The sequence below is a fragment of the Moschus berezovskii genome, chromosome 6 (assembly GCF_049115385.1).
Source record: "Moschus berezovskii isolate FMDL1 chromosome 6, NW_MosBer_1.0, whole genome shotgun sequence".
Classification (NCBI taxonomy): Eukaryota; Metazoa; Chordata; class Mammalia; order Artiodactyla; family Moschidae; genus Moschus; species Moschus berezovskii.
The window spans coordinates 101,969,651-102,022,529 of record NC_142465.1 but is presented as its reverse complement, the minus strand read 5'-3'; the positions used below and the strand labels follow the sequence as shown (position 1 = coordinate 102,022,529).

The window sequence follows — 52,879 nt, the reverse complement described above, 5'->3', positions numbered from 1 at the left end:
TGGGTCAGGATCAGAAAGAAAGAAAAATGCTGAATTAGGAGAGTGCATCATATACCCTTTATCCCAAAAGAGCTGTCATTGTTGTTCAGTTGCTCGGTAGTGTCCAACTCTTTGTGACCCCATGAACTGCAACATACCAGCCTTCCCTGTCCTTCACTATCTCCTGCAGTTTGCTCAAACTTATGTCCATTGAGTTGGTTATGCCATTCAACCATCTGATCCTCTGTCGTCCCCTTCTCCTCCTGCCTTCAATCTTTCCCAGTATCAGGATCTTTTCCAATGAGTCAGCTCTTTGCATCAGGAGGCCAAAATATTGGAGCTTCAGCTGTCATGGTAAACATGTGAGGACCAGCTATATGAGATGGATTGATCTGGCTGGGAGGAACAATCACTGATTCTTTTGTTCACTGACCTTTCCAGGTCTGGCTTCATGGGATTGCCACCAGTGTAGTTGTTCAGGGCACAATACACAGAGGGCTCCTGTGCTTAGAGTCTGATGTCCCGCCATCACCATCTTGAAATTCTTAATAATTTTGTCTTGAATTTGTGTTTTATTTATTTTTAATGAAAAAGTTATTGGCTTAAACAAATTTTTTTAAAAGAAATTTTATTTATTGCATTCGAGATTTTAAGTCCCCGATGTGGGCTTGAACTGGTGTCTCCTGCAGTGGAAAGGTGGAGTCTTAACCCTTGAATCACCAGGAAGTCCCTGAATTTGTTTTATGAATGAAGTCAGATGGGACTTGGAGCCTCGGCTCATGCATGATCCTGCCTCCCATCTCTTTTGTGTCTTATCACCTGCCTGTCTCCCTGGGACAGGTTCTTGGCCACCCTCTCTCTGCCACCCTTTGGGGCCCCAGGCCCCTGGTTTCCCCATTTCTGCCCCTGTCCCTAGACTCCACACTCCACCGGGGTTCACCTGTCTGACATGGGTTGGGGTAATAGGCCCTTGGAAAGGGGGGATTGATTTATGTCCAGGCAGGATACTACATTTTCATTTTGCACTGGGTCATGCAAATTATGCTTTTGAACTGTGGCGTTGGAGAAGACTCTTGAGAGTCCCTTGGACTGCAAGGAGATCAAACCAGTCAATCCTAAAGGAAATCACTCCAGAATATTCATTGGAAGGACTGATGCTGAAGCTGAAAGTCCAGTACCTTAGCCACTTGATGCAAAGAACTGACTCATTGGAAAAGACCCTGATGGTGGGAAAGATTGAAGGCAGGAGGAGAAGGGGATGACAGAGGATGAGATGCTTGAATGGCATCATCGACTCGATGGCATTGAGTTTGAACAGGCTCTGGGGGTTGGTGATGGACAGGGAAGCCTGGTGTACTAGAGTCCATGGGGTTGTAAAGAGTCAGACACAACTGAGCAACTAAACTGACTGATGCAAATTATGTAACTAGTCTTGGTCATCTCCTTCAATTTTCTGGCATATGATAGCTAATTTGATCAGTTTCCTATCAGGATGTTAATATTGTAGAGTTTAATTGTATTTTATAATGTGAAGTTATTAATAGTTGTGAAGAATTGCAGTGTTTTATTTGGGTCAGGGAACTGAAACCGCTCAACCAAGCCTTATTTAATTAATAAGGGTATTTGGGGGAGGGAAGTTATCTGACATTTTTCTCCAATTTTTGCGTATTATAACATTTTAATTGAACTAATATGTTGTTGTTGAGTCACTAGGTTGTGGCCAACTCTTTGCAACCCCATGGATTGTAGCCTGCCAGGCTCCTCTGTCCATGGAATTTCCCAGGCAACAACACTGTAGTGGGTTGACATTTTCTTTTCCAGGGGATCTTCCCAACCCAGGGATCGAATCTGGGTCTCCTGTACTGGCAGGCGGATTCTTTACCACCGAGCCACCAGGGAAGCCCTAACTAATATACATTGCTATTATAGTGGGTTGTTTTATCATTAAGATAAGAAAGCATGAATATAAACATAGAGGTATGTTCAAGTTCAACTTCTGGATCTGGAAGTGTAAACATGACAATACTGAGAAAAATATTGATTAATAAAAAATTTATTTTATTTGAGCTGTATTCTGAAAAGGAAGAAGTAGATGAAAGATCTTATAATGAAGATTATTTAAATGTGATTTTAAAAATATGCAAAACTTAACAGAAGTGAGACTTAACATATAATTTATAATGAAATTTTTATAAATGAAAACTTAAAATCTTCAAAATTAAAAACATATCCAAGGAAACAACATGGTATCCTGTCACTAAATCCCACTCATATTTCCAAAGGTAAAATACATGAATTTATCAATGATTTCTAAGTTGTTATCTACTATTAATGAAAGAAGCTTCTAATCATCTATTTAGCAATGTACTGTGTGTGTGTTCAGTGGCTAATTTGGGGCCGACTCTGCAGATTCCATGGACTGTAGCCCACCAGGCTCTTCTATCTATGGGGTTTTCCAGGCAAGAATACTGGAATGGATTGTCATTTCCTTCTCCAGGGGATCTGCCTGACCCAGAAATCAAACCTGTGTCTACCGCATTGGCAGGTGGATTCTTTACCACTGAACCCTCGGTTCAGTTCAGTCGCTCAGTCGTGTCCAACTTTTTGTGACTCCATGAACCGCAGCACTCCAGGCCTCCCTGTCCATCACCAACTCCCGGAGTCCACCCAAACCCATGTCCATTGAGTCGGTGATGCCATCCTAACATCTCATCCTCTGTCGTCCCCTTCTCCTACTGCCCCCAATCTTTCCCAGCATCAGGGTCTTTTCAAAGGAGTCACTTCTTCAAATCAGGTGGCCAAAGTATTGGAGTTTCAGCTTCAGCATCAGTCCTTCCAATGAACACCTGGGACTGATCTCCTTTAGGATGAACTGGTTCATCTCCTTTAGGATGAACTGGTTGGATCTCCTGCAGTCCAAGGGACACTCAAGAGTCTTCTCCAACACCACAGTTCAAAAGCATCAATTCTTCGGTGCTCAGCTTTCTTAGTCCAACTCTCATATCCATACATGACCACTAGATGGACCTTTGTTGGCAAAGTAATGTCTCTGCTTTTTAATATGCTATCTAGATTGGTCATAACTTTCCTTCCAAGGAGTAAGTGTCTTTTAATTTCATGGCTGCAATCACCATCTGCAGTGATTTTGGAGCCCAGAAAAATAAAGTCAGCCGCTGTTTCCACTGTTTCCCCATCTATTTGCCATGAAGTGATGGGACGGGATGCCATAATCTTAGTTTTCTGAATGCTGAGCTTTAAGCCAACTTTTTCACTCTCCTCTTTCACTTTCATCAAGAGGCTTTTTAGTTCTTCTTCACTTTCTCCCATGCATATCCAAGGTTACTGATATTTCTCCTGGCAATCTTAATTCCAGCTTGTGCTTCTTCCAGCCCAGCATTTCTCATGATGTACTCTGCATATAAGTTAAATAAGCAGGGTGACAATAAATAGCCTTGACATACTCCTTTTCCTATTTGGAACCAGTCTATTGTTCCATGTCCAGTTCTAACTGTTGCTTCCTGACCTGCATACAGGTTTCTTAAGAGGCAGGTCAGGTGGTCTGGTATTCCCATCTCTTTCAGAATTTTCCACAGTTTATTGTGATCCACACAGTCAAAGGCTTTGGCATAGTCAATAAAGCAGAAATAGATGTTTTTCTGGAACTCTCTTGCTTTTTCGATGATCCAGCAGATGTTGGCAATTTGATTTCTGGTTCCTCTGCCTTTTCTAAAACCAACTTGAACATCTGGAAGTTCATGGTTCACTATTGCTGAAGCCTGGCTTGGGGAATTTTGAGCATGACTTTACTAGCATATGAGATGAATGCAATTGTGCAATTTGAGCATTCTTTGGCATTGCCTTTCTTTGGGATTGGAAAGAAGTCTGACCTTTTCCAGTCCTGTGGCCACTGCTGAGTTTTCCAAATTTGCTGGAATATTGAGTGCAGCACTTTCACAGCATCATCTTTTAGGATTTGAAATAGTTCAACTGGAATTCCATCACCTCCACTAGCTTTGTTTGTAGCGATGCTTCCTAAGGCCCACTTGAACCCTCAGGGGAGCCCAATAATATATTCAGTTCAGTTCAGTCGCTCAGTCGTGTCCGACTCTTTGCGACCCCATGAATCACAGCACTCCAGGCCTCCCTGTCCATCACCAACTCCCGGAGTTCACTCAAACTCATGTCCATTGAGTCGGTGATGCCATCCAGCCATCTCATTCTCTGTCGTTCCCTTCTCCTCCTGCCTGCAATCCCTGCCAGTATCAGAGTCTTTTCCAGTGAGTCAAAGACAAAAAAGCAACAGGACACACAGCTGCTAAAAATTCATTCTTTCAGGATATATGTTGTTGTTGTATTAGTTGTTCAGTTGCGCCCAACTCTTTGTGACCCCATGTGATCACACCAGGCTCCTCTGTCCATGGGATTTTCCAGGCAAAGATACTGGGGTGGTTTGCCATTTCCTTCTCCAGGGGATCTTCCCGACCCAGGGTTCGAACCTGTGTCTCCTGCACTGTAGGCAGATTCTTTACCAACTGAGCTACCAGGGAAGACCCATGGAATAGTACGTATGATTTTTGAGGATAAAAATGATAAATCAGCTAACAATGATAAATTATACCTCTTAGTATCCCATAACAGTTCATCAAGTCTGTATTACTACAGAACATAGGGAAGCAATGTTTTAAAGCAATTACGGTTATGATGTAGAGTCTGTGGTTCAGCTTGATAAAAGCACTGTTGAAAATTGCCAGCACTTCTGGTGAGATTCAAAATGAGTGAAAAAAACAATTTTTATAGAGGATTTCTTGTGCTGTTTAATTTCACTCACAATGGATTAGGTATGATCTCTGAGTTGGAAAAATATATCGCTAATTCAACTTTTTAAACTAGAAAAACTGTAAAGGAGTTATAAACTTAGACAACAAATGTGAGCAAAAATATGGCAGAGTTATAAAAATGGTTAAAAATGGGTAACAACCCTGGTTTATTCATCATGAAGCTTTGCAACCTAAAGATATTTTACTTGAACCTAATGAATATCTTGAAATCAAATGCAATGCCAGTGAGCAAAACTTTTAGACCTATTTTGTTCACATGTTGGATCAGACTAGATCCACTCACTGCACACGGTGGAATTCCTGGTTGCCAGAAGGTACTAAGCTGAACATAATACATAAACTCAGAAATAAGATGTTGATTTCTTGAGTTGAAAAACTATCTCATTTGGCCAACATTTACATGATATTTGGATAATAAAAGCGCACTTTTAACTGCCTTTTTGAACATTCTTGAGTACAATTTTGGAAGAAAACCATGGTATATTTTAACATGTCAAACACATTTGAAGATTCCAAGAAATGTGGCAGTTTTAAAAGAGGGCTGTAATTCATCAAGAGATGGGGTCGAATTCCCCTCCACTTGAAGCTCTGGCTGGCCTTAGTGATTCTCTTGTAACCAATAAAATGGGGTGGAGGTGATGATATGTGATTTCTGCCAAGGCTAGGTCAAAATGTGCCTTCCAGCTTCAGTTTTGGTCCCTTGGAATACTCTGGATTCTTTCTCCTCAGACACAGCTTTCTTGTTCTGAGAAGCCCAAGCCACACAAGAGACTACACGTAGGTTCTCTGGTCAACATCACCAGCTGCCCCAGCCTCCCAGCAATCATGGCCAAAGGACCAGACATGGGAATGAAAGTCTGCCGGGAAATGGATTCTCTTGTTTCAGCAGTTCAATCAAATCTTCGCTGAACAGAATTTATGTATTTGTCAAATGCAGGACATACTTGCTTTGCTATGAGTTATCTACAAGTTCAAGTTTATTTCTAAAGAGTTCTAAAATAGCCTAGCTGAAGCCAAAGGCACGTATCCCTGAAGGATCAGGTAATCTCAGAGGCACCAACATTCCATCGAAAAGGATGTTCATTGCAAAGTCTTTAAATTTTCTTTAAAATCAGAGTAATTCTAGCTGATGCATATTTTCAACGTGATTGCAATACATAGAATGGAATGTTATAAAGTCAGCTTGAATGAAATAAAGTTAGAGATATGCATTTTTACATCTTGCTTTTCTCTCATGATCACAATCACTACTTTGTAGGGGAAAATATGAAGCTTGAAAGAAAAACGTGAATAAAAGATACTTGCTTTTCAAAACTACAAATCAATAATTGAACAAGGAAGAGAATAAATGACTTCATTTAATTCTTATACTGACATTATGTTTATCATGTAGATTAAGATTAAAGAGAAATTTCCAGTGCTAAATATTAAAGATTACTATATTACCAATCACAACAACCTATTTGGATGAATTTTTAGGGTTTTCAATTTTGGTTGGATTTAAAAAGGGAAAGAACCAGGTCCAATAGTGTACCAGATATACATGTTATTGTGTCCTGAGGTAGTCCACTGGAATGAATTTAACACAGGTAAGCACATCTGTTCACTCAATAACAACCATGTCTAAACTTTTGTTTGTGTTATTTATTTAGAATTTTTATATTCTAAAATATAGCAATAAAATACTGTGCAATGTTGTCTCTGCCATGCTTTTTTAAAGTAGACTTAAATTTAAAAATTTATTTATTTCAGTTAGGCTGTGTGGCTTGTGGGATTGAACCTGTGCCCTAGGCAGGCAGTGAAGGCATGGAGTCCTAACCACTGGGCAGTCAGGGAATTCCCAATAGACTTTTTTTTCAGAAGCAGTTTTAATTTTACAGAAAAATTGAGTATAACATACAGATTTCCCATTCTCCCCCTTTCTTTCTCCCTCCCCTTGTTTCCCGTAGTATTAACATCTTGAATTAATGTGGTACATTTGTACTACTGATGAACTAATATTGACATATTATTATTTTCTAAGGACTTCCCTGGTGGCTCAGATGGTAAAGAATCTGCCTGCAATGCAGGAGACCTGAGTTCGATTCCTGCGTTGGGACTATCCCATGGAAAAGGAAATGGCAACCCACTCCAGTATTCTTGCCTGGAGAATTCCATGGACAAAGGAGTGGACTCTACCTTCTGAGCCACCAGGGAAGTCTCCTCTGTCTATGGAATTATTTTCTGAAGTCTACTGTTTATGATGTTCACACTTGTTCTTTCTGTTGTAAATTCTATGGATTTTGACAAATGTATAATAACATATAGCCATCATTACAGGGTCATAGAGTATTTATTGCTCCACTACTCTAAAAATCACCTATACTCCTATTCACCCCTCCTTCTTTCCACTGCTGTGCTTTTACTTTTCCTTTGGTAGTAATGGAAAGTATCGCTTCATAAAACATGTGTTACACATGTGTGAGTGCTTGTACTGGGTTGAAAGGTAAAATGTAATTCTGGTTGTGGATTGGGGTAAGAAAAAAGCTTGAAAAACACTAGCCTAGTGGGGTTCAGGAGGGGGAACTTATGTAAACCCGGGGCGAATTCATGTCAATGTATGGCAAAACCAACCAATATAATATTGTAAAATAATTTGCCTCCAATAAAAAATAAATTAATTACAAAAAAAAAAAAAAAAGAAAAACACTAGCCTTGTTAAATGAGTTCCTGCTTGCACTCTGACTTGAGGCTGGCTGTGAACTAGCTCTCTGGTCTTGGGCAAATGTCTTGATCTCAGGATGATTTCTGGCTTTTTGACTGGAGTGAGTTTGTGAATAGTGGTGCTGTTCAGAGAGTCCAGGAAGATGGAGGAAGGAAACGATTTGGGGGGATTAAAGAATCTGAACCAAAAGTTCCATTCTGGTTGTGTCGTCTGAGAAATCTGAATTACTTATGTGAAAACATCAAGCAAGTCGTTGGATCCATACATCTGGAGCTTATAGATTTATTTCTGCCTTTTTGTACTTTAAAAAATGTTTAACTTCCTGTTGGCATTGTAGATGTATATGGCAAACAGGTGGACTGGCTACCCCTCTCCATCCCTCATTTTCCAGCTTGCTTTCAGCTGCTGCAAGAATTGGGAAACACGTTCATTCATTTACTCATCCCACATTCATACACTAAGCTTTTGCTGGGAGCTGAGGGTACAGAAATGAACAGTATTGCTCTGCTCAGTATTCTGTAATAACCTAAATGGGAAAAATAATTTGAAAAAGAAGAGATACATGTGTTTATGTATAACCAAATCACTTTGCTGCACACCTGAAACTAACACAAATAGTAAATCAATTATGTTGCTGTTGTTTAGTCGCTAGGTTGTGCCTGACTCTTTTGCAACCCCATGGACTGTAGCCCGCCACGCTTTTCTGTCCACGGGATTTCCCAGTCAACAATACTGGAGTGAGTTGCCATTTTCTTCTTCGGGGACTCTTCCCTACCCGCTTCGAAGGATCAGGATCCAATGGGTAGAACCTGTGTCTCCTACACTGACAGGCAGATTCTTTACCATTGAGCCACCAGGGAAGCCCTACAAAAGGATAAATATAACTCACACTGATGCCTGTTATATAGGAAATCCTAACAGTTATCATCAAAAGGAAAAAATATTTTTCTATTTGTTTAATGTTCTTTCTTTCTTCCTGTCTTTTTTTTGTCACACCATGTGACTTTTGGGATGTTCCCCAACCAGGGACAGAACCCAGGCCCTGGCAGTGAAAGCCCAGAGTCCTAACCACCAGGGAACTCCCATTTAAAGTTGTTTCTATACAAGATGATGGGTGTTCACTAAACTTATTGTGGTAATGATTTAATGACATATGGAAGTCAAATCATTATACTGTACACCTTAAAGTTATACAGTGCTGTATGTCAATTATATCACATAAAACTGGAAGAAAAAGTCCCTATGTTGTAGACATTATTTAAGGAGGGATGATGGTCCTCTGTTAGTATTGGGGTCACAAGAACTTCTTTTATCTAACTTTTAATCAAGAGAGCGGGTAGACAAGGCTGCTGATTTGACAGGTGGCAAATAGGTTGCTGCTGGTTCTCTGTGCTGTTTCTAGAGCTATAAGCTCATGGAATTTGTTCATCTACACTCCAGGCAGCGGCTTATGCCCTAGAGACACAGGGATCATAGCACTGCCGCAGTGGCTGAGCTTCAGAATAAATGGTACAGGGAGGAGGGAGCATCCACCTCGTACACTCACTTGTAGAGTCACATTCTGCCTCATTACCTTTCTTGCCAGACAAGGGAAACAGACACTGAACTGAGAGTTCAGTGTATTTGGTCTTGGAGTTAAACTGCCTAAGTTCAAATTCTGGCTCTGTTGAGTATCATCTGTGTAGCCTAGAGCATGTTAATGAACCTCTCTGGGCTGCCCTAGTTTATCTGCCTGTGACTCCCTCATAGGATTGTGGGGTCTAATAAAAAAGGAATTCATGTAACAAGTTTGCATAGTGCCTGAAACACAGAGAATGCTTAATAAATGTTAGCGATCAGTAACTCTTATTTTTAAAAATTCAGCTGATCTACATTAATAAGACCGAGCATCTATTGTACACATACCCTTGTAGACTTAAAAAGTATTCACAACCTAAACGTTGAATTATGTTTTATTCGGCAGGAATTTTTAGGACTTCAAACCCAGGAGGTAGTATCTCAAGTAACCCTGAGAGAACTGCTCTGAGAAGGCAGAAGAGCCAGATTACACAAAAGTTTTGCAACAAAGGGCTGGTAGTCAAGAGAGTATTGTTAATTAAAAGGAAAATAAGGAATTTAGCATTGTTCTTTGTATGGGAAGATGCAAGAGTCTGGGCTCGCTAAAATCAAATTATTTGATATGCACCTCAGCTATCTGGGGCCAGCATCCTGTGTTTTCACATCCTGAGGGTCCTCAGGGCTCACTGTAGGGGGCGGCTGCAGTCTGCTGGCTACTAGATGGCAGGTATTCTTTTCCTTCCTGAGTTCCCCTAGGGCTCACTGGCTGATGACCATGACAGCCTTTGTTTACTGATATGGCAGGCAGTATTCCCTTTCTTGCCCTTACTCTATGGGGTGACTGGGGACTATAAATCACTGAGGAAGAGGGATGTAAATGGAGACCGTGTCAGTGATCAGTGTTACAGCTCAGTTTTATTTAGAAAATAAAGAAAAATACATCCTCGAGGCATGAGGGCATGCCGACCCAAGAGAAGACAGAGAGAGACCCCCGATCCTTTGGCTCCTCTTTTTATGTTTTTTCTCCTCCCCCTGGGCCTTCCCTATGTAAATTGGGCTAGCCAGGAGAGCTGTTTGTTCTACCTGAGGTCCTCACTCTGGTCCTCGGACCTTCCTTTGTTCTATTTTTGAGGGCTTTTCCCTTCCTTGTCTTTTAGCCACTGCCATTCTGAACTCCTTTGTCCTATTCTAACATATTCAAAGACTCTTGAACTGGGACTTGAGAGATGGGTAGAGGATGGATAGGGAGGTGGGGGGGGGTGGATTCTAGGTGTGGGAGGCAAGGTAAGCAAAGTCATGGAGCATAAAAGTGGGGGACATCGCAGGGGAACCAGCATATATTCTGGTTCTGCTAGAGAAGGGAACCCAGGAGAGAGGAAGAGGCAAGATGTGAGAAAAGGCTGTGTTTGAGCCAGCACATAAAATGACCTTTTGATCAAAGTCTGGGCTTCCCAGGTGGCTCCAGTTGGAAAGAACCTGCCTGCCAATGCAGGAGATATAAAAAACAGGTTCGATCCCTGGGTCAGGAAGATCCCCTGGAGGAAGGCATGACAACCCACTTCAGTATTCTTCCCTGGAGAATTCCATTGACAGTGGAGCCTGGCAGGCTACAATCTATGGGATCGGAGAGTCAGACATGACCAAAGCGACTGATAATTAACTCATTGCCAAGAAAAGGTGATTCAGATTTTACTCCATGTTTGATTATGAGATGACTCTACGCAGCCCACACCTTCAGTCTACCCTGGCCATTTTCCACCTTACATGGATTGGTTTCTGATTCTGCATGTGTAGATATTGCTTCAGTCTACCTTCTTATTCTAGAGAATTATGGTTGTTATAGAAACCAAATACTTTAAAGGAAAACCGAGAGGCTGTCAAGGATATAAATTTGAAGGCAAACCTATGGCATTCAACCAAATAAATACCCATCTGTGCGGCATGCTATGAAGCTTTAATTACAGTGCTCAAGATCAAAGTTACATTACTCAAGAGTGGAGAAGCCAAATGTAAATGAAGGAGGTCTTAAAAAGGTGATGACCCTGAGCTCAGCCAAGTGTTGCACGGTACAGACAATCACCCGATGGCCCCTAAGTATTTGTGTAAGCAGGAGAGTGTGGAACTATGTTGTGGTATCTATAGGACAAAGTTTATTGGGTGTGATCACAAAACATACAAGGATAATTTTTTTTCTTGAGCGATGTTTTATTTTTTTAATCAATATTTTTTATTGAAGTATAGTTGATTTACAGAAATGTTAATTTCTGCTGTACAGCAAAGTTATTCATTTATACATATGTATGTGTGTGTGTATGTGTTAGTCGCTCAGTTGTGTCTGACTCTTTGCAACCCCGTGGACCACAGCCCACCAGGCTCCTCCATCCATGGAATTCTCCAGGCAGGAACACTGGAGTGGGTTGCCAGTTCCTTCTCCAACATATATATGTATATATATGTAAATGTATACTTTAAAAAAATATTCATCTCCATTATGGTTTATCATAGGATATTGAATATAGTTCTCTGTGTTATACATTAGGACTTTGTTGTTTATTCACTGTATAGCTTGTATCTGTTAACCTCAAACTTCCCACTCCATGCCTCCCTCAACCTTCTCCTTGGCAACTACCAGTCTGTTCTGTTAGCAATTGTTTGTTTCATAGATAGGCTCATTTGTGTCATATTTTATATGACATATGTAAGTGATACCATATGGTATTTGTCTTTCTCTTTTTGATTTACTTCACTTAGTACGATAATCTCTAGTTACACCCATGTTGGTGCAAATGGCATTATTTCATTTTTTATGGCTGAGTAATATTCCACACACATCACATCTTTTTTTAAATACAAGTTTTGGAGTTTTTAGAAAATAATTTTATTTATTTTTGGCTGTGCTGGTTCTTCATTGTTGTACAAGCTTTTTTCCTAGTTGTGGTGAGTGGGGGCTGCTCTTTAGTTGTGGTCCTTGGTCTTCTCATTGCAGTGGCTTCTCTTGCTGTGGAGCACAAGCTCTCGCATGTGAGGGCTTCAGTCGCTGCGGCACATGGGCTCAGTAGTTGTGTCTTCTGGGCTTCAGAGCACTGGCTCAATAGTTGTGGCTCACGGACTTAGCTGCTCCACAGCATGTGGGGATGCTTCATGGACTGGGGATCAAACCCGTGTCTCTTGCACTGGCAGGATTCTTTACCACTGAGCCACCAAGGAAGCCTTACCACATCTTGTTTATCCATTCATCTATTGATGGACATTTAGGCTGTTTCTGTGTTTTAGCTTTTGTAAACAGTGCTGCAATGAACATCAGTTCAGTTCAGTTCAGTCGCTCAGTGGTGTCCGACTCTCCGCGACCCCATGAATCACAGCACGCCAGGCCTCCCTGTCCATCACCAACTCCCTGAGTTCACTCAAACTCATGTCCACAGAGTCGGTGATGCCATCCATCCATCTCATTCTCTGTCGTCCCCTTCTCCTCCCGCCCCCAACCCTTCCCAGCATCAGAGTCTTTTCCAGTGAGTCAACTCGTCGCATGAGGTGGCCAAAGTATTGCAGTTTCAGCTCCAGCATCAGTCCTTCCAATGAACACCCAGGATCGATCTCCCTTAGAATGGACTGGTTGGATCTCCTGGCGGTACAAGGGACTCTCAAGAGTCTTCTCCAACACCACAGTTCAAAAGCATCAATTCTTCGGCGATCAGCTTTCTTCACAGTCCAACTCTCACATCCATACATGACCATGGGAAAGACCATTGCCTTGACTAGGTGGACCTTTGTTGGCAAAGTAATGTCTCTGCTTTTTAATATATTATCAAGGTTGGTCATAACTTTCCTTCCAAGGAGTAAGCGTCTTTTAATTTCATGGGAACATAGGGGCTTTTAAATTTTAGTTGTGTCTGGATATATGCCAAGGAGAGGGACTGCTGGATCATATGATAATTCTATTTTTAGCTTTCCGAGCAACCTCCTTACTGTTCTCCATGGTGGGTGCACAAACTTACATTCCCACCAACAGTGTAGGAGGGTTCCCTTTTCTCCACACCCTCTCCAGCCTTTGTTATTTATAGACTTTTTAATGATGGCCATTCTGACCTGTGTGAGGTGGTGCCTCATTGTAGTTTTGACTTGCATTTCTCTAATAATTAGTGACGTTGGACATCTTCTCATGTGCCTATTGGCCATCTGTATTTCTTCTTTGCAGAAATGTCTATAGGTCTTCCATCCATTTTTTGATTGGGTTGTTTGTTCTTTGTTGTTGAGTTGCATATAAGAATATTAATGGCGTGGGAAGAGGGTTTGTGGTGGAATGCAGAGCATCCTTGTATGTGCAGCTCCAGAGAGCCTGCAGCCTTAAGGCTGTGAACCCGAGCATTACATCTAGAGCACGGTTTGAATATTTGCTAATATCTCTACTGTCTACTGTTTTCCAGCTTAATCATACAACAATCTAAATCTAAAATATTGGTCATATGTTCTACTCCAGGCCTAGTAAGAGGAGGAGAGGGATGAGCAAGGTCTTCTCATCAACCTCTATTTTGGGAAATATGTAGACAAGAAAGTGGGCTGAAGTTGGGAAAAAAGATTGCTTTACGAGTCCATAGGTTGACAATCAGCCACCATGGTCTCTGTCCTGTTTTTCACTATTTAATCCAAAATGAAGATACACAACCTATTAATATTTCCTTGGTCCCTGTCCCTATCTTTTCTTAATGCACTATTTGACGCCATCCCATTACCTGTGTCCTCACCATGGGACAGGAGACTGAAAGTCCTCCCTTCATCATCTGATGATCCTCCACTGTTTGGGATTTTTGAGGATAGAAGAGAAAGTGACTAAACAACAACAAGATTTATTTCAGCTGTTTTAAGTCAAAGATCTTTATTTTTGGTTTCTTTTTAAAGAAAGCTCTTCTAAGAATTACATATGAAAGATCATGCGTAAATCACACTTCTTCGTGGATTAACAAAAATACAGTTTTCATGATTTTCAAAAATCTGTTTTTAGGGGACCAAGAGAGCTGAAAAAATACTGCTGGGTTTTTCTGGCCGACCACTGAATTGTCTATAAGTCAATTAGAAGGACGCATGTGTACTGTGGTACATTATTTCCCACCAAGAGAAACAGAGCCTCAGCATCTGGACCGTGCTTATCTCAGGAAATTGGCAGTGACTGGCTCTGGAGGGAAGTTGGTTCTGCTGGAGCAGCACGGGGGCACTGGTTCCTCCCAGGGGAAGTGGGCACAGATGCAGACACCCGTGGAGCTCAGGTTCACCAATGGCTCATTCACTGCTCTTCACCAGCCAGACCTCGTTGCGACGTCCGTAGGGCTTCATGGGAGGGTCATATCCAGTGCAGAAGTAGAAGTCTGTCTGGTATGTGGCTGTGCCCTCCAGGGCGGAGCGCAGCTGAGCGGCTTGAGCAGCGTAATCAGCTGCCTTAGCATAACCACCAAACTGCCTGGGGACACAGAGCAAGTTGCAGGTTAAGAAAGGGCAGAGTCTCGGAGAGAGGGGGGATTTTTTTCCAAAAAAGTCACTCATTGCTCTTATTTACAACAAGCAGGCTATAATGGTCAGATTTCACATCTGCCCCTTCCTACTGGGGTGGACTGAAGCTCACTGAGCCTCAGAGCATCCTATGTAAAATTTGGGTGCATGAGTGCTAAGTCACTTTAGTCATGTCCAACTCTCTGCAACCCCATGGACTGTAGCCTGTCAGGATCCTCTGTCCATTGGATTTCCCAGCAAGAATACTGGAGTGGTTGCTATTTCTTCCTCCAGGGGATCTTCCAGACCCAGGGATTGAACCTGAGTCTCTTATGTCTCCTGCATTGGCAGGCATGTTCTTTACCACTAGTGCCACCCGAGAACCCAAAATTGGGGTATGTTTCCTTTTCCTTCCAATTAATTATGAACATTAACTACAATCACGGGTATAAAAAAACTAATGTGGAACCTGAAACACAGTACCATCGGCCCTCTGTATTGGTGGGTTTTGGGTCTGCAGACTCAATCAAATATTTCCCCTGAAAATATTTAGGGGGAAAAAAAAAAAACCTTCCAGAAAGTTTCAAAAAGCAGAACTTTCAATTTGCCACCTGCCACCAACTATTTGATGGCTCAGTGGTAAAGAATCCCCCTGCAGTGCAGGAGACTCAGGAGACAAGGGTTTGATCCCTGGGCCGGGAAGATCCCCTGGAGGAGGAAGTGGCAATCCACTCCAGTACTCTTGCCTGGAGAATCCCATGGACAGAGGAGCCTGGTGGGCTACAGTCTGTCCACAGGTTCACAAAGAGTCAGACACGATTGAGTGACTGACCACAATGACGCACATCAACTACTTACACAGCATCTACAGTGATAGGTATTAGAAGTAATCTAGAGATGATTTAAAGTATACAGAAGGGTTATATGCCATTTTATATAAGGGACTCGAGCATCCTTGGATTTTGGTAATGGCAGGGTTCCTGGAACCAGTACTGTACTAAAGGCGAGCTTCCCTTCCCTTCCTGAAACTTCCCCAAGAGATGGGAGGCCAACTTTTCTCAAGGCCAAGTCTTCATGGTTTTCTCTAGCTCCCTCTGCTGCCCCAGCTGCCTCTGTGTCTCCAGCTGGGATGGGGGTGGGGGGAGAGGTGGAGGGGATAGGGGAGGAACAGAGTTGTTAGGGTGGAGATGGAGCACTGTTTCTCACACATCCCAGCTAGGACAAGTAGCAGCTTTGTTAAAACACGGAGCAGCCAAAGACAGGGACCTGAGGAAACCCGGGCAGGGCCCCAAGGCAAGCTTGAAGCACGCGCCAAGAAGTCACTTGTAATACATTCCTGCATGCATGCATGCTAAGTTGCTCAGTCATGTCTGACTCTTTGCGACCTCATGGACTGTAGCCCACCAGGCTCCTCTGTCGATGGGATTCTCCAGGCAAGAATACTGGAGTGGGTTGCCATACTCTCCTCTAGGGGATCTTTCTGACATCCGTGTCTTTTATGTCTCTTGCATTGGCAGGTGGGTTCTTTACCACGAGCGTCACCTGGGAAGCCCAATAAATCCTTGTGTGTGTGTGTGTGAGTTGCTCAGTCATGTCTGGTTCTTTGCGACTCCATGGACTGTAGCCCACCAGGCTCCTCTGTCTACAGAATTTCCCAGGCAAGCATACTGAAGCAGGTTGCCATTTCCTACTCCAGGGCATCTTCCCAACCCAGGGATCGAACCTGGGTCTCCTGCATTGCAGGCAGATTCTTTGCCATCTCAGCTACGAGGGAAGATTCAGCGAACCCCTTCTCCTGCTCAAATGAGGAAAGCCTTCTTTTTCTAGTAAGTAAAGAGAAATTTCCTAAATTTTCAGGCATTTCTCTTGACAGCGGAAGCTGGAGACAGAGAAACAATAAAGCTCATCTTTTCAGGACTATGACTCTCTCCTTACATCATTGCCTCTGCTCCGAAAATTCATCCTGTGACCTCCCCTAAATATACCACTCTAAATCTGGACTGCACTAAAATCTTTATTAGAGTCAAGGACATCCCCGTTTCTAATGAGCTTTATGACTCAAAGGTCTGAATCCACACCAAGCCAAGATTCGGCCAAATGCATTATTTTTAGTGGGGTTCTCTGACTCACGCTTTGCTCTTTTATGGGCGGTTAGTCAGGTTTGCTAAGCATTCAGCACGTACATCACAGGGCTATTGATCTGCAAATACCCAGGATTTCATTTTGAAGGAGCTGGTTATTCCAGTGTCTAGATAACAGCTACAGAACACAAGGCCGAGACCAATTTGGGAGACGTGATGGTTAGTTCTTCAAGTCTATGCAAGAAAGAGTAAGGCTGACGGAGAAAGGTGAGTTCTAGCTTCACCAAGGCTCCAGTGAGATAAAACTGGATGAGGAGACAGAGGGTAAATATTAAGGAGGTACTGGTTTGGCAATAAAAGCCTGTAAGATGCCGGGCTTATTTTCAAAGAATGTCTAGAGAGTGAGAAGAACCTGTCTGCAACCAATCAAATGCTGAATGGGGAGGGGGCAGGAATTTAGTGCCTCTGCAGTCCCCTCTCACATACTGATACTGAGCTGTTTTCTATGAAAATGGATGATGTTGGCTCTTTAAGCTACTGGTTTCTAGAAACATCCAAAGCAGTGGTTGGTCCTCAACCTTCTTCATTCATCAGCTGGAGGCAAAATGGATAGTTGTGGGCTCACATCTTAGCTCTGCAACTGTCTGTCTAGCTCCTGGTCTCGGGCAAGTTTTTTAATGTCTCTAGCCTTCTGGTCCTTCATCTGCTCAGTAGGGATGAGGGTGTCAATCTCAGAAGACTGTTGTGAAGATGACAGAGGAGAAGACCCTGCAAACGACTCATCACAGAGGAAACTCTCAGCAAACAGCAGGTATGGTTGTCATTGTACTTTATAGTCTGCTCAGAACAGCTGTGCAATACCCTGGCTCCCAAAGTGAAGGACAGGATGGCAATTGAAAGTGAGATCCAGAACCCAGGGCCTAATAATGAAGACCTGGCTCAAACGACAATCTCATTTTCTCAGTGAGGCTGCCTCTCAAAATGCTTTTTATCGTCTAATGGCACTCCCCTTCCCCGTCCTCCCTGTTTCTTCCTTCCTTCTTTCCTATCCTTTTCTTTATTCAGCACTTCTCACCTTCTAACATATTGAATACTATATACTTTATTCTAACATGCTATATAAATTATTCATTGTTTACGGCCTGAGTTCCATGGTAGGGAGACTCACGCCCCACGAGGGCAGTGATCCTGGTCACTCTTTGTCCACCAGCATATTCTGACCTAACACACATATTAGACCCCTTGGCTAAATGAAAAATTTTGCGATAAACAATCAAAGTTGCTGTCTTTAGGCTGATAGGCCTAAAGATGAGGGCACTGAATCTGTTGGCCTCCATATTCACTAACTCGTAGAATAAAATCTGAAACACCTACTAAGGACATAGTGGTGGGAATTCAAAGGAAGTGGACTGACTAGGGCCACGCTGAAGGTCATGCTAAGGACTCTGAGCCTGACCTTAGATACAAAGATGGACTCAGGAAGGGGTTTTAAAGTTAAAGGACTAGGTACTTCCCCAATGGTCCAGTGGTTAAGAATTATGCTTCCACTGCAGGGACATGGGTTCGACCCCTGGTCAGTGAACTAAGCTCCTTCATGCCACAACATGTGGTACCCCCCCCCCCAAAAGGTTAAGGGACTGCCATTATCAGACTGTAGTTTGAAGAGACCCCTCTGGAGGTGGTAGAGGGATGGGGAAGGGAGACATGGAGGCTAGGAACAGCCAAATGTGAGACAATGAAAGCCTGGACAAAGGCAAGTCTGGGAGGTGAGTTGGATGGTAGGGAGGTCAGGGCGAGGGATGGGGTGGGGAGAAGGGAGGATTCTTGAGGGCTTCCAGTTAAGTCTCTGAATGGAAATGGATGCCACCAACCAGAAGAGGGATTCTGAAGAGTCCCTTTGGAGAGGAGGGGTGGGTGGGTTCATCGTCTGGTTTGGGACATGTTGAGAAGGTGTCTCTTATGAATGAACCACATTCATGCAACAGTCACTGTGCCCCTAAGTGTGTGGAGGGCATTGCGAAATCTCAGCCTCTGGAAAGAACTGGAGTCAGAGAAACAACTGGGGAAAAAGATGGGTCCAGTGACAGACACCTGGGCGTCACCCGTGAGTGAGTGCTGGCTGTGGTCATGGCCAAGAGGCAGACAAGGCCAGGTGGTGAGCAAACAGGAGCGCTGTTCTCAGGAATCCTAGTCCCCAGGTGGTGGGAGGAGGATGAGGACTCAGAAAAGGCCACTGAGAAGGAGCCGTCTGAGTCCAGGGAGACCCAGCAGAGTGATGTGGAGAACGTCATCACTCAGGGATTCTTTCATTCATTATTGGAATAAAACCCTTGACTCTTGATATTTATTCCCAGGCTGACTGAGATGCTCATAACGAGGATGAAAATTTCCCTATTGCTTCATCAAGGAAACAAACAAAGCTGGGTGAGCTGCAGAAAGATCCATGTGTGTTCCCTGCCTTCAGTCTAACCACCCCTCCCAAACCTCCATCACAGAACCACACAAGTAAGCCAGGACACCAAACCCTTCCAGGCCCAGAGCCCTAAGATGTGAAGGAGGCCCAGCTTTGGTTGCCTCACTCCTCAGAGCTCAGCTTTCACACTGCACTTGGAAGATAACCATGTGGTGCCCCATTCTCCAAGTCCACGGGCATGTTTGCACCTGTTGAGGAATGCTCATAAGCTCTTTGAGCTCCTCAAAAGAAATAAATGAGAATGGTATACATTAGACTGTATACAAGTCTGTTAACAAGAGTCTAACTCTCCATCTTCAAAGCTGTTTACCTCCAGGGCTGTCTTTTTTATCTTACTCAATGTCAGAGTTCAATATTCCCGAGAATTTGGTTGCCATGGGAACTGAGAAAGAAAACACCCACCCTGGATTCCAGAAATACAAAAGGAACTGACTCAAAGGTCTGGAAGAGTTGGGGTAGAGGGGGATAATGAAGGCGGGCTAGCAGATGGAAGCTTTGGTCCAAAGTTCAAAAAAATGATCAAATGTTATCTTTCAGGGAGTGCAGTGAGGAAGAGGAGAAATGGAATGACTCTGAGCCTGACCATTCGGCGTGGTCTAGAACTTTCACAATCTACAGGTCAGCACAGATTTGCCGAGAGGCTCCTGTGCTAGGCAAGAGAAGCCTAAGACAAAGAGCTGATAATTCCATGTCAATGGGAAAGAAGCGTAACACCATATGGCATTCCACTTAATCTGACGGAACCTGGCTTAACAAGTTGAGCATCACTGAGCAAGAAACACACGCTTGACGACAGAGAGCCGTAAAGATGATGAGGAAGTCTTTCTGCCCTGGCAACGACCAACTGTAGTGGTCAGGACAGAAACATAAAAATTATGCAGGGCAGGAGAAAAGATTAGAATGGAGGTACATACAGAACACTCGCGGGGCAAGGAACAAGGAATGATTGGTTCTGACTTAGAACGTGAAGGGGAGGAGGCTAAGGAGGATGTGACATCAAGCTGTTACTGCTGAAGCATCTCTTGTGTTGCTGGCAATGAACAGGACCAAAATTCCTGCCTCACAGAGCTGCCAATGAGCAGAGACTGGGGAGGGGCTGAAACCCAGAGCTGCCAATGAGCAGAGACTGGGGAGGGGCTGAGACCCAGAGCTGCCAATGAGCAGAGACTGAGGAGGGGCTGAGACCCAGAGCTGCCAATGAGAAGAGACTGGGGAGGGGCTGAGACACAGAGTTGCCAATGAGCAGAGACTGGGGAGGGGCTGAGCGGCGCTGGTGAGTGAGTGAAGGTCTGGTCGTGGATGTTGTATGTGTGTGTTTAAGTGGGCTTTGGGAGGTGGGGATGGGATGCTCTGAGGCCAGGGGGAACCCTGGAGTGGGGCTGTGTTGTAGAGGACAGCATATGCCTCGACAAGGCTCTTTATTCGGCAGGATTCACTGCCTGGTGGAAACATGGGGGACCCAACCCAAAGCCTACCCCTCTCCCGTCTGGTTTTACTACTACCCTGGGCTTGATCCCAACCTCGGGGTGTGCCTCAGGCAGAGGCAGGCGAGGCCCACAACCAGAGTCGAACAGAAGGGGGCGGTAATGCCACTGTGGTCCTTAGCTTTAGGGCTGGAGGAGACAAAGGGACAAGTCAGAAGGGGCAGAAGAAGTGGAAGAACTAGAAATGCTCAAGAGGCCTTGCAACAGTTCAGGCAAGAGATGATGAAGACCGTGGTCATAAGGATGGAGGGGAATGCACAGCAGCGGTGACGACTCGGCCAGGAACTGATATGGAAGACAGAGGAGTCAAGATGGATCTGGACGGGATGGGGAGGATTGAGGGGACCTCTAGGAAGGCAGAACACAGAACACAGTGGGAGGGAATCTGAGTTCCATTAGGGCATGTGGATTGGCGGACTTCCCAGGTGGCACTAGTGGTAAAGAACCCGGCTGCCAATGCAGGAGAAGTAAGAGACACAGGTTCGAGCCCGTGGAGGAGAGCATGGCAACCCACTCCAGTATTCTTGTCTGGAGAATCAATGGACAGAAGAGCCTGGTGGGCTATAGTCCTTTGGGTTGAAAAGAGTCAGAAGCGACTGAAGCAACTGAGCACAGCACACATAGCACAGAGGAGGTTTACTTGGCGATACCTCCCAGGGAACTCGGGACAAAAGGCAGCAGCGCTGGCCCTGCTGCTTTGGGTTCATCCACCTGGAAATGGATGACTGAAGCCCCTTGTAAGCACCAGTTTGTAAAAGACCAGAGGAACAGCTGTTAACTCTTAATTCCTCATAGACTTCTATTCATTTAAAAAGCATTTGCTTTTTAATACATACTACTAATCAATGGACATCACAAGGTCACAAAGCAGGAAGGCTGAGTTAAGGATGCACTGTGTATTTGAAGGGTTTCTTGGGTGGCACTAGTGGTATAGAACCCGCCTGCCCAATGCAGGAGCTGAAGGAGACGCAGGTTCGATCCTTCCCGTGAGGAGGGCATGGCAATCCACTTCAGTATTTTTGCCTGGAGAAACCCATGGACAGAGGAGCCTGGCAGGCTAGTTCACAGGGTCGCAAAGAATCTGATATGACTGAAGTGAGTTGGCACCCATGTGTATTTGAAACGGTACTTGTGCCTTCAGCTATATCATTAACTGCCTTCCACAGAAAGGTACTTTTAAATGCACACTTGACTATGCAGTGACACCAAGTGGCGAGTGGAGGAATGATCAGATACTAAAAGCATCAAAGATGAAGTCAAAGTGTTAGTTGCTCTGCCGTGTCCAACTCTTTGCGACCCCATGGACTGTAGCCTGCCAGGTTCCTCTGTCCATAGAATTTTCCAGGCAAAAATACTGCAGTGGGGTGCCATTCCCTTCTTCAGGATATCTTCCTGACCCAGGGACTGAAATCCAAGAAAGCCTATCAGAGATATTAAACAGCTATGCTAGACACTCTCCTCTGTTTAGGAGAAGAGAGATGCTCCTTTAAATTGCAGTAAGGGAAACTTCCACAGACCTGGCTTGAAAATTACCTTTTAAAGAGTCCCTTTTCCACCATAGGGTAGCAGGGTTCCTTGGTGAAATGGCTAATTTCAGCTCTAGAGCAAGAAACATTTAGATGTGCTTAAAATATCTTGTCCTACCAATAACCAAGGAAGCTACTGGAGATTACCAGAGTCATGTCAAAAGGACCAACCAACCAACTGACCAAGGCCAGTGAAAAGGCTCTCACTGGCCAAAGATGGGACAATCTGAGCATCAATGAGAATAATAACTGCAAAGAATTGAAACACATTAATTATGTTTGAATTCATATATTTATATTGATACTCAGAAAACAGAGATCAATACTATCTCCCCTTTGGAGGATGTTAAGAAAAGAAGTCATTATTCTGGAAACTGATAAAGAGAAGGCATCAAGCTAAAGAGAAGGTATCTGGCCTTCTCTTTACGACTGTGTCTTAGGGAAACCAAACAGTAGATGAGGGAAGGTTTTCTTTACCGAAGTATTCTGGTTAATACGGGGCTTCCCTGGAGGCTCAGTTGATAAGGAATCCGCTCGCAGTACAGGAGACGTGGGTTTGATCCTTGGGTTGGGAAGATCCCCTAGAGTAGGAAATGGCAACCCATTCCAGTATTCTTGCCTGGGAAATCCCATGGACAGAGGAGCCTGGAGGGCTACAGTCCACGGGGTCACAAAGAGTCAGACACGACTGAATGACTAACACTTTCACTTTTGTTTCACTCTCAGGGCTTACCCTATAAATTAGTATTTATACTATGGTGAGAGTGAGCGCCTCCCTAAATTTTGCACAACAGGCACCCTGCTTCCCCACCTTACTCCCTGCCCTGTGAAAAGACAGTCTTGACATTCTCTAAGCAGAGTTTGCTTTCTCTGCAGCCTCTGCAGTGAGGGCTGGAAAGTCTGAATGAGGACTGCAGTGGGAGTTAGCGGCTCCAGTTCCAGCGGCCCAGCTGCAGTGCACACATTGTCCTCTGGGGGGCTCTGCGTCACCCAGTCTAGGACTGCCCAGAGCAGCCAAGCTTACATTCTCAGCATTAGTGTATGGAGGAGCCTGGTGGGCTGCAGTCCATGGGGTCGCTAAGAGTCAGACACGACTGAGCGACTTCACTTTCACTTTTCACTTTCATGCATTGGAGAAGGAAATGGCAACCCACTCCAGTACTCTTGCCTGGAAAATCCCATGGACGGAGGAGCCTGGTGGGCTGCAGTCCATGGGGTCGCTAAGAGTCAGACACGACTGAGACTTCACTTTCACTTTCATGCATTGGAGAAGGAAATGGCAACCCACTCCAGCGTTCTTGCCTGGAGGATCCCAGGGATGGGGGAGCCTTATGGGTTGCCGTCTATGGGGTCGCACAGAGTTGAACACGACTGAAGTGACTCAGCAGCAGCAGCAGCAGCAGTGTTGAAAGCCGCACCCTTGTGGATAGAGTTGGAGCAGGGCAGATAAAAGTAACTAAGTTTGGAGACTCCAGGAGTGGTCAAAAACTGTCCAGTGGGAGATTATTTGTGTATTTTTCATGAGGCTGTTCTAGAGCAGAACCCTGGTGAAGCTCCTGGTCTTGCTCGTCTGTCCGTGGTTTCACTCCTGTCACACAGGAGGATTTTAACAAATGGGAAGTCACTGATTATGAGGGCTAAAGAATAAAATTATGAAAACACGTACACCTGTTGTTCTGTACAATCAAGGGACCTGGACCCCACATGAGGCCCTGGAAACAGGACTAGAATGATAGGATGCATGTGTGCCCTGCTAAAAGCCCACAGACCATGAATAACACTCCCTGCCCTTCTGGCATTCAAGAGGAATGTGGGGAATTCAAGGGGATCTAGAGATATCTCTAGCCCTTTATGCTCCCCAGGTATTCATGACCCAAACTACAGATTGACCTAGATATTCTGATTTTCCCAGAATTCTGCTGTGGCTAATGTAGGTCTCCAGCTTCAGCTGGGGTTGGGAGGATATTCTCTATATCTAAATCAATTTGGCAACAGGCAAAGGCATTTACTTGGGCTTCCCAGGTGGCACAGTGGTAAACAATCTGCCTGCTGATGTAGGAGACACAAGAGATGTGGGTTTGATCTCTGGGTCAGGAAGATCCCCTGGAGAAGAAAATGGCAACCCACTCCAGTATTCTTTCCTGGGATGATCAGGAAAGATGATTAGGGAAGATGATTCTTTCCATGATCAGAGGAGAAGAAAATGGCAACCCACTCCAGTATTCTTTCCTGGGATGATCAGGAAAGATGATTCTTTCCATGATCAGAGGAACCTCGTGGGCTATAGTCCATGGGGTTATAAAGAGTCAGACACAACTGAGCAACTGAGCACACACACAGCACATAAAGGCGTTTACTTAGATACAATGCAAATGTCTGTGTGCTGTAGGCTGAAGAAATACTGAGAGAAACTGTTAGTACTCAGTATTTCTTACTTAGTTCATCAATAATATGACTTTAGAAAGAGAAGTTAAGAAACAATCCCATTTACAATTGCATCAAAAAGAACAAAATACCTAGGAATAAATTACACCAAGAAAGTGAAAGATTTTTACACCCAAAACTATAAAACATTAATCTGAAAATTTGGAGAAGACAAAAATATATTCCAGGCTCATGGATTAGAACTAATATCGTTCAAGTGTCCATACTACTCAAAGCAATCTACAGATTAAATGCAATCCCTATCAAAATTCCAATGGAAAAAAATCATAAAACTTGTATGGAACCACAAAAGACCCTGAATCTGGAGAAAGTAGAACAAAGCTGAAGGCATAACATTTCCTGCTTTCAAGCTATATTACAAAGCTATCATAATCAAAACAGTATGATATTGACATAAAAACAGATGCATAGATCAATGGACAAGAATAGAATGCCCCAAAATAAACCCATGCATATACGGCCAACTAATTTCTAACAAAAGAGCTGAGAATGTACAATGGGGAAAGGACAGTCTCTTCAATAAACGGTGCTGGGAAAACTGGACAAATACAAAATACTGAAATTGGACCACTATCTTTTGTTTTTAAACTTTTGCCCACACTGTGTGGCACATGGAATCTTCGTTCCCCCACCAGGGATCAAACCCATGTTCCCTGCAATGGAAGCATTGAGACTAAACCAATGGACCACCAGGCAAGTCCCTGGACCACTATATTACACCATACACAAAAATCAACTCAAAGTGGATAAAAGACTTGAACATAAGACCTGAAACTGTAAAATTCCTAGAAAAAACCATAGAGGGTAGCCTCCTTGACACCAGTCTTGATGACGATTTTTTTTTTTTTTTTTGTATTTGACACCAAAAACACAGGCAACAAAAGCAAAACTAAACAAGTGAGACTGCATCAAACTAAAAAGCTTCTGCACAGCAAAGGAAAAAGGCAAACTGTTAGATGGGAGAAACTATTTGCAAATCATATTTATGTAATGGGCTAACATCCAATATATGTTAAAAACTCTTAAACTTGAGACTAAAAAACTTCAAACAATCTAATTAAAAAAATGGGCAGAGGATCTGAATAGACATTTTTCCAAAGAAGATATATAAATGGGAAAAAGGGATAGAATAAGTCACTAGTCAGCTGCTGCTGCTGCTGCTAAGTCGCTTCAGTTGTGTCCGACTCTGTGCAACCCCACAGCTGGGGAATGCAAATCAAAGCCACAACGAAATGTTACTTCACACTTGTTAGAATGGCTACTATGAAGAAGACAGGAAGTAACAAGTGTGGAGAAAAGGGAATCCTTGTGTAAAGCTGGTGGGAATGTAAATTGGTGCAGCCATTATGGAAAACAGTATGGAAGTTCCTCAAAAAAATTAAAAATAGAACCACAGGATCTAGCAGTTCCACTTCCGGGTATATATCTGAAGGAAATGAAACCACTAACTTGAAGAGGTAGCGGCACCCCTATGTTCACAGGAGCGCCAATTTACCAGTAGCCAAGATGGAGAGATAACCCGAGTCCACAGACAGATGAATGGATAAGGAAGATGTGGAATGTACAATGAAATATTATTCAGCCATAGAAAGAAGGAAATCTTGCCATTTGTGATGACATGGATTAACTTTGAAAGCATCATGCTAAATGAAATAGGACAGACAGAGATAGGGGAATACTGTATTATCTCACTTGTATGTGGAATTAAAAAAAATCTGAACTCATAGATACACAGAACAGACTGGTGGTTGCCATAGGGTGGGGAGGTGAGGGGGTGGGAGATATGGGTAAAGGTGGTCAGAAGGTAGGAACATCCTGCTATAAGATAAATTAGCTCTGGGGATGTAAGGTGCAGCAAAGTGACTAGAGTTAATAACACTGTACGTTGCACTACGTATTTGAAAGTTACTAAGAGAGTGGATCTTAAAATTTCTCATCTCAGGAAAAAGATTTGGAATTTTGTCAAATGAAAGATGCTAACTTCCATTGGTAATCATTTCATAAATATGTAATCGAAGCATTATGTTGTACACTTTAAAGCAACATTATATATCAATTACAGCTCAAAACTGGAAAAAATAATTTAAATGCAAATGTTCATGGCAGATGATTCAAGAAGTGATTATGGAAATCAAGTGCTACCCTTGGATGCCCAAAGAATTGTCTCCTTACGTGGAATAGACGGTGATGCCTTCCCTGTTTTCGATCTTAATGCTGTCATCGCTGGGAGCTGGCGGGTCACTTTGAAACTTGTTTGGAATCCGGAACCAGACTTTTAATTTCTTCTGTAGGTCCCCATCGTCACTGGGGAACACAGCAAAGGAAATTGGAACCGTCATCCCCATTCCAAGTCCTGAAAACACAAAATCCCACAGAGAGACATGGGTGTTAGAGACAGAACCTGCGCAGGCCCGTGGACCATCTGCCGGTCTCATTTTTCTTTCAAGACAATATTTGCTGTTCTTGAAATTTGTAATAGGCATTTCAGGCATTAGCATGTATCACCACACAAATATAAAGTACCTCTTAATTGTACATACTAGAGGTAGGAAGGTAGTGATTCAAACTTGTCTGGAAAAAACTATTTAGCAATATATATCAAGACTATAAATATATCAGTACCCAATTACTTCCCAGGTGGTACAGTGGTAAAGAATCCCCCTGCCAATGCAGGAGATGCCCTGGAGAAGTCACCTGGAGAAGATACCCCGGCAGCCCAATCTGATATTCTTGCCTCGGAAATCCCATGGACAGAGGATCCTGGTGGGCTACAGTCCATAGGGTCGCAAAAGAGTCGGACACAACTTATTGACAAAACAACAGAGTACTTCCTGTCTAATTGCTGATTTTATTTATTTTAAAATTTTATTTAATTTTTCATTTTTGGCTGGTTGGGTCTTCATTGCTGTGCACAGGCTTTCTCTAGTTTCACAGTGGGGGTTACTCTCTAGTGGCGACGCTTGGGCTTTTCATTGCAGTGGCTTCTCTTGTTGCAGAGCATGGGCTCTGGGCACACGAGCTGCAGTAGCTGTGGTGCATGGGCTTAGCTGCCCCACAGCACCCCACTTGCCTGCACTGGCAAGCGGATTCTTAACCACTGTACTACCAGAGAAGTCATAATTGTTGATTTTAATGAAATAATCTAAAATATGAAAAAGGCTATTTAGGGAATAGGATTTTCCTTGCAGCAGAATTTATAACTGTGAAAAATTGAGATATGTTCAAAAGAGGAATATGTCTAATAAATTATAGGCACATGATGCAATGTGAGTTAGCTACGAATAGTCATGCTTAGGATTAGTTAGCTACACTGGAAAATAATTACGAAATAAGGAACAGAAACAGGATATATTGCACAAACACTACAATTACATATTGTGTGTGAGTCGCTGAGTCATGCTGACTCTTTGCAACCCCATGAACTGTAGCCCATCAGGCTCCTCTGTCTATGGAATTCTCCAGACAAGCATACTGGAGTGGGTTGCTATTTCCTACTCCAGGGGATCTTCCCGACCCAGGGATTGAACCTGGGTCTCCTGCATTGTGGGCAGATTCTTTACCATTTGAGCCACCAGGGAAGATGCTATTATGATTACATTTCAAAAACCTATTAAAAAGCCTTAAAAATACATTCAAAGATGACAATGATTACATTAGAAAAGATGGACTGGGGTGCTGTTTTGTTATTTTCAAAAATGTTTGATGACTTTATAATTTTTATACATATTTTCTTCTGAAGAAAATTTATGACAGTGCTAAGAAGGAAAAGACTTCTTCGTGACCTCCTACTGGTTATGTCCAAAGCCTGATTTCTTTGGTTCTAGCAAACATTAGTTCAGTTCAGTTCAGTTCAGTTGCTCAGTCGTGTCCAACTCTCCGCGACCCCATGAATCACAGCACACCAGGCCTCCCTTTCCATCACCAACTCCCGGAGTTCACTCAAACTCATGTCCACAGAGTCGGTGATGCCATCCAGCCATCTCATTCTCCGTCGTCCCCTTCTCCTCCCGCCCCCAACCTTTCCCAGCATCAGAGTCTTTTCCAGTGAGTCAACTCGTCGCATAAGGTGGCCAAAGTATTGCAGTTTCAGCTTCAGCATCAGTCCTTCCAATGAACACCCAGGATTGATCTCCTTTAGAACGGACTGGTTGGATCTCCTTGCAGTATAAGGGACTCTCAAGAGTCTTCTCCAACACCACAGTTCAAAAGCATCAGGTCTTCGGCGATCAGCTTTCTTCACAGTCCAACTCTCACATCCATACATGACCACGGGAAAAACCATTGCCTTGACTAGACGGACCTTGGTTGGCAAAGTAATGTCTCTGCTTTTTAATATACTATCAAGGTTGGTCATAACTTTCCTTCCAAGGAGCAAGCGTCTTTTAATTTCATGGCTGCAATCAGCATCTGCAGTGATTTTGGAGCCCCAAAAAAATAAAGTCTGACACTGTTTCCACGGTTTTTCCATCTATTTCCCATGAAGTGATGGGACTAGATGCCATGATCTTTGTTTTCTGAATGTTGAGCTTCAAGCCAACCTTTTCACTCTCCTCTTTCACTTTCATCAAGAGGTTTTTGAGTTCCTCTTCACTTTCTGCTAAGCTTGATACGAGCTTCTTTCATATTTATCAACTTGAGATATATCCTAAATATTAAATGCTTTTTTTTTCCATCTTGTATTCTGAACCATTTTGGGTTTGTACTGATTCTAAAGTGCAGGCCAAGTTAGAAAGCTTAAGAGTTAAGTGAAAGTCGCTCAGTCATGTCTAACTCTTTGTGACCCCATGGACTATACAGTCTATGGAATTCTCCAGGCCAGAATACTTGAGTGGGTAGCCTTTTTCTTCTCCAGGGGATCTTCCCAACCCAGGGATCGAACCTAGGTCTCCCGCATTGCGGGTGGATTCTTTACCAGCTGAGCCACAAGGGAAGCCCTTATGTGTTAAAGTTCTATTTAAATAATGGTTTACATGCAAACAGGTACACTGAAACTTCAGGCCTCTCATTTTGTCATAAAAATAGGGAGGCAGCCAGCATGGACTACCAAGTCTTATTATTATTATTAGACCATGCCACATGGTTTGCAGGATCTTAGTTCCCTGACCAGGGATCAAACCTTGGACCCCAGAAGTGAGAGCACTGAGTACTAACCACTGGACTGCTAAGGAATCCCCATGGACTGTCAAGTGCTTAAGAAGGGGATGAAGAACTCTCAGGCTCTTTATTTGCCAGAACAGAGCTGGGGACCAGCCACACTCATCACTCACTGATCTTCAGAGCCCCATAGAATCTGAGCTACTAGGGGGCTGATGAGATTTTCGGCCTGGGGGCAAAGGTCTCAAGTCAGAGATCGGCTTTGTTCTGTGGCCTGGCTTACCACGGACACACCTTACCCAGTCCACCAATCCAAAGATAAGCACTGTAAGGTTAAAAAAGTAACAAACGAACAAACAAACAAAGCATGTGTCTTCATACGGGGAGAGAAGCATGAACTCAGTGCTACTGAGCGGGCATGAAGTCAGTGGGTCTCCCCAGAGCCCCCCTGCCCACACAGTACAACAAGGGCACATGACACTGAAACTGGTAGTGACAGGTATCTTGGGGTCCCTTCCTGCGTTTTCCATCAATGACGTGAGACTGCAGCACGGGCCCAGGTGACCAGAGCCCATCCTTCAGGGACGCTCACCCTTATCATTGGAGCCTCCCACATACTTCATGACTTTCGGCATCGCCTCCCTCAGAGCCTCATCCACAGGCTTATCTGTCACTTCCACTGTGGCAAACTTCCCGCCTTCACAGGCTCTCTCCTCGTAGAAGACATCTCCCTGGAGGCAGAGAAGACACAGCACTGAAAAGGTGTAAGGGAGCAACCTGTGATGACCCTGAAAGTGTTAGTCACTCAGTCGTGTCTGACTCTGTGACCCAGTGGACTGTAGCCTCTGTCCATGGAATTCTCCAGACAAGAAAACTGGTGTGGGTAGCCATTCCTTTCTCCAGGGGATCTTTCTGACTGCGAGATCGATCCTAGGTCTCCCACATTGCAGGCAGATTCTTTACCATCTGAGCCACCAGGGAAGCCCCTACAAGCAGTAAAAGTCCAGTTACAAGAGGCACAAACTGCTAAGGAACTTTGCATAATTAGCCTAACTCTGGTGACAGTGGAAGAGACAGGCCGGAGTATGAAGGACCATAAGAAATGGACTCTGAGAGTTCTGACAAACCTAGAGACGGCAGAGAGGGGATTGCCGCCAAGGAGGAAGGATTTGGGAGGAAGTGACAGGGCAGCTGATTTCTCAAGGGCACGGGGGTGTCGCTTAATGAGATGGGCTGGGAAGAGGAGTCACGTCTGGGAGTACAGTGTGAACTGAATTACTCTGATTCTTCTTGAATTACAGCCCTGCTACTAGATTGAGGCTAGGCTTGGGGCCTCAGAGTTCTGTGGGATTGGCACTGTATTGGTTTGTTTCACCCTTTGCCATATTGTAAAGCAGTGCCTTCAAACTTAAAAAGAAAATCACAATCCATAACAAGAAATATTTTTACATCATGTCTTATCAAGAACATGAAACAACTTCACTTAATCAACATTATCAGAGAAATAATAGAAGATATTACATCCCAAACCACCCAGAACAGCCCCAGAATGCTGATATCAAAGAGCTCTGGGAAATTAAAAATATAACAGAGGTGAAAAAATTTGGTAGAAAGGTTGGAATATAAAATTGAAGGAAATATTTTAGAAAGTCAAGTAAAAAGGCAAAGTTGTAGAAAACATAAAAGGAAAGGATCAAGCCGAGAGCTCCAACGTCTGAATAATAAGAGATCTAGGAAAAGAAAGGACTTCCCAGGTGGCTCAGGGGTAAAGAATCTGCCGACCAATGCAGGAGACACAGGAGACCGGGGTTTGATCTCAGGGTTGGGAAGATCCCTGGAGGAGGAAATGGCAACCCACTCCAGTTTTCTTGTGAGGATAATTCCATGAACAGAGGAGCCTGGCGTGCAACAGTCCATGGGGTCACAAATAGCCGGATATGACTTTGCGACTAAGCACGCACGCACACAAGAAAAGAGAAAACAAAATGGCAAAGGAGGAAACAAACAACTACAATCCCACTAAACTCTGAGGGCCCAAGATTAGCTTCAATCTAGTAGCAGGACTGCCTTTCAAGAAGAATCAGAGTAGTTCTGTTCGCACTGTATTCCCAGTCATGACTCCTCTTCCCAGCCCGTCTCACTAAGCACATCCCCTGAGAAATCAGCTGCACTGTCACTTCCCCTTCAAAACTTCCTCCTTGGCAGTGATCTCCTCCTGCATTGAGTCTCTGTCCTAAAGTCATTATCTTTACTCTACAGACCCACATAGCTCTCCTCCAGCCCTCTTCCTCCTCCTTGCCCTTTGATGTCTCATTATGATATTGGACTTCCCTGGTGGCTCAACTGGTAAAGAACGTGCCTGTCAATGCAGGAGACATAAGACATCGGTTCAGCTCCAGGGTTGGGAAGATCCCCTGGAGAAGGAAATGACAACCCACTCCAGTATTCTTGCCTGCAGAATCCCATGGACAGAAGAGCCTGGAGGGCTACAGTCCATGGGGATGCAAAGAGTTAGACATGACCGAGCACACATACACAAACACGATATAATTTTGCATTCCCGAACATACAATAAAGCAGTGCTTTCAAACTTAAAAAAACCCACAATCCAGAACAAGAAATACATTTTTACATCATGCCCTATCATGGACATACATGTCTGAAGCAAAGTTTCACAAAATAACACTTTACCCTTATGGACTGGATGCATGATGATACCTGCCTTTTCTTTTTTTAATCGGAGTATAGTCAATTTACAATGTTGTGTTAGTTTCAAGTGTACAGCAAAATGATTCAGACATGTATATATATATATATTCTTTTTCGACACTGAAATCAGGTTGATTATATTCTTTGCAGCCAAAGATGGAGAAGCTCTATACAGTCAGCAAAAACAAGACCGGGAGCTGACTATGGCTCGGATCATGAACTCCTTATTGCCAAATTCAGACTTAAATTGAAGAAAACCACTAGACCATTCAGGTATGACCTAAATCAAATCTCTTATGAGTATACAGTGGAAATGAGAAACAGATTTAAGGGACTATATCTGATAGATAGAGTGCCTGATGAACTCTGGACGGAGGTTCGTGACTATACAGGAGACAGGGACCAAGACCATCCCCATGGAAAAGAAATGCAAAAAAGCAAAATGGCTGTCTGAGGAGGCCTTACAAGTAGCTCTGAAAAGAAGGGAAGCGAAAAGTAAAGGAGAAAAGGAAAGATATACCCATCTGAATGCAGAGTTCCAAAGAATAGCAAGGAGAGATAAGAAAGCCTTCCTCAGCGATCGATGCAAAGAAACAGAGGAAAACAATAGAATGGGAAAGAGTAGATATCTCGTCAAGAAAATTAGAGATATCAAGGGAACATTTCATGCAAAGATGGGCTCGATAAAGGACAGAAATGGTGTGGACCTAAAAGAAGCAGAAGATATTAAGAAGAGGTGGCAAGAATACACAGAAGAACTGTACAAAAAAAATCTTCATGACCCAGATAATCGTGATGGTGTGATCATTCACCTACAGCCAGACATCCTGGAATGTGAAGTCAAGTGGGCCTTAGAAAGCATCACTATGAACAAAGCTAGTGGAGGTGATGGAATTCCAGTTGAGCTATTTCAAATCCTGAAAGATGATGCTCTGAAATAGCTGCACTCAATATGCCAGCAAATTTGGAAAACTCAGCAATGGCCACAAGACTGGAAAAGGTCAGTCTTCATTCCAATCCCAAAGAAAGGCAATGCCAAAGAATGCTCAAACTACTGCACAATTGCACTCATCTCACATGTTAGTAAAGTCATGCTCAAAATTCTCCAAGCCAGGCTTCAGCAATATGTGAACCGTGAACTCCCAGATGTTCAAGCAGGTTTTAGAAAAGGCAGAGGCACCAGAGATCAAATTGCAAACATCCGCTGGATCATGGAGAAAGCAAGAGAGTTCCAGAAAACCATCTATCTGCTTCATTGACTATGCCAAAGCCTTTGACTGTGTGGATCACAATAAACTGTGGAACATTCTGAAAGAGATGGGAATACCAGACCACCTGACCTGCCTCTTGGGAAACCTGTATGTAGGTCAGGAAGCAACAGTCAGAACTGTACATGGAACAACCGACTGGTTCCAAATAGGAAAAGGAGTGCGTCGAGGCTGTATATTGTCACCTTGCTTATTTAACTTATATGCAGAGTACATCATGAGGAACGCTGGGCTGGAAGAAGCACAAGCTGGAATCAAGATTGCTGGGAGAAATATCAGTAATCTCAGATATGCAAATGACACTACCCTTATGGCAGAAAGTGAAGAGGAACTCAAAAGCCTCTTGATGAAAGTGAAAGAGGAGAGTGAAAAGGTTGGCTTGAAGCTCAACATTCAGAAAACAAAGATCATGGCATCTGGTCCCATCACTTCATGGGAAATAGATGGAAAACAGTGGAAACAGTGTCAGACTTTATTTTTTTGGGCTCCAAAATCACTGCAGATGCTGATTGCAGCCATGAAATTAAAAGATGCTTACTCCTTGGAAGGAAAGTTATGAGCAACCTTGATAGTATATTAAAAAGCAGAGACATTACTTTGCCAACCAAGGTCCGTCTAGTCAAGGCTATGGTTTTTCCCGTGGTCATGTATGGATGTGAGAGTTGGACTGTGAAGAAAGCTGATCGCCGAAGAATTGATGCTTTTGAACTGTGGTGTTGGAGAAGACTCCTGAGAGTCCCTTGTACCGCAAGGAGATCCAACCAGTCCATTCTAAGGGAGATCGATCCTGGGTGTTCATTAGAAGGACTGATGCTAAAGCTGAAGCTGCAATACTTTGGCCACCTCATGCGACGAATTGACTCACTGGAAAAGACTCTGATGCTGGGAAAGGTTGGGGGCGGGGAGGAGAAGGGGACGACCGAGAATGAGATGGCTGGATGGCATCACCGACTCTGTGGACATGAGTTTGAGTGAACTCCGGGAGTTGGTGATGGACAGGGAGGCCTGGTGTGCTGTGATTCATGGGGTCGCGGAGAGTCGGACACGACTGAGCAACTGAACTGAACTGAACTGATGAAACTTTACAAAAGGCCCAATTAGAACAGCATAAAATATTTCAAAATTTTCCTACTAGCCCTGCCCCGGCTGCTCCAAATGCTCCTCCTCTGCCAGCAGGCATGAATCCAGAAGTTTCTCCTTTGTTAGAACCTAATGATTCTAATAACGACTCTCCTAAGATGTTTTTTGACACCCAAACTGGCAATGCTTGAGTTGGCACTCTCCAAAACCAAATTCGGAGAAGGCAATGGCAAGCCACTCCAGTACTCTTGCCTAGAAAATCCCATGGACGGAGGAGCCTGGTAGGCTGCAGTCCATGGGGTCGCTACGAGTCAGACATGACTGAGCGACTTCACTTTCACTTTTCACTTTCACACATTGGAGAAGGAAATGGCAACCCACTCCAGTGTTCTTGCCTGGAGAATCCCAGGGATGGTGGAGCCTGGTAGGCTGACGTCTATGGGGTCACACAGAGTCGGACACGACTGAAGTGACTTAGCAGCAGCAGTAGCAGCAGCAAAACCAAATTGTTTTTGAAATGTTAACTGTCACCAGACATTTTGATACCACAAAAGCTCAAACGCCATGCCCTCCCTTATTTCATGAACAATTAAAAACAACAGCCCTTGAAGCTTGGGATCTGATTACTCCTCAAGGAGAACCTACAGGTAGCTACACTAAAATATTACAAGGACCTAATGAAAGTTATGCTGATTTTTTAGCTAGATTAGAAACTGCTATTTCCCATACTGTAATCAGAGAAGAAACCAAAAAAAAAAAAAGGTAGAGAAATTACTACTTGCTAATGAAAATACAAATCAGAAATGTCAAAAAGCTATCTTTCTAATTCATGAGACTGGGACTATTATTGATTATTTGAAGGCTTGTCGCAATCTAAGATGAGAAACTCAAAAGATGCAGATGCTAGCTAAGACAATGGCTGCTACCTTTAGAAAGGAAAATGAAAGATGCTTTACATGTGGAGATAAATACCATTTAAAAAGGGACTGCCTTAAGAAGGCTAATAAAAAACCTACAAAAATTTGCCCTTTCTGCCATAGAGGAAAGCATTGGGCCAAAGATTGTAAATCTAAATTTGATATTGAAAGAAAACCTACTCCAGGAAACTTCAAGCAGGGGACCCTCCAGGTCCCCTTCAACAAAAACCAGGGGCAAATTCTATCTTTTCCCTCAAACCCTCAACATCTGGTGGTACTGCCTTTGATACACCAGCCTTAAACGATTTTTTCCTTTACTCTTAAGCAGTCCCTTCTAAAATACCTACCGGACTTTTTGGACTCCTGCCCCCACAACCTTTGGTCTTTTATTTGGTCAGTCTAGTTTGACTTCTAAAGGAATTACTATTCACCCTGGAATAATTGATTCAGATTATAAAGGAGAGATTCAAATTATGATGTCATCTCAGATTCTATGACAATTCAAAAAGGGGAACAGAATTGCTCAATTACTTCTTTTACCTTACATTTCTATTAACTCCTCTAATAATGTACAGACAGGCAGATTTGGCAGTACAGATCAAAAACAATCCTTATGAAAATTACTGGTATCTGAATATGCCCAACCAAATATAAATATCAAAATTAATGGTAAAAGATTCTCCGGTCTTCTCAACACTGGATCTAATATTATTATTTCCAAACACTTATGGCCCAAATTCTGGCCTATGCAAAAAATCTCTTGCCAAATTGCAGGAATTTCTCAAACCAAAGTACAAGGAATTTATCAAAATGTTCAAATCTACCCATATGAAGGACCAAAAGACCAGCCTGCAACATTAAGACCTTATGTGATAGATGCACTCCTTAATCTAATAGAGAGACTTACTTATGCATTCCACATTTTTCCTAAGGGCCACTGCTCATTTAACAAATAAAGCAATTATTAAAATAACTTGGAAGAATGATGAGCCTATTTGGACAGAGCAATAGACCCTTATGAAAGAAAAATTACAGGCTACTAAAGAACTTACAGACACACAATTAGAATTAAAATATACTGAGGAATCTTGCTCTCCTTGGAACTCTCCTATTTTTGTTATAAAAAAGAAATCTAACAAATGGCGTCTCTTAACAAACCTTAGAAAAGTTAATGCATCTATGAAACCTATGGATGCACTGCAACCAGGGATCCCATCACCTACTCAGTTCAGTTCAGTTCAGTTCAGTCGCTCAGTCGTGTCCGACTCTCCGCGACCCCATGAATCACAGCACGCCAGGCCTCCCTTTCCATCACCAACTCCCGGAGTTCACTCAAACTCATGTCCACAGAGTCGGTGATGCCATCCAGCCATCTCATTCTCCGTCGTCCCCTTCTCCTCCCGCCCCCAACCTTTCCCAGCATCAGAGTCTTTTCCAGTGAGTCAACTCGTCGCATTCCTCAAAACTGGCACATTATTATTGATTTATAAGATTGCTTTTTTAACATACCTTTAGACCGGGAAAAATTCACTTTCTCTCTCCCTTATCCTAATCATATCGGGCCTCATAAAAGATTTCAATAGACTGTGTTACCTCAAGGTATGCTTAACAGTCCTACTATTTGTCAAAATTCTGTAGCCAAGACTTTACATACAATATGACGGCGATTTCCTCATGCATATATCATTAATGCTGCTGCTGCTAAGTCACTTCAGTCGTGTCTGACTCTGTGTGACCCCATAGACGGAAGCCCACCAGGCTCCCCCGTCCCTGGGATTCTCCAGGCAAGAACACTGGAGTGGGTTGCCATTTCCTTCTCCAATGTGTGAAAGTGAAAAGTGAAAGTGAAGTCGCTCAGTCGTGTCCGACCCTTAGCGACCCCACGGACTGCAGCCTACCAGGCTCCTCCATCCATGGGATTTTCCAGGCAAGAGTACTGGAGTGGCAATAATATACTATAACTACAAAAAGGAGAAATGATATTTTTGACAATGAATGGCCATGATATTCTTTAGACTCCAGAGAAAACTGATTAAAATAAATCCTTTTTGAAATTGCAAAACTGGTTCTTCTTACTTACACATGCAGTTAGGAAAAGGTTAAGTTGTTAAAATACTTTTTTGGAAATCCAGTTCTGCCTGGGAAACAAATACAGGACTAAGAAAAAAACCTAAAGTTAACTCTTATCATGTCCTTGGGATTCACAGCCCACTCTATCTAGGACTCCAGCCATAAACAAATTGGTGGAACTCAAAAAAAAAATAAAAGATATTTTAAATTTCAAGCAGAAAACTATGCCTGTCTATCTAAAATTATGTATGTCGTAATATATGTCTTTGTTTTTGGATAACATGAAATTAATGAGCTCTATTTAAATTCAAGTTCACGTGAACTGAAAAACATTCAATATTAAATATAATGTTCATTTAAATATAATTATTTGCTAATCTAATTAAGACATGTCTTAAGTCATCAACATTATGTAATACCTTTATTATGCCTAGGTTTAAGGTAAACTAAATTTGTCAACAAAAAGGTAACTCTTTATATATATATATATATATAAATAAGATGAAAACTTTCAGATAAACTCTATTAAAAATAATTATATTTTAAAAATGATAAACTAAATGATAAAAGTTTATTAAATAGCTAGGTCATTTCCAAATAAAGTAAGATTTTAAAACATTAATTACTAAACACTAACTTCCTCTTACAAAAAGTTTTTCTTACAGAAAAACTAAAGAGATTTTAAACTATTAATAAATATATATAAAATATATATTTATATAAAATAAATATAATATATATTATAATAAATATATTCACAAATCTATAAAATGCTAAAATACAAGACACTTCATAGTTAATAAAAAGATATAAGAAATGGCAAATAAAATGATTAATACAAAAATATAAAAAAGGTTTATGACAAATGAAAGAAAATTTTATGGCAAATGGATGTAACTCATTGCCCTGAACTTTCTTCCTCTTCCTTCTTAAATGTCTCGATAGATACAAATTCTTCTTTTATAGGGGTTACACCTCTCCGAGGTGAAACTACACAACATGCTATAACCCACCTGATAGCTTACTTTATAATAATGAGAACACCTAATTCTATAAAAACAGACAATGGCCCTGCCTATATTCCTAAACAGTTCAAACAATTTTTACATTCATTCTCTATTAAACAGATTACAAACATTCCTTATAATCCACAAACACAAGACATAATTAAACACATTACACACTAAAACTACAAATAAAAAATTAAATAAAAGGAATACACAGGGACACTTTATCTTCCTTATCCAGAGCAAACTTCACTAGATTCCAACGCAATATATTCTTTAAGCCTATAACTATTGTTAATACAGCTTTATTTCTGTTTCCAGTCTGTAAGATTCTTAAAACAAAATAAGATCAACTTCAGTGCCTGTTCCACAATACAAAAAAAAAAAAAAACATAAAAAAGACACCATTTGCCGAATAAGTTATTTGTTCCTAAGAGTATCAAAAGTGCAAAATATTCACCTTCTTTTCAGGTCAGTCTTGAAAGTATAATCATCTTCCTTAACACACTGAACAGAGATTCAGCAGCTGCCAGGCTGCGTTTCTTTTCCGGGGACAAGGTCAGGTATTTGGATGTGAACAGCGTTTCATTTGTCAAGTTGTTCTGCATCAGCTTTTTCAGTAAGTTCACTTAGGAAAAAATGTTTGAGTGTTTGCTCCTAATCCTTTGCCCCAAATAACACAAACCACTTAAAACACAGTCAGATCCCATTTCTTTTTATATCAGAAAAAATGTATGTACTGAATGAGGAGGAAATCAACCCATTAATTCAAAACCACAGCCAAAAACCAGTCCCCAAACAGATCTCTAGATGATTTTTTTTTGGACTGAAATATTTCCTAGGAATGTTTTCATCATTATTGCTTTCCTTTCTTTCTATAACTATTGTTAATATAGCTTTCTTTGTTTTAAATTTTTTAAACTTACCACAAGGAGATATTTTGACAAAAGCAGAAAAACACTTCGAGACTTTGAAGGACACCTCCCTTCCTTTGCCCATTTGGTATCAAGATGGGTTAACCAGTCAATGGAAATCTAAGCTACTAATCTCACAGGGAAAAGGGTATGCTTCTGTTTCTCCATATGGATCCAACGAACTCACATGGCTTCCTCTTTATTTTTTTATTTTTTTTTTAAATGCAAAATTTTTATTAATATTAAAACAAAGTATACTATTCAGTGTAAGTTATATAAATATTTTCTCTATTTACCATAAAGACATATGAGTCATTTTTTTTTTTTTTTCTTGAACAGAGGAAAATTTATGCGTCGAACCTGGACTGGTCACTTATGATAATATACATGCTACAATTCCATTCTCCCCAATCATTCCACCTTCACCCTCTCCCACAGAGTCCCAAAGACTGTTCTAAATGCCTATGTCTCTTTTGCAGTCTCTTATACAGGGTTCAGGTAATCTCACAGGGAAAAGGGTATGCTTCTGTTTCTCCATATGGATCCAAAGAACTCACATGGCTTCCTCTTTAGAAGATTCAACCTAAGGGGGCCCCCAGCATAAAAACTAGAGACGAAACAACAAAAACCCCAAGAGGAAGAAATTCCAATACAAGCCACGGCAGCTTTAAAAGTTTCCAAAAAACGCCGCACTTGACGTCATGGACCTCATGATTTCCCTATTTGGGGATAGATAAAAACCCTTACTAATCAAGCTGAAAATCTGATTTCTCAACAGGGAATGCCTCGGAATCCTGAAAATATTTTTGTCGCTATGCTTGCTTTTGCTTCCTCTGCTAAGGCTGACTTGATTGATCACACTTATTGGGCTTATACACTTAACCCCCCCTTTATTATAGGTTATGGAATGGACAGATATAGGACCAATCGTATCCACTAATGACTCAACACATATGCCCCCTCCTTGGAGCTTGGAGGGGCCCTTTCATCCTAAGGAAGAGGAAGACTAATTAGCATTTCTCTAGGCTACGAAACTCCAATACTTTGGCCACCTCATGCGACCAGTTGACTCACTGGAAAAGACTCTGATCCTGGGAGGGATTGGGGGCGGGAGGAGACGGGGACGACAGAGAATGAGATGGCTGGATGGCATCACCGACTCGATGGACATGAGTTTGAGTGAACTCTGGGAGTTGGTGATGGACAGGGAGGCCTGGTGTGCTGTGATTCATGGGGTCGCAAAGAGTCAGACACGACTGAGTGACTGAACTGAACTGAACTGAGAATATGAAATCCTTCCTTTATGCATGGGCCCAATAAAATTATGTATTAATGTTAATCGACAAACATGGGCTTTTGTCCTGCCTCCAAAAAAGGAACTTCCACACATTGCTTGGACTGTTTACCGCCCTGTCCTTTTATAAAAACCATGTCAATACTACCAAAACTCTAGGAAAAGGACAAAAGTTAAAATGTAAGGGGTTTACTTATAAAGACTTTAAATATACTCCTGTTTATTGAGATAAATATCAGATAAATTAATGTTTATGGCCAATTACACCATTGTTGATTGGGGGCCCCATGGTATGTGGGTATCTAACTGCTCAGATGATATTAATAGTCACTATGTGTGACTAGAAGATTACCAACAGTTCAATGAAACACTTCCATGAAAAGGGCTCCGTGGCTGGCTTGATGGCGAAATAACACCTTCTCGCCCTCAAATCGTCCTCCAAAATTGAACTAAAGATGCTTATACTATGTGGGCCACTCAGGCTCAGATAGATGAGGATATTCAAGATGAAATACAGGAACTAAAAACAGCCATCAAATGGGTTGGAGATCAATTAACAGATGTACAAAAACAGGTGATGCTAAAATGTGATTGGAATTCTACTCAATTTTGTGTTATTCCTGTTCAATTCAATAATAGTGCCTACAATTGGGAACAAATCAAATTTCATTTACAAATCATACATAATGCCTTTCTGAATGTACAATTATTAAAAAAAGAAATCTTTGAATTTGCCCTCTTCCACTAATTTGAAAACTTTAGCTGAACAACTAGCTGATCAATTATCTGGGTTAGACCCACGCAGATGGTTTCAAAGCATTACTCACAACATTGGGTCTAGAACTGTAATTCTGGTGATTGTCTTAAAATTATATTTGTCGTCTACCATTGCCTTCATGCAAAAATTGTTAAAACTAAACAAACTCTAATGGTCAGAACGCTTTTTAGAAATATTATAAATAAATAAGGGGGAATTGTCAGGGAATGTTTAACAAGAGGAGTCCTACGTGCTGTTTCTCATAAATCCTCTGTTCCTTATAAGTTTCTGTTGTCAGAAACTAGTGGAACAGCAAGCTGCTCCCAGGACTGAGGTCATTATTTGAGACAGGCTTGAATCTCCTTCAGTAAACATTCTCTTTATGACAAAACTGCTTAGTCTCGATCCCCTTTCTTGAGATATGGATTGTCTCCTGACCTTGTGACCATTCTTAATCCCTTGTTCCCTTGGTAACAGTTGCTATACGTTTGGTTTTCTGATCTTTATCACTGTCAAAAGAAATTTCTTGTACAACAGCCTATATACTCACAGAAAGATCATTAAAGCACCTTTGCGCCATCAGAGCTTGGGTCCCCGTGTCTTTCTTTCTTCCTCTCTCTCCCCCTCCCTCTGGCTCTCTCTCTTTCACTTTCTTATCATTGACTCCAGACCACCAGGTTCAGGTCCACTAAAGGACCCCAACACCACCTGATGTGGTGGGTATACACACTGATTTTGGAAGACAGCTTTCTCATTATAAGGGAATAACAATAACAATAATGATGATCAAGCTGAGTACTTTCCATGTGTCTTGTATTATTTTAAATATTTTATGTGGATCCATTCATTCAACCCTCCAACAACCCAATGAAGTGTTCTCATCTTCATTTTCAGATGAAGCTGGAGCACACGAGGTTAAGCAACATGCCTAAGATACAGTGGCAAGAAGTGGAGCCAGGATTCCAAGCCAGGCAGTGGGGTCCTAACCAATGTGCACAGACTGGAAACAAACCCCATAAAGATACTGGTTAGTAATAGCAGTCCTGTACTGAGTACCCACAAGTCCCGCCCAACCCCACACAGAGAGCTGTACGTCCTTCTCCCCATCCAGGCAAGGCAGAAGGCACCTGATAAGGTCTGTAGCAGCCTGGGCCCCCAGCAGGTACCTGGAATCAGCCCTGAACATCTGGTTGAACCTAACCTCAAGATACATGGGGCGTACTGTGTGCTCCATTCATTGACTCAGGACAGTGGACAACAGTTTTTGACTTAAGACTCTTTCCAAGGAGAGGTCATTTCAGAAAAAGATTCTCTTCACAATAATAACACCCTGAAAGTGTATATATTTTATTTTTAAAAGGGTTATAAGAGTCTTTGAACGTTTAATGTCACACAAGGCACTGTTATTCTCATCTTACAGTTGAGGAATTTCAGGGTTCAGAGAGTTTGAGAGGTTAGGCAAAGTGAAGTGAAAGTTGCTCAGCTGTGTCCGACTCTTTGCAACCCCATTGACTGTACAGTCCATGGAATTCCCCAAAACAGAATACTAGAGTGGGTTCAGTTCAGTTCAGTTCAGTCCAGTCGCTCAGTCGTGTCCGACTCTCCACGACCCCATGAATCACAGCACGCCAGGCCTCCCTGTCCATCACCAACTCCCGGAGTTCACTCAAACTCATGTCCACAGAGTCGGTGATGCCATCCAGCCATCTCATTCTCCGTCGTCCCCTTCTCCTCCCGCCCCCAACCTTTCCCAGCATCAGAGTCTTTTCCAGTGAGTCAACTCGTCTCATGAGGTGGCCAAAGTATTGGAGTTTCTAGAGTGGGTAGCCTTTCCCATCTCCAGGGGATCTTCCCAACCCAGGGATCAAACACAGGTCTCCTGAATCACAGATGGATTCTTCACCAGCTTAGCCTGAGAGGTTAAGTAACTTACCCCAAATTACCTGTAAGAAAAGGAAAGTTAACAATCAAGTGCTAGGTATTCTGTTGCACAATTTATAATTGGTTCTCATTTAAATTTCAATACAATCTTATAAGACGTGAAGTATTTTTCCCCCCTCATCAGCATCAGAGAGTGCTACCCAGGACCATGAAGCTAGTGAGAGTGGAGTTGAGCTGAATTCTGACATAACAATATCACTACACTTATAGGGTGTTTTAGTTTATATATCATTTTCATGTTTCTCAAACAAATGTAAAATTTCTATCAACTCTGGGAGTAGATAGAGGAGATATTTTGATACCCATTCTAAGCTGCAGGAACTGAGGTTCATTCGGGTTAAATGATTTGCTTTGGCTTGGTAATAATACCCTGTATGGCCCCATATATTTTTTTTTAATTTAAACTTTTTATTTTCTATTGGGGTATAGCCAATTAACAACATAGTGATAGTTTCAGGTGAATGGGAAGGAACTCAGCCATACATATACATGTATCCATTCTCCGCCAAACTCCCCTGTGTTCCAGGCTGCCACATAACATTGAGCAGAGCTCCCCGTGCTATACAGTAGGTCCTTGTTGGTTATCCAATTTAAATATGGCAGTCTGTACATATCCATCCAGGACTCTAACTATTCCTCCTCCTCCTCCTTCTTGCAGGCAACCATTAGTTTGTTCTCTAATTCTGTGAGTCTCTTTCTGTTTTGTAAGTTCATTTGTATCACTTCGTTTTGGGTTCCACATACAAGGGATGTCATATGATATTTCTCCTTCTTTGTCTGACTTACTTCACTCAGTATGGTAATCTCTAGGACCACCCATGCTGCTGCAAACTGGCCCCATATTCTTACCAAATGTTGAGGAAAGATGCTTATCAGGGAGGAGCATTTATGCCTGGAGACAACAAATCAGTGGCAGGTGACTCTGTGCTGATAAGCGGCTAATAAGGAAAAATCTTTTGAATATAGGCACCCTGACTCAAGGAATTGATTTCACAGATATTAAAAGAGCTGAAAGGGGCTTCCCAGGTGGCATTAGTGGTGAAGAAAACCAGCCTGCCAATGCAGGACATGTAAGATGCAGGTTCAAGCCCTGGATAGGGAAGATCCTCTGGAGGAGGGCATGGCAACCCATTCCAGTATTCTTGTCTGGAGAATCCCACAGACAGAAGAGCCAGGTGGGCTACAGTCCATGGGGTTGTAGAGTCAGATACGACTGAACAACTTAGCAAAAGAGCTGAGAAGCCCACCAGGGAAGAGTGAAGCAACCCAGAGGTTTGCAAGAGCCCTACAGGGCTGTGGAGGGAGGGTAATCTGTTACCTGAGCTCAGATACCTGGGTCATGTGTTGAAACCTAGACCAATGGTAACCTGGCCAGCAAGAGTTGGAGCCTCAGAGAAGCTCTTGGTTCGAGAGATCTCATAGGGTGGAGAAGGAGACGAGAAATACCCTGGTCTCTCCCTTCTTCCCATCCTCCTGTCTCCTGCTATTGCTTTCTCCCAGGAGACCAAACCCTCAGCCTGCATTGCAAATAATCCTGTACCCCAAAGACAAAGTGAGCCCAATTCTATTACAGAAAGGAAAGTTCTCTGCAAGGTTTAAGTAACAGGCAGATTCTTCAGCGTCAAGGCCAACAAGGACCCTGGAGGTCACTGGGCTGAGTCCACAGATGGGTGTGCACACGGGCGACATCCCATCAGACACCTCCTCCTGTCCACCTGATCTGCAGCGTTTACAAACATTTTAACAGTTAAAACTGACACAGTTGCCCTACTCCAACTACAGCCTCAGCCTAACACACGCTAGTCCTTCCTCCCCTTTCCTGCTTTTTCTTTTTTTGATCACAGTACTGATCACCACCCGATACATGAAATATCTGACATTTTAATTGTTCTTTAGTCACTAAAACAGAAGCTCCACGAGGACAGGGATTTTTTCCAGTTTTGTTCACTATTTTACCCCATTGCCTATAAGAGTACCCGACCCTCACTTGGCACTTAACAAACAGTTATTTGTTGAATGAATAAATTTTATATCTAGAGATATCACACAAAAGAGTCTAGATTGCTGGTTTTCCTTAAAAACCTGGCAACCCTGGTTCACATCGATGCATGACGTGTGTGCTCAGTCACACAGTCGTGTCCGACTCTCCAGCCCCATGGACTGTAGCCCACGAGGCGCTTCTGTCCATGGGATTCTCTCCAGGCAAGAATACTGGAGTGGGTTGCCATTTCCTCCTCCAGGGAATCTTCCTGACCCAGGGATTGAACCCACATCTCCTGCATCACCAGCACTGGCAGGTGGATTCTTTACCACTGCATGACAACTGCCGGGAATCACTCTTTGCAGATGGGGACTTGAGTTCTCACTCCAGTTAGCCTCAGCTTGCCTCAGTCTGTCACCCATTTTCATCACGTGCCTTGCTGCTTGTAGGCATCTGAAAAGGTCACCTTTGATAGATTTAAACTGCTCATTCTACATGAGTAAGGAGACAGATAAAGACAAAGGCACAGGCCTCTGGCTATTAGTTGCTTAAACAGTCCAGACTGTAGTTGAGGGTTTTGTGTGATGATTGTTGTAATGGGTACCTGGCCTTGGCCGCCCAGACAACACGGCTTTTTTAAAAAGAAGCACTGGGTGGGGAGCTGAGTATCCAGCCAGGGAGAGTACAAAGTACCTGTCTGCAAGGAGCTTATCACCCAGTGGCAGATTCCTTGTTTTCAGGGAGCAGTCCAATCTGCCTGGGTGAGCACAGATGTCAATTTGGCGGAAAACTGCGATGATGCCTCACTCATTCTGTATTCTAGGCACCCAGTTCTGGGAGTTCCATTGACCAACAAGCCATTTCACAGCTATGAGCCTTTGCACAGGCTCTTCTCGTTTGTCAGCATTCCTGCATATTCCCGAGGCCCACCGAAGGCACTTCTTCTGCGAAGGCCTCACCGTCACCCACTGGCAGAATTGGACTGCTTCCTGCCAGGTGCTCCTGGCCTTCCACAGTTACCTCCAAGCGGCGCGGATCTTGTTCTCTTAAACTCCGCTCTCCACCAAGGACGGTTTGGGAGCTTCTTAAGGGTAAGCACTTTTTCAGTCCTTCCTGCAACCGAAGACCTCGCAGCACACAAACATTCAGAATGTTTGTAATGTATAAATGGATCAGTGCATTCAACAGGCGCAGCCCATCTCGTTCAGCTGGGATTCTCCCCTCAAACCCATCCTGTCTCTCTGTCCCCGCTCCTCCCAGCAGAGACCCCTTTCCGGTCCTCAACAGCCCTGTGGGCCTACCTTGCCCCCTTTGCTCAGGACCTGCCAAGGCCAAGTCTCCACGCTCCCGAACAGCGAGTTCTTGATCATGCCCAACATGGTGTCGCCGCGGTGCTCAGGCCGCGCGGGGAGACGCGGGGCAGCGGAAAAGGGCTGGCGCGAGCAGGGTTCCCGGGCGAGCGAAGGAGGGGATGGGCGTGGCCCTTATAGGCGTGGCGCACTGGGCTCCGCCCCTCATAACGCGCTCGGGGTGGTGAGAGGGCGGGGCGCGACTAGTGGGCGTGGCCAAGATGGGCGGGGCGTCTCGGCCTCCGTCCCTCGGAGCGCGCTCAGAGAGGCGGGACGCGGTGAGAGGGGCGGAGCAGGGACTGCGCTCCGCCTCCGCTCGGCTGCCCGCCAGCATCCCGCGGAGGAACCGGTTTCTGCCAGTCCAAGCCTCCGGTACTGACTGACTTCTTTGCCTGGATACAGATGCTCCCCAGGGCGGGACTTAGGTAGAGGTGGTGACCACCTTCCCCCCACAACCCCAATCTGTCGCTCTTCCGCGTCCTCTCTCTGGTACTCGGGCGCTAAGCTGCAGACCCTCCGGATTCCTCGCGTGCTTTGCGGGGCCTCCACCCACCAGGCTCTGTTCCCAGGCAGGTACTGTAACAGGTTCACAGTCTTTGTAGCCCTCGCCCTTAGGGACCCCCGACTGCCGCATCTCCACCGTAGAGGTCCTAGTTTGCCCCCAACCTGTCCCCCTGCCCGTCCACCTTTCATCCAGACGATCGAAAAAGCATATTAACTAGATTTCTACTTATCACTTTCTTTATCCAACCCATTTTAGTCACAGATTCTACTTTAATTTCCCAAATCACAGCTTTTCGGATTTACTTCTTCTATTCAAAACATTCTAACCAATTTTATTACCATTTATTGAGTGTCTGCTGTCCCTACCAAATATTTTACAAACATCATCTCTCCTCATCACACCACTAAACGTCTTTTATAGTCATTTTACAAAGGAGAACCCGAAGTTCAACATTATTATGCTTTTTGCATATTTGCCCACTGGTTACAGTGTCATCTGGGATTGTCAACCTAATTGTTTGCCTCCTTTGTGCAAGCTTTTCTGAACCAAAACTGAGGAACCCCTTGCCGTGCCTGTATCTTGCGATCGAAGACCTTGAACCCAAGTGGGGCACTGGGAATCAATAACGGTGATACTAATGACCTCCAGTTTTGTGGTAGCATATTAACTTTATTACCTGTGGATAAAAAGCCTTGCTGCTGCTGCTAAGTCACTTCAGTCGTGTCCGACTCTGTGCGACCCCAAAGACAGCAGCCCACCAGGCTCCCCTGTCCCTGGGATTCTCCAGGCAAGAACACTGGAGTGGGTTGCCATTTCCTTCCCTTTTTGATAAATGTTTGTAGATTGCTATAAAATAAGTGGCCACTTAATTATTTTATATTTTCTTGACTTTCATAAGATACCATTGATTATAAGAGGCATGTTATTTTACATCCCATTAACAGAACACAAATGCTAACAAGTTAACTGTGATGTTCAGTTGATTTTACAGCATCCAGAGATATTAAAATGTGAAGTAGCGTGCAGCTTACAATTCATAAGAAATTGTATGTTGCTGTCAAGAGCTCCTGAGAGGGGCTGCTCATCGCCATGTCCTTTTGTTATAAATGAAGATCTTCAAGGGTAAAGATCTACTTTGCTTTAGCCTTTTCTTCACTCACCACAGCCAGGGGTTGCATAATGACTGTCGAATGGTTAACAAAGCTGGTCTTGATACTAGAGCTGATCATCTATTTTAGTTACTAAACTAGGTACAGTGAAAAGGGGCCTAATTCTTCATGTGGTCACGTAGCAAAAATATTTAGGAATCAGAAGACATCTGTTCAGAAGATTGCAGGCCTCAGTTTTTTAAAAAAAATATTTATTTTTGACTGCGCCAAGTCTTTGTTGCTGCATGGGCTTTTCCGTGTTTGCGTGCACAGGCTTCTCATTGCTGTGGCTTCCCATGTTTCAGAGCTTGCTGGCTTCAGTAGTGGCGCCTGAGATCTAGAGCACAAACTCAATAGTTGTGTCGTATGGGCACGTGGGATCCTCCCGGATCAGGGATCAAACCCATGTCTCCCGCACTGGCAGGTGAAATTCTTTACCACCGAGCCACCAGGGATGCCCCAGGCCTCAGTTTTTACATCTGCAAAGTTGGGGTTATAATGTCAACTCACTGTGCTGCTGGGTGGATTAAAAGAGCCTGTCAGGTACTTAAAAGCACCTTGTACATTGTTAAGGGCTAGACTCTATTCCGTCCCCCCGACCCCATCCCCACTCCCCCCTCCCCACCACCCTCCCTGCCACTCCACCCTTCCTGCCAGCCAGCAAGTTGGTTTTGCTACCAAGAACTGAACCCAGCTACTTCAAGACTGTGCCAAAGTTAGATTGTAGTCTTAATAAAACAGCCCTGGCTTGACTTGCTTTTTGATTGAATTAAGTCGATCAGCCCCTTACCTAAACGCCTGAGGAAAAAAAAAGTCTCTCTTTGATGGAAAATATACTATCTGTAATCTCTACAATTGTTACTTAAGCTACTGCTGCGATGACCATGCAAGTTAAAATCATGCCAAGTGATCTTAATATTTAATGGGAAAAATAACTGTTGCTTGACCATTAAAATGTGTTGTCAAAACATTCAAAATGCTTATTATCAGTTCGAAATGTATAGGGGAACTTTAAAACCCTAATATTTAGTACAGTGTAATTTGAAACTTTAGAAATGTTGAGAATTAATTTATTTCATTGTTATAAAACAACAAAAATATCACTTGCACGTTAAAAATATTGGCATTTTACTTAAATATTGATGATGAGTACACTAACAGTATACTAATATTGATGATGAATACCACCAGTAGCATCAATGCAACGAAAGCAGCCTGTCAACTATGGCAGCTCTACTATGTGACAGTTATAACTTAGTTTCCCCTCCCCCCAAGATAAAAAGTTGCTTTGAATGTGCTGGTGAATCAAGTTTTTGAGCCATAAAAGCTGAGACTGAGAATTAGGCTCAGGACTGTTGTGTCCAGGGGAGAGATGTAGGTTGGAGAAATAGATACGAAAGATGTCAGCATTTTTGGCTAGTCCCTGGCACCGTGGAAGTGATGAAATTGCCCCATAGTGTATGTAGAACAAGAAAAGAGAGCCTAGGGCAGGACACTGAGAGATACCAGTCTTCAAGGGGACAGGTGATGGGGGATAGCTGTATAAGGAGGGAAGATGGTGACACAAGGAGGGGGCAGTCCAGAGACCCGCTGAGCCAAGTCAAGAGAAGAGGATGTTCCTAGAGGAGTGATGGGCAGTGACGAATGCTGCCAAGAATTCACAGAAAAAGGGGCTGGGAAGTGGCCACTGGATGTAGCAATAAGAATGCCTTTGACCTTGGCCAGTAGAGTCACAGTGCAGGATGGTGGGTACAGACCCAGAAGTGACTGGATGGTAAAAAAGTGGACACAACACAGTTAGGCTGTTAAAAGGAGAAGGAGAATACACAACAGCTCGATGAAGAGATAGGGCCAAGTTTTCTTTTTTTTTTTAACATGGGGAAATACTGAAGTGAGCTTTAATTTTGAAAGGAAGGAGCTGGGAAGAAGGAAGATGTTAAAGATTCAGGAGCAAGATAGTTGACTGATTGATGTTCCTGAAAAGTTAAAAACAAATGTGAGTCAGAACATGAGAGGTTAGATGTATATTTCTTTCTTTTTAAAAATATTTATTTATTTGATTGTGCCGGGTCTTAGTTGTGGCATGTGGGATCTAGTTCCCTGATTAACAATCGAACCTGAGCCCCCTGCATTGGGAGTGTGGAGTCTCAGCCACCGGACCATGAGGCAAATGCCTGGATATATTGTTCATAATAAAAAGAGGGAAAGAGAGACTGATCCTGAGTAGTGTACAGACTTTAGTAGGTTGGAAGTGGAAAGTTTGGGGAGCTCGTGTTGGAAGGCTTTCATTTTCTCTGTGAAATTGATTATGGTGATGATGAAACAGGTAGCAGTTAGAACAGATACGTACTGACGGTTCTTTCCATATCAGCAAAGCATAGGCAAATTAAATAATTGACAATAAGGCATCAGAATATGGTTGTTTATAATATTAAGCCTAGAATTTATTGCCAAGGTGATAGGGATCCATCTCACTAAGATTTTTACATTTTACATGGTTAAATAATTAGTATTGCTACCTGACATTGGCAGAATGTCTTCTGATGTAACCAAGACTCTTGGAGAGTGAGAGTGTGAGACTTAAGGAGGAGGGAGCTCCCACCTTGTACCTGGTGTTGATTATGGACGCCGTCTAGCGTTCTGGAGACACCCGCTCCCTGCTCATCACAGTAGCGATGGTTTCACCTCTGGCTCCTCTTTGTGACCAGCATACAGTCAGCACTGCACACATCAGTTCTCCAGGGAATCACCTCCTTTCATATTTCTTTCCAAATTACAAGACGAAAGTCATCTCCTTTAATTCTCAATTTTTCTTAAGGTCTGATTTGTTTACTCTCAAATTCATGTCACATATGTTCGTTTATTTATTTTAAAAATTGAAGTATAGTTGATTTACAATGTTGTGTTAGTTTCATGTATACAGCAGAGGGTTATACATGTGTGTGTGTGTGTATATGTATATATATATGTATCTTTTCATCTTCACATTCTTTTCTGTTATAGGTTATTATAAGATTTTGAATATAGTTTCCTGTGCTACTGACAGTAGGCCCTTGTGTGTATGTATTAATGCCAAACTCCTAATTTATCCCTCCCCACACCGTCCCCTGGACATGGAACAACAGACTGGTTCCAAATAGGAAAAGGAGTACGTCAAGGCTGTATATTGTCACCTTGCTTATTTAACTTATATGCAGAGTACATCATGAGGAACGCTGGGCTGGAAGAAGCACAAACAGGAATCAAGATTGCTGGGAGAAATATCAATAACCTCAGATATGCAGATGACACCACCCTTATGGCAGAAAGTGAAGAGGAACTCAAAAGCCTCTTGATGAAAGTGAAAGAGGAGAGTGAAAAGGTTGGCTTGAAGCTCAACATTCAGAAAACAAAGATCATGGCATCTGGTCCCATCACTTCATGGGAACTAGATGGGGAAACAGTGGAAGCAGTGTCAGACTTTATTTTTTTGGGCTCCAAAATCACTGCAGATGCTGATTGCAGCCATGAAATTAAAAGACGCTTACTCCTTGGAAGGAAAGTTATGACCAACCTTGATAGTATATTAAAAAGCAGAGACATTACTTTGCCAACCAAGGTCCGTCTAGTCAAGGCTATGGTTTTTCCCGTGGTCATGTATGGATGTGAGAGTTGGACTGTGAAGAAAGCTGATCGCCGAAGAATTGATGCTTTTGAACTGTGGTGCTGGAGAAGACTCTTGAGAGTCCCTTGGACTGCAAGGAGATCCAACCGGTCCATTCTAGAGGAGATCAAACCTGCGTGTTCATTGGAAGGACTGATGCTAAAGCTGAAACTGCAATACTTTGGCCACCTCATGCGACGTGTTGACTCACTGGAAAAGACTCTGATGCTGGGAAAGGTTGGGGGCGGGAGGAGAAGGAGACGACAGAGAATGAGATGGCTGGATGGCATCACCGACTCTGTGGACATGAGTTTGAGTGAACTCCGGGAGTTGGTGATGGACAGGGAGGCCTGGCGTGCTGTGATTCATGGGGTCGCGGAGAGTTGGACACGACTGAGTGACTGAACTGAACTGAACTGAACACCTTCCCCTTTGGTAAGTATAAATTTGTTTTCTAAGCCTGTAGGTCTGTTTCTGTTTTGTAAATAAGTTCTCATTTTTTAGATACAGATGAGTTACTTCACTTTCTCTGTCTCACTTAACTTCACTTAGTATACTCTCTAGGCTCATCCATGTTGCTGCAAATAGCAATTTTTCTTTTATGTTTTTCAAGTTTTCTTTTACAGCTGAGGAG

General features: G+C 43.0%; 1 protein-coding gene across 1 annotated transcript; it reads right to left on the bottom strand.

Annotated features, from left to right (window-relative positions):
* Window positions 1-13,932: 13,932 nt before the first annotated feature.
* HEBP1 (heme binding protein 1) lies at window positions 13,933-47,069 on the bottom strand. Its single transcript, XM_055395994.2, has 4 exons — window positions 46,902-47,069; window positions 30,255-30,393; window positions 26,741-26,921; window positions 13,933-14,530 (listed from the first exon to the last, which is right to left on the bottom strand). Exons 1-4 carry the CDS (start codon window positions 46,977-46,979, stop codon window positions 14,353-14,355), a joined length of 576 nt encoding a protein of 191 aa, XP_055251969.1. The 5' UTR covers window positions 46,980-47,069; the 3' UTR covers window positions 13,933-14,352.
* Window positions 47,070-52,879: the final 5,810 nt, after the last annotated feature.

Bases quoted from the DNA above. Each gene is read 5' to 3' on its own strand.
- HEBP1 (XM_055395994.2), bottom strand. From the start codon at position 46,979: ATGTTGGGCATGATCAAGAACTCGCTGTTCGGGAGCGTGGAGACTTGG. The intron at 30,394-46,901 runs GTAGGCCCACAG...CTCTGCCTCCAG, and splicing joins TCCTGAGCAAAGGGGGCAAG to GGAGATGTCTTCTACGAGGA. The intron at 26,922-30,254 runs GTGAGCGTCCCT...TTGTGTTTTCAG, and splicing joins GGGAGGCTCCAATGATAAGG to GACTTGGAATGGGGATGACG.